Raw genomic sequence first — 69,799 nt, 5'->3', positions numbered from 1 at the left:
TCACAGCCGTCCATTCCACATGCGCATAAATTATCTTTTAATTGAAAGTTTATAAGCTCTTTAATCTTGCTTATTGTAGCTGAGATGATGTGTGTTTGTACAGCTTTATTGAATAACGGATGCCCTTGCCTCCCAAATGCCCATTTAGTTTGCTTTGCAGTGGTGGTGTGGGAGGTGTGTGGGGGGGGTAAAGGCCCCACATCTACATGCTTAAAGCCTGTGGCTTTAGGGGCTAGGGGCATGGCTTAGTTGATAAGGTGCTTACCACACGAGCATAAGGAGCTGAGCTCAGATCCCTGGCACCCATGAAAAAGCTGGGCATATTGGTGCATATCTGTAATTCCAGGGTTGGGCAGGGAGAGGCAGGAGGAGTTGAAGGTACCAGGGTTCCAGCAGACACAGAACTCAGAGTTGTCGCCTGCCAACTGTCAAGGAGCACACACAGACACACGGCATGCTTGAGCCAAAGACTGAAGTCAGCCTGGGCAACAGAGCAGGAAGCTATATCTATAGTATAAAATAAAAAAAAAACTGGCCTGCCACATATTCACCAGCTAGTAAGTAGCCAAACAAACATGGCAACTCCACACAGTGGAATGCCATCCAGACTGGAAAAGAATGAGGCACCAGCACGCTCAGCAGGGAAGATCTCAGGGGATGCAGTGCTGGGACGGCAAGCCAGAGGCCACAGGCTCTGAAACACCCAAGACAGAATTCAGAATAGAGAGAGGTTTCCAGGTGCCTGAGGGCTGGAGGAAGGGCTAGAGGCACGCATCCTCATGTGCTCAGAGACCCTATGTGATGGTGGGAAGGTTCTAGAGCGAGGTACAGGTGAAGGCTTTGTGAATCACTAAATATTACTCACTTGTGCTTGCTCAAGAGCAGAGAGGGCAAGTCTGGGAATTTTATCTCAGTTAAGAACAAGGTGTACTGAGAGACAGCAGAGGGACGTGGGCTGTGGAATTACCCCCTCACATTGCCCTGGTAGGACACCCTAGTGACCTTGGTTTACAAGGCAACAATTACAACCCTCTCTAGTATAGGCTCAGGGCTGAGGCCAGTTCTGTTGCCCCCTGTTGTGGTGTTTAGTGACCCCTGTTGGCCTCTCAGACAAAATTGAGACAATGTGTCTAAGACTATAAGATAAACGGTAGAAACAGTAACAATGTTGCAAACCCTCCCATTTGTTTGTTTACAGTACTGGGGACGGAACCCTGGGCCTTCCTCATGCTGCTGGGGCAGCACTCTAGCACTAAGCCCCCAACAAACTTTGCAGAGTGCATTCCTGGGGATCTGAACTCAGGTCCTTACACTGCAAGGCCAGCCCTTTAGTGACTGAGTCAACTCCCCAGTCTTCAAAGGCTCCTGTCTGGGGTGGGGGATGGGCTCAACAGTTCCTTGTCTGGATGGACAACCAACGCTGTGCAGAGAGCTGCATCTAGGTACCAGATGCAGAGACCAGAGATGTCTATACTCCATTTAGCCAGTGAGGCCTGAGAGTCCTGGAAGTGAGCCCTATCTTGGGGCTCACAGAGAAGACGGGGTCAAGTACACTCTTATAACTTCCAAATTTCTGACCTTTGGCTGATGTTGCCACAAAGGTTGGTAATTCATATAAAGGTAACGAACGCCCCTCCTCATCCAAGGAAAACCCAGGCCACATCACATCTGTGGGGAGGGCTGGCAGGAAAGGGCAGGCGACACAAATTTGGTAAGGCTCTGGAAAATGGGAGCCCTCACACAGCCCCACAAGAAGTATCTTACAATGATTCTAGAGTTTTCACAGAATCAGAAAATCCAATCAGGTGTACCCAAGAAAGCCAATAACAGAGGACCACACAGACACAGCATCCTTGTTGCTAAGATGATACCAGCCAAGATTCCAGAGCAGACGCTAACACCTGTGAACAGGAAGCACTGAGACCTGCCACAGCACGCATGACCTGAGTTTCTGGAGCCCAGTCAAAGAAACCAGACCCAAGAGACCACTCTATATGCATGAAGTGTCTGAACCCCCAAATTCACAGAACTAGAAGGCTGGTTAGCAGATGTTTAGAGAGGTGTGGGGAAATAGTCAATGTCGTGTCTCTTTTTGGGGTGATGACTTTGTTCTAAAGTTGAACATGCACCACCGTGAGTCCCCTAGTAGCCAAGGAACTGTGAGCTGGCTAGGTGACAGTGTGTGAGAGCTTTGGCTGGGTACAGCTTCCTGGGACCTGAGGTGGCTGAGGTTCTGAGAAGGTTTGGGGTACAACCAGGGATTTAAGGTACAGCTCTGCTGTTCTACAGATCACTGCAGAGTGAGGGACCTGCAGCCTCTGCCCTTTCCCAGGGCACCACACCCTCTCTACCCCACTGTGATTTGCATGTGACAAGGGACCCCATTTTCCTTCACAGAGGCAGTCCTCCAGCCTGCCTGCCTCCCTCCCCTTCTTCCTTCTCCTAAGCACAGGGGTGGTTGGTAGATAGACACAAGCTTTATTAGGTACAAGTGGAAGAAGCAAGCAGTCAGGTGACCTGTTTGCCCTGTGTAGGCAGGGGCTCGCTTTCCTCTGGGGACAGAGCTAAAAATAGAGCCCCAGGGAGCAGCTGTAATTACGCTGTGTGCACCCTGTCTCCCGTCTCTTTCTCCTGCCCCCTTCCTCCACCCTCTACCTTCTTCACCCCCATAGCTCCCTTTCCTCTCTTCCCCCAGTCTCTTCACAGATCCTCCTTTTTTGGAAACGCTTTCTATTTTTTTTCCTTCCAGACCTGGGAAATGGAGACTAGACAAGCCGAGGTTAATTCTAACAGAGGGTTCTGCCTGCTGGCAGGAGGATGGGTCCACACTGCGGGGCTCATAGGGATGCGGTGCTCAGATCCTCCCAGGGACAAACCTGGGCTCACTAGATAGTGGCTCCTTCACCCTGATGAGGCTGAGGACACAGGTCATGAAAAGCACATGCTTGTCACCCCATTTCTGTACCAATAACCCAACAGGTCTGGCCAGGGGATACCTTTCTCCACCCAGACCCTCTGGCTTCTTGTGCCCAGGACAAATTTCCTGGATGCCAGCGACTCCTTTCAGCAGTGCCTGCCAAACATGCTGGGCATAGCTGCTATGTTCTTCCTGGCCAGCGGTTTGCTGCACGTTCACATGGAAGGGAGTCCCTGTTTTGGCGGGAGAGCGGGAACAGAACACCTCAGCCAGGCCCCTTCTCAGGACGACTGTTGCTCCTGTCAATGCGACAGGATCCAGAGTCATGGAAGGAGACAAACCTCTCAGCATGTGTGAGTGTCTAGCTTGGGATAACTGAGGTGAGGACACGCCCCCTAACTGCATCGTGCACAGCTGGGGTCCTGGACTGCATGAGAAGAAAACGAGCTGAGCACCGGCGGCTCCTTCTCTTTCTCCTTCCTAATGGTGGATGGAACTGTGACCAATCTCCTCACATTCCCACCCTGATTCCTTCCCTGTAATTCATGACCTAACAGTTGGGCATGCTAGCTTTGTCAACTTGGGAACAACCTAGACTCGTGTGTGAGGAAAACCTCAGTTAAGGAACTGGCAGATGAGTGGGCATGTTTTTGTGGGGGATTGCTTTGATTACTGATCAGTGCCATAGGGCCCACCTAGCCCACCATGGGGTGGCACTGTTTCTAGGCAGGTGGTCTTGGACTGTATAAGACAGCTAGCTAAATGATCTAGAAAGTGGGCTAGCAAGCAATGTTCCTCCATGGTTCTGGCCTCCGGGCACCTGCTTTGAGTTCCTGGCCCTCATTTCTCCCAATGCTAGGAGCAGAAGCTGAACAAATCCTTTCCTCCCCTAAGCTGCTTTTGTCTATGGTGTTTATCATAACAGCTGAAAGGAAATTAGAATAGTGTTGCCACAGGTCTGTAATCCCAGAATTTGGGAGACACAGGCAGAAGGCTTAAGAGTTCAAGGCCAGCCTTGATTACACAGCAAGTTTGAGGCCAGCCTGGGCTATCTGAGACTCTTCCTCAAGGCGCAACCAAAACCAAAACTAAAACCCACCATGAGCTAAAATAAGTAGTTTGTCTGTGAAGTTGCTTTCAATCAAGTATGTGGTTATAAAAATGACCAAAGTCCAGAACTAACGGGAGCTTCAGCAGGTGACAGCGGACTCAATGCTCATCTTTCTGGTTTTAATATGCAGATCTATGGATTTCATCATTAGAATTCTTCAACGGGAAGAGGGAGTGTGGGGCTGTGTGAGTAGTCACTTCTCAAGGTGTTTGCTGTGTCAAGATGCTATCTGACCATCAAACCTTGGGTACCCGAGCCAAACTGAGTCCTTCGTACAACACTGAACCAATGTTGTCAGCTGTCTGGGAAGCTTTAGATGCTGGCTAATTTCTGGAAAACATTAAAACTAATAGTTGAAGACAGTCCTCGTTGGGATCTTGCAGTGCCGTGTGTGTGTGTGTGTGTGTGTGTGTGTGTGTCAGAACCCCACGCCACTGGGAGACGGGAACTCTGAGGACCCTGCACAGCTGCAATCCTGGTGCCCCCAAGACCCCAAGCAACTGGGAGCCCAGGGATCCCAGGACCCTGTGCAGATAGGAGAACAGTGTACCAGGACCTCACGTGGCTTGGGGACTATGTGCCCAAGACCCTGCACAGCTGGGAGACGGCGCTCTTAGGACCCGGTGCAGATGAGAATGGGGAGGAAGAGAGCTGTCAACGCACACACGGTACTCACCCACCCGTAGGCTGTATTGGACACATGGAGGGGACACTGGGCTTGCCCCTGTGGAAGGAAATGGGGACTCTGTATGCTGGTGGCAGCACCCTCCAGAGGAGGGGGTGTGTAGTCCCACAGAGTGCCTGGGCTTCATAGAGTACCTCAGTTCAGCCCTGCTTCCCCTGAGCAGCTGGGACTGTATAACCCTGTGGCTCTGTGTGTGTGTGTGTGTGTGTGTGTGTGTGCGCGCGCGCGTGTTTGGTTTCCACGATGTGACCTTCACACTGCTCTATGAGTCATTCTCCGGTTCCCCGCCACAGCCCAGCTCCTGCAGCTGACATGAATGTCATTTGTCATCCCTGTCCAAGGCAAGGTGGGGTCAGGCTCAGCATGAAACAGGTGTCTGTGCTCCAGAGAAGAACAGGGTGGCCATGAGTCAGCAGAGCACTGGACAGGCTGTGCAGGTGCCCAAATACCCACACACAGACACAGCAGCAAATGTATTCCGAGAGAGAGAAAAACATGAAAACCAGAATGATCTCAAAGACGTCTACAGCCCATCGTGGGTAAGAATGGGGTTGGAGTGGACTAGACACCCCTCCTTAGCTGATACTGGGATAACTGTCCTGGATGCTTGGATGATCGAAGGGTCACATGACTCTTCTCAGCAGGAGAAGGAGGCCAGAGAGAGAGCAGAGTCTGGGCTCTAAAGAGGGAGGGGCTGCTTGCTAAGGAATATAGAAGCTTCTAGACGGTGAAGTCAAGAAGAGGATTCTCTTTGGAGTCTGGCAGGAGCTGCTCTACTGACCTTTTTCCTTCATCTCACTCTGGCAGCACTGGACCCTGTACACCACGACAGATCCACAGGTGCTGTGTAAGCCACTAGCCTGGGGCCTCTGCCAAAGCACCACAGGAACCTCCAGAGACTCCCCACACCACACTGGGGACAGAGGGCCTCCAGCAGTCAGGCTGTAGACACACAGGTCTGTGGGGGTCGCAGACATGCCTGAGCTGGAGGCAGACCTGTCCCGGCCCATCCCGTGTGGTTTGTGGGGGTCGCAGACATGCCTGAGTTGGAGGCAGACCTGTCCCGGCCCATCCCATCATCTGTTCTTTTCCGCAACCTTGTGAACAGCAGTATAAACAAAATAATCGTACAGAAAAATCAGCTTGTGGTGCTTTGCTCCTGAGCCAACCGGAGAAAATAATAGCTATGAAAGGGAAGATGGGCCAGACCAGGGAAGCAAGGCTAATGGCAGAGAGAAAACAAAGACGATACAAGTTCATCCATGCAACTCCACGTGACATTAAAACACCTAGTGACAGAGCAAGCGGCAGAGTTGGAGTGACATTTGATCTCGTGAGTTTGAGTATGGTCTACATAGCAAGTTCCAGGCCAGTCAGGGCTACATAGTTTCATCCTATCTCAAGGAAACAAACAAACAAAAACAACCAGGAGCTGGGGAGATGACTTAGTGGTTAAGAACACTTGCTACTCATGCAGAGGATCCAGGTTTAGTTCTCAGAATGCACATGGTGGCTCACAACTATCCATAACTCCAGTTCCAGGGGATCAGTTGCCTCTTCTGACCATTTTGGCACCACGCGTGCATGCAGTACACGTATGTACACGCAAGTCCAACACTCACACACATAAAATACATCTGAAACAATCCAAAATGAAATAAACACTTAAAATCAAAGGAAGAAGGCTGGGAAAAAGCCTGTTGAGTCAGCCCCATGGAAAATAGGAAAATAGAACAGGGGTGTAAGTAATATGGGGTTTAAAATAAGACAGTAGGAGCCGGGTGGCAATGGCAAATGCAGGATAGTCAGGGCTACTTAGAGAAACCCTGTCTCGAAAAACTCACCAACCAACCAACCAACCAACCAACCAACCAACCAACCAACCAACCAAAAACCTCAAAACTAAGATGGCAGGAACCCCATAAAGTGTATCAATAGTTGACAAGCACCTAGTTCTAAAACAGACACTGGACACACTGAAGACAGGCAGATAGATGCTGGGTCCCAAGGGTACCTAGGCCTCACTGTCCACACCTGTGGGAGGGACCCATGAGGCTCCAAGGCTAAGGGAGACTATGGAGTGGAAGTGAGGGTGCAGGAAGAGCACCCTGAAATGCCTGGGAGCCCCACTATGGTTGGAGGGTTTGGAGGGTCCTCATACATGGTGGATGAGGCAGGGCTCCATCTCAGAATGGATGTGTCTAGCCTTGTTTAGGCCATTTGACCCCTGGGGAGGTCAGCTCTGCTAGGAACCCAGACTTTCAGAATGGAGTTGGGGGTGCAAGGCTTGCTCCAGCCCCTACTGCCTGCCTGTCTGATGCATAGGGTTCAACCTAGAGCATTTGGAAAGTACAGGCCACTCCTAGGACATCCAGGGTGTGATTCCTCCCTCCCCCTAATCCCTAGTCAACACTCTGATCAGCACTAGGACAAACCTTGTCCAGCTGTCCTCTGGTGTGCCTCAGTGGAGCTGCTGCCCGGCTGCTCTGGGCAGGGTATTCTGGGTTGGGCGAGGGCAGGGGCTTCTTTTACTCATGCCCAGGATCCGTGAATGACAGAGTAGGTCAGAGTGGAGCTGCCATGTAAAGAGCCGGGTTCCCTTGCATGAAATTGTGTCCAGCTCCGCCTCTCCCAGCACAGCCCCTCCCTCAGGGGCTGAGGACGGTCTGCTCAGCAACTGGCTCCTATACCCACTCATGAAGCTTAAGGAAGATGTGAATTGTACGCACCTGTGCAGCTGCCAGGCCACGTGAACGAGCCCCCCTGCCCCCTGAGCAGGCTTGATTCCCCGTGTCTAGAAGCCCTGTGGCGTGTTATGTGCTCAGGTGGTCTGAGTCAGGAGATACAGAAGTGTGCCGAGGATCTGCCCACCTCTGCCCCTTCCTCCTGTTTCTCAGAGGTCATGGCATACACCTCCTGGTGGGTAGGCAGAGCTAGCTAAGCCTGGTGGAAGGCTGGCCAGGTGCTTGCCTGAGCCATCACTGCCCTCTACTGTCCTGAGTCTCCACCAGTGTTGAAATAAGACTGGAGTAGGGGCGGTCGGCTGAGGGAGAAAGACCTAGATGGGGGTCCCCAGCAGATCCAATAGATGGTGTTGCCTCAACCAGACATGTACATGGAGTCTTTGGAGGGGAAACATGGCCAGCATGACCTTCCCTGGTCAGCTGGGTAGACTTCTACACAGGGCTGAGCTCCACACAGGTAATGCCTGAGCCTGGGGAGACGGTGCTTGAGATCTCCAGTGCTGGGGGCAAAGCAGCCAATATGGCTAAGTCCAGTTGTACCAGAGATGCCCTGGCAGGGGCTCAGCATGACTAAACCTGGGTGTTCTTACCCGTGAAATAATCCCAGTGCGTGGGGAAGAGAAGAGGCTGACAGAGATGAGCGACTGGGAACAGGGCGGTTCCCTGGGTTGTTTCACCCATGTTCATGTGCCAAGCTTCATGAGGTGGTGAAGGGGTGCAAGGGCAGATGAATCCCATCAAGTGAACCCCATCCAGCTCTGGTGGCAGCAGCCTGGCCAACGCAGGCCTCCAGCAGAGTGGAGCACTGTGCAGGCAGGGAGGACAGAGGAGGAGGTGGAAGTCTGTCTTGCCTGCAGGTCACTAAGAGGCAGGTCATGGTGGCCTGAGGGGAGGAGTGTGACAAGCAGGGCTGAAGGAAGCCATCAGGGCTCAGCGAAAGGCTCCTGGGCCCTCAGTGGTAATCACTGCGGTGGCCACTGTGTTGGTCACATATACAACTGTGTGTATGGTGGGTAGAGATGGTGGGTTTGATAAGAGGGTGAGATGGTGTCACATAAGGAGGTGACATGGGTGGATTACCTGGGGAGGGCGGGTAGGCACAGGCAGACCAGTTTGGAGGCTGATGGTGACTGACCTTGGGGTCTGGAAGAAGGTGGTTAGTGAGTTTGCCCGGTGGCTAGGATAGGGGCCTCCCTCCTAGAAAGAGGTCAGCTGTCTAGGGCAGGAGGGTTAGGAAAGAGCTGGTGGTCATGAGTGAATCTCAGGATGAGGTTAATCTGGTAGGAGGCCCACTGGGGTGCAAAGCTCATGTGGAGGGGAGCCCCTTGGAGCTGCTATAGAGACCTGTAGCTAAGGAGTGTGGTAGACTGAGCAGGGTTAGGCTTTTGACTGGGATCAGAGAAAGTCTCTGTCCCTTCTGCAGTAAACCTCTGCATGGTGAAGGCTGGGGAGGGGAGCCTGCTCTGCAGGGGTGGAGAGGGGGTTTACAGGGCAACTGAGGCCAGGCCTTGGAAGGTGGGAGTAAGAAGGGATCTGGGGAGATGTGAGATGTGGAGGAACATTCCAGACTGGGATTGTGGGATGTAGATTGAGCCAACATGGACAGCATCAACTTTATAGCTACAAACAGTGCGGCAGGTAGAGCTGGTGCCTTCATCACTGTAGCATAAGAGGCAGAGGTTTATGTGGTAGTGGGCATGCCCTAGGGAGACCTTGGGGGTAATATCCCTGGACAGGAAGTCAAGAGCTTGAGGGGGGAGGCATGACCAGACCCATGGCAAACTTGGGGGCATCCCAGTGCCCCCAGCTCCTGCAAATCTTTAAAGGGAGGCTAAGACAGGTCCAGGGCTGTGCCTTTCATGTAGATGACAGTCCCCCTTACCTCCCGGTGCAGAGGGCAATTTCACATTACCAAAGGAGATAACATGAAATGCCAGAGGCCATAGAGCGGGTGCTGGGAAACCAAGGGGACCTCAGGGAGAGGAGGATGGGATATAAACTTGAGGATGCATAGGGATTGTTGGCATCTGAGAAAGCATGCCAGGATTGAGTTCTGAGTATTGCTGTGGATGGACTGAGCTCTCAAAAGGGATCTCAATTCTATTTTACAGCCATGGAAACCAAGGCCTTGTCTACAGCTGTGCATGGGGTTGAGCTCAGGGGGAGGGGGAGGGTCACCTTGGGCCTTCTGTCATTCAGGCATCTATGACCGGCCAGTCCATCTCCGTGACGTTCTCCACCCCCGTAGACAACTTCAGGTACACACTGTAAAACTGTTTAAAGAGCTTGAGAGCAGTGAGTGTAGACGTGGGAGGCATCGCTTTCTACCAGCCTTTGAATGGAAACCAGCGCCCTTCATGGAAATTCACACCAGCTGGCTTTTATGAAAAGGGAGCCCAAGACTGAGTCTGCCTGGCTCCTCAGGACCCTTTGCTAGCCAAATCTTGGGCTCCAGCTGACCTGGTGGTGTGTGGCAGCTCCTACTGGGAAAGTGTGGCTTTTGTGTATCCCGTGGTAAGCTGGGCGGGGCCTGTGAATGACTCTCAGGAACATTTATTTTTGTGCAAACCCAGGCCCCTTAGCAGGTCACCTCAGAGGCCTGGGTGAGGGGCAAATCAGGTTCCAGGTCCCCAACTTTCAGCCTCCACAGCTGCTGGTCAAGACTTATGGAGTTGGAGATCGGGCATGTTTGCTTTCTCAGGGGACCAAGGAAAGAAGAGGCCAAGCAATGGCCAGACCGAGGTTGGATGGGATCTGCCAGGCATGATACCCCCATGTATACCAGATGGTACCCCCAGTGCCAATTCAGTAGTCATAGGGACCCACCCAGGTTGTGACAGGAGGGGCCTTTGGGGACGTGGTGCCCTCCCTTCCTCGCAGACTCAGCAAGTACAAGGCTTTATTCTCCCTAGTGGTCTGCAATTAGACGCACATGGTGGCAGGGCTGCCGGTGAGCTAGAAGCAGAGGAAAAGAGTGCTGCATGGGGGTGGGCCTCTGGAGTGGTCTAGGTCCTGGAGGAAATGGCTGGGTGCCCGTTGCAGGTCTGCACAGGCTGGGGTGTGGAATGAGGCCCACTGGATCTAAGACAACAGGCCGGCCCGTCAGTGAGTTTGTCACACCGAACGTCTTTATTAAGTGCCAAGGGTCCAGGCGGTGCGGCCCCGCAGGCTCATTTCACGTGCTCGGCGGCGTGAGAGGAACAGTAATACTTCTTGTGTGCGATGAAGGTGGACAGGCTGCTGAACCTGATGTTGCACAGGCGGCAATAGCGGTGGCCACCACCACCACCTGACGCAGGAGCAGACACGGTCGGGCCCTTGGAGGGTGTCCGCACGCCTTGATCTGTGGGGTCAGAAGGCGTGTTCTCAGGACCTGGGGATGGGGAGCGTGGCGCGCGGCCCTCGGGGCTGTCACGCGGAGCACGTTCAGCGGGCGTGCGGGGCTCGGCGCCCGGGCAGGCCGCGGGTTTGGCTACCTGCAGGCCGTGCGCCAGGCGCAAGTGCTCCACTAGGTCGCCGCGCACGCGCCCGTTGGGCGGGCAGTAGGGGCAGAGGGCGGCAGTGCGCAAAGGCGCAGCGGGGCACGAGTATTTCTTGTGAGCCAAGTAAGCTTCGAGGCTGTGGAAGCTTACGCGACACGCGGTACACTCGTGGTAATCAGCTAGGGCGGGCAGAGGGGCAGGAGGATCCGGTGTCTGGCGACGGGGTCGCTTGCTCAGGTCTATGGGGCCGTCGGGCACCGGGCCTGGCGAGGGCGTGGGGGCGGGACCGGCGCTTGCGCTCGCCGGTCTCGGAGAGGAGGGCAGCTCCGACGTGGAGGCGGGGACAACAGGCACAGGGGCGGGGCCCACTGCGGGAGGCGGAGCACCGGCTCCGGGTAACTCGTACAGCTTGCGTCGCCGGCGCGTGCGCACAGGCGGAGCTGTCAGCGCCGGTGCCGCAGGTCCCGGGGCCGGTGTGAGTACGGGTGGCCGGCGCGGTGGCGGGTCGTGGCGCGAGGCACAGTAGTAGCGCTTGTGCACAGTGTAGGTCTCGTGGCGGCTGAACCGGATGTTGCAGGCCTCACACAGCGTGCGGCTGGGATCGTCCTCCGCATCGTCCACCGAGCTGCCCGGGCTCTGGCTGCCCTCGCTGCCCCGGCCAGCGGCCTCCGCCTCTGGAGTGGTCGCGCCACCCGCCTCTTCCTCTCGCGGCCCGGGCCCCGGCGACGAGCGCTGTGGGTCTGCCTCTGCAGCTGCTCCTGGGGTCGCGCGGGCCGGCCCCGGGGCTGCCTTGGGTTTGCGCACAACGGGCGTGTCCTCGGGCGCGCGGCGGCCAGAGCAGTAGAGGCGCTTGTGCACGTAGAAATTGTTGATGTTGTTGAAGGTGATGTCGCACTCAAAGCACGTGGCACCCTTAGTCCCGGGGAAGAGGCCGGTAGGCGTTCCCACTGCCCCGGAGTTCCCAGCGCCCTGCTGCAGCCGGCTGTGCACCAACTCGGACATCTTGGCCAGGATCTCTGAGGCCTGTGGCGTTGCGGAGCCGGTGGTCGAGCCCGCGTCCGGACCAAACACATACTGTGGCAGAAAGAGCGTCCCGGCCATTGCTAGCTCTCCAGGCCCCGGGCTGGAGCCTGGTGTGGGGCTGGACAGTTCTGTCTTCACTCTGACTGGAATTGGGCTGTGCGGTGAAGGTGTCCGAGAAGGAGCCTGGGGACCTGGCTCTCCCGGACCTGAGGCATGGGCTGCTTCGGGTTCCTCTGCAGCCTCCACCTTGATGGTTCTGGGGGCTGCGGGGGACTCGCTGCTGCCTCCATTTTGGGGGGGGACTCTGGTCTCTCCGTTGGTGACTTCGGCTAAGGCCTTACTGTCCAGTCCTGAGGATGGGGTGGGTGCCTTATCAGCAGGAGCCAGCGGACCATGCATCAGTGAGTGCTGCTGGAAGCCTGTCAGGCCATCTACAAGAACAGAGGACTGCATGTCAGGCCTGAGGCAGGCCCAGTGTAGGATGGGGCAGACAGAAGGGATTTAGGACAAAGGTTGACAAAGATGCCACGTGTTGCCTGTGAAAGCCCCCTCCATATCCACTTATCACAGGGTCAATGGGGTCCCAGTATGGCTGCTTACCTGGAGGAAGTTTGGCTGCTGGGTGTCCAGCCCCTGGCGAGTAGATCTCACCCTTGGAGCCTGGCTGGCACACCATGTGGTTTGTCACCAGGTGGCTGTAGAGGATGTCCCTTGTGGTGGATATGAAGCCACAGTTGTGACAGACACCTGCAGGCCATGCTGTTGTGGTCAGGGTCCTGGAGCTGAGGTGTGGCCCCAGAGACCCCCATCCCGACCCTCTCCAGCCCACCTACCGCTGAGCGTGTCCGTGTGCACCTTGAGGTGGCGTTCACAGTTGGCCTTGGTGGTGAAAGCAGACAGGCAGATGAGGCACACGAAGGGACGCTCTCCTAGAACATGGAGATGAGAGGCTGTCTAGGATCCCAGTGACAAGAAAGGGACACTGTGGACCCAGGCCCTTTTTCTGTTTCTTATCAGCCACATTCCTCCCAGGGTCCAGGCATATACTTAGCCCTATATTACATGCCCAGGCTGTGGAGAGGGGCAGGAGAGCTGCACGGGCACAAGGTAGCAGAGTAAGCTGCACCAGGGGCAGGCAGGGGGCACTCACCACTGTGGCTGCGCATGTGGATCTCCAGCGAGCTGGCACTGGGGCAGCTCTTTCGGCACTGCGGGAAGGGGCAGACACGCTCATTGGGGTAGGTCTCCTTGGGCTTCTCCTCAGTCGCCGGGGCAGGGGAGCCTGCTCGCTGGCGGCTGGCGCAGTAGTAGAGCAGGTGGGCTTGCAGGTTCCGCTCGCTACGGTACCAGATCCCGCAGTCTTTGCAGGGGAAGACATCCTCTGGTGGGGGTGAAGAACAGACCGGCAGTGGGTATCTGATGGTAGGGGCTGGCCTGGGAAGCCTGTTTGTGATGACTCCAAGCTGAGGTACCGGCTTTTGATAACCCAGCTCCCCTGTCAACGTATCCCTCATGGCTACGGTCCTGTCAGGAACGGGAGCTCTGAATGATCAGGTCACCCATGCCCCACAACAGTGACCTACTCATGAGTCCTCTTCTCACCCAGGCTCTGGGGGTTCTCCCGTCTCTACCGTTGCCTTAGGGCAAACATGCCCCCCTCTTCCACCGCACATTCCTCAAGAGACGTGTACCCAGATCCCCTGGGGGCTGAGCCCTTTCCACCTTAGCAGGCTGTGTGCAATCTTCTAGCACTTAGGTCACCCTGCATTAGCTGGGTACTGTGCTTCAGTTCAGTGTCTTACTGGAGCACAATTCAACCCCCTCCCCCGCGCGCACGTGTGTGTGAAGAAACTGCACCTCTTGCATGCTGAATACCCAGTACTTCTGAGTTGCACCCCAGCCCCAATCTTTGACTTGAGTGTCACTCAAAGTCTGACCCATCTGACCCAGGGAGTGGCATACTTACTGTTGATGACCGCAGTGGCGAGAATGGATGCCATGCCAGCCTGCTGGGGCAGCAACTGGATGTCTGTGTGCACTGGAGCTGGGCCTCCAGGTTCTACTGGTTCCTGCACGGGGTGTCTGGGAGTACTGTGGGGCTCGGTCACAAGGAGCACATGTAGCAGTCCACCAGAAGGTATCACCTTGGTGACCCTGCACCAGAGGGCGTCATCTGTAGGGTACAGGCATGTATAATGCTGGGATCAGTAATCCTGGGCTTACAGTGTGTGTGGGAGAGTCCTTCCTTTTGTCCCTCACATTGCGAGGTAAATGTGTTCAGGTCCACAGTTGTGGCTGACTGGATTTGAGGGGTGCTATCTTGTGTCTGAGCAAGGATTGGGGCCATTACATTTCCAGTAAAAGGTGTGTATGGGAGAGGCAGCAACAACTGAGGGGATCTTGAGTAGCCACTTGGCTGGGGGGGAGGGCCCCCAGAAAAGACAATCCCTTCATCCTGTTGAGAATTGGCAAGCTGCTGTTCCCAGAGTGGCCTGTAGAGGGCAGCCTAAACCACCAAAAACCAATGTGCCGGCCAGCAGGTCTATCTTCCGGCCTGGAACTCTGAGGCTGTGCTCTCCTGTGAGCTGCGGGCAGGGTCACTACTGGCCTCAGTTCCAAGTCAGTGGCCAGTCCCAGCACAAAGTGGAAAAAGAAAGGAAAATGTGTCTGTCCTAAGGCAGCAGGAGGAGCTGAGCTGCAGTGTAGAGCCTGGGTAAGTCCCATTATGGGGGCAAAAGGTGATAGAGGGGAAAAAAATGACTCAAAGACCATAGGATTTCTGGGGTCATTATGAACCTGTCTGCTTGGCTCAAATTTCTCAAAGTGCAGGCCCTACCTAGATCATGTGACTTTCATCATCGGCCCTAGAAGGGTCCTTGTCTTTTGTGGATAGCATACTTGGGCAGTACTGTTATCAACACCTATGGGCAGGGCAGACTTAGTGGTCCAAGCACATGGCTTGCGAACATCGAATCTGGTGCTGGGCATGGTGCTCTCTAGTACAGGCTGCCTGCCTTCTGGCTGCTCTCTCTGGATCTTTAGACCACCCTTTGGTAAGGTGGGGAGCATGGTCCCCTCGATCCTGCAGATAGAGAAACTTTTGGATCTCCCACTTTTAGAAGGCTGGAGGGATGGGGGAGGGGATGCTCAAGGTGATGGGGGAGGGGGAACTCAAGTAGGAGGAAGTCATTTGGCCATAGCCTGTTCCCATTTTCTAGCTGGAGCAACAACCTGGAAGGCCAGAGACTTAACCCCAGGTCCCACAGTGAGTAAGGGGTGGCTCTGGGTCTCAGCACAGTCAGTCTAACAGAATCCAGGCTGGGTCTCAGGTTGCTGCCCTTCAGGCTCTACCTGAGCCTAGGTGGAGAAGCAGCGATCTCAGTGGCCACAGAGGGGCGCAGTCCAGGCCATGCAGCTCTGTGTCAGTAGATAGGATTTGCCTGGGACTGCAGCTCCCAAGATTGTCCCTCATCCTCTCAGATGGGTGTGCTCTCAAGCAGTCAGACTGTCACCCTCACCCAGATAGGCTGGTGTCCCTTTAAGAGCTGGGCCAGACAGAATCAAATGGCCCCACTTTCTGAAAGACCTTAGAGGGGAGGGGGAGGGAGGTATGTGAGACACTGACCTTTCCTGTAGATCTCTGAGTTGGCTTCAGCTTCAGTCAGGGCCTGGGGTAGCATCCTTAGCCAGCAGGCCTCATCCACCAGCAGGGTCACAGCCAGGCCCTAGGGAAGAGCAGGGGCAGGGAAGAGTCAGACTAAATAGCAGTGCCTGTTGGGACTTCCCTGTGCAGTGGTGGTCAGTGGTCTGGCAGCTGATATGGCTGGGACGTGCGTAGTCCAAACACTGTGATATTTGGAGGCACAGCAGGGAGCTGCTCTTTCCAAGGGCAGGCATTATTCTCTCTTAGAAACAGGTCCGGAGAGATCAGCAGTGTGCCCAAGGGTCTGTAGACCTGCTCCCTTGCTGCAACAGCGGCTGCCTGCAGGGAGCTACAGGATACCAGGGAGGGAGAGAGACCCTTGTGTGCCCCTGCAGTAGAGCTTTCCTTTCTAGTGCAGGGCGGAACTTTTATCCCCGTCCTTTCACTGGCAGCACTGGCACACCCCTGTGGTGGGGGCCAGCCCAGCCAGCTGCGCTGCTGATCCGAGTAAAGGGCAGGGGTAGCCGCGGCTCCGTGCCCTCCTCACCATCACATAGGCAAGGACACCAAGGCTGCTAAAGGGTGGGGGTGGGGTAAGACGGTCCAGCCTGGGTCTATGCCACACACTTCCTCTGCAGCTTGGTCTAGACCTGGAAGGAAAGAGCTCTGGGCTCAGACCCCAGGGCCACCAAAGCTGCTTATTTCCTGCCCCTACACCCTGGCTCTCAGCCCAGCAGTAAAGGAAGTCTACGTGGCTGTGTCTCAGGGCAGCCCAGGCTGGAAGGCTGAGCTGGGATTTAGCCTCACGTGGAAGATGGGACACAGCCAGTGGCAGGCAGGAAAGCAGGGGCAGATGAAGCCCTGTCCTGTTTGTCCTTGGGGTGTGTGTGACTCCTGCCACCCAGGGCATCTCCCCTCCTGTGGGGCTGAATCTCAGCCCTGGACACAGGGACTTAGGCACTATGTGTAAAAGTACAGCTCACGCCCGTGTATTATCCTGTCGGTCACTCGCCGTTTTATCAAATAAATACCTTTTAACCAGAAACCTGTACCCCAGGAACTTTTAACTGGAGGCCAGAGCTCGTTCTGTGGGTCCTAGGGAGCCCTGTGGTGCTCATGGCAACTGGCTCCTTGGGTAGGAAAGATAAACAGCTGGCTGGGCTAGGAGGAGAAACAGGGCCGCTGATTGCGTGGGGCACCACCCTGCCAGGACCGTGCTTGGCTTTCCCGGGTTTCCTCATACGTGGTGCCCATATAGACTCCAAGGCCAAATGTCGGGGTCTAATTCAGGCTTGACCTTTCCCTGAGACCCTGTGGGCCAACTTTTCAGAGACCCCATGCACACGGCATAGAGCCAGTAAGCTAAAGTCTACTAGCTGGGAACTCCCAGTGACCATGTAACATGAGGTCAGTACAGCCCAGTCAGGTGGCTTCCACGTCATCTGCTTGCTGCCACGTGGCTTGTCATGGAACAGAGAGTGGAGATAAGCTGGCTCTGAAGGGGGAAGCCTAGAGTTGTGCAGGTGACACCTATACCTCTGGCCTCAGTTTCCTATATATCAGCAGAATGGAGTCCATGACACAGTTGCTATGAAGATAGAGTGAGAGAAGCTCCTGCCGGCTGTGGACTCCTCCCTGTCCTGCCACCGGCTCGCAGGGGGTCCCAGGAAGGTCGTGACCCTCTCTATGGCCCTTTCCTCCAGGGACACTGATGAGTGTGGGCATGCAGGGAGCAGACACACGGGCCACGACTGCCCGCCTCCTTGCTTGAAGGATGACATAAACAGGATGGTTTCTCTGGGCCCAGATGTGAGCTTTAAAGGGTCTTGGGCCAGGCTGGCAATTGCCAGATGTCCACGGAGGGAATGCATCTCACCCACCCAAGAGCCTGCTTCAGATCTGTTGGTGTGGGGGCTGGCTCATTTTTAATGGGTACCTTGCTGACCCCCAGGGATGCAGAGGCTAGGTGTGCCTTCAAGGTTACAGTTGGGTAGCCTGGAACAAACCAGGCGGGGCAATGCACCCACACGGGGGCCTGTGATTCCCACAGTCTAGCTGTTCCAGGCCAGAGCAGGTGGCTGTCAGTGAGGTGGCTGGGTCTGGCCCTCCCTGCCTCAGCCTTCCACATCTCTAATGAATATTAATGAGCGGAGGAGGGTGAGAAAATTAATCTGCCTGATCCTCTGATGGGCGCTGCGGTAACGATATGAAATCTAATTATTCGTCCCAATATTTCTAAACCCTCAAACTGAGACTGACAGCCTCGCAGTCGGTTTAACGCTTATCGCTCTCTGGAGCAGCATGTTCACGGCATGATAAAAACACGCGCGCACCACTTTGCTGACGCTGCACAAGCGGTTCTTTCTGTGGAGGTCCCAGTGTAGGGAGCACCATACCGCATCCCCCGCCCCTCGGCATTGCGGCATGGGCTGCAACTTAGAGGAGCAGAGCGGGGAGGGGCTGTTGCCCATCATCACATCAGCTCCCCAGGGAAACGGGTCATGAGATCCTGACTGCCCCAAAACAGATGTCCTGCGCCTCTATCCGTGGTCCTTCTCCTCTGTTTCTGGGGGAGGGGAGCTGTCATCCCACTGTGTCAGGGTAGGTTGGGATCTGGGACAGGGGTTACATTCCCTCTTCTTCCTGTCTGGATCTCTCAGGCCCTGGAGATTGGAGCACAGCTCAATCCCACCTGACATCCCTGGTCAGTTCCTGGTTTGGCCCAGAACCTCCACGGCAGCTGGGGCTACTCTTTGACCCCCTCCGGCAGAGGCTTGGGTGGCAGAACAGGTTGAGGTCCTTTAGTCTCTTTCTTGTTTCTGAGCAGTGCGGGAGTAGAAGCTCCTCTCTGGTGTTGAAGGCACCAGCCAAAGCCCCACAGGGTCCTCCAGCCCCATCCATGGGCAGCAAGGAACAGGCCTGCATGGGGTCCTTTTTATTTTTCAGAGGGGAGAGCTATGAGACAGGTTCTCCTGTCTCGCCTAATCCAGGCTGGCCTTGAACTTGCTACATAGTCAAAGATGACTGAGCTATCAGCCTCCTGCTTCTGCCTCCTGACTCCTGGTATGACAGGTGTGTACCCCATGCCTGGTTTATGTAACACTGGGGATTGAACCCAGGGTTTTCTGCATGTTAGGCAAATATTGTACCAGTCAAGCTCTATCTTCCGTATGGGGCTTGTGTTTAATTCTCACAGCCTGGCCCTTTTGCTAAGACCATCAGAGGCATGGTGCAGCCATCTCTCTCCCTGGTCTCAGTGCCTCACCCAGGTTCCACTCGATCTCTACAGGTGTGTCCAGGTTAGGGAAGGGCCCTGGCTTTCATCCCACTTGCTGCCCCTAAAGCCACCATTTGTCTCTTCTTCCTGGCTCTAACTCACCCCAGCCCCCAAACTAAGATAACGTCAGCCACTTTAAGTTCTCTTGTGGATCTGAGCCTGTTCTCATTCCCCCAACAACAGAGAGAGCAGTGTCTCAACTCTGTGGGCCGATAACCATCAGAAACCATATCTGTGCACCATCTGCTATGACAGCCTTATCTGAGGCTGTTCTCAAACCTTGCTGTCCAACTATAAAGCCATGTATAGGGAAAGCAGGCCTTCTCAGGTGGGCAGCTTGGCCCAGAAGTGGCATCCCATACTGCTGCCTGGACTCTAGGTCTCCATGGGCTGGAGAACCAGAGCTGAGGCCTGTGGTCATAGGGTGGCTCCAGTTATAGCCCCTCTCCTGATCCCCCCACTGTGCGAATACTGATCCACTCATCTTCCTCAGTGAGGGCAGCCCAGGGCTCCTTCCTTTTCCCTAAATGCCCACGGCCCATTTCACAGGTGCAGGGCCGAGGCTCACCAAGATGGCTATGCACAGGGAATCAGAATCAAGGTCTGAGAAGCTCCGCCCCATCCCAGTGGCCTTTCGGTCACATAGTCACTTATTCGGTTATTCAGGCCTCAGTCCCTGAAGGCCAGCTGTGTGCCAGGTTCTAGGGACAAAGGAAATAGGAAAAAGGAAGGACCAGGGCCTGCTAAGAGCCAAGGACAATAGGAGACAAGGGACCAGCAAGTATCAGGCCTGGGCTTTGTGTTAGACTAGCCGGGAGAGTGCTGGCCACCACAGGCAGAGAAACGCGGCAGCGACTCTGACTCAGGAGAGCAGTGATCACCTTGGGGAGGGTCACAAGTGTATGACTCCTGCCATCCTTGCCAGCCATCCCTCTGTGTGGAAGAGCCTGCTGCTCACCTCCAGGCCCCAGCCTTTTATCTTGGGGGTGGGGGTGAGGGTGGGCTTCAGGGCCTATGGACAAGCTAGCTGCAGGTGGGCCCAAGGCTATGGCTGCCTGGGCTCAGGAGCAGGTGGGCAAGCCTGGCGATTGGGTATTTCCCAAGCTCCTACCACAGCATCAGGGAAACTGAAGCCTGGAGAAGAAGGGTGCCCAGGCCTGCACAAGGCCAGGTGCAAGTCTAGACTAGAAGTAGTCCACTTCTGCTTCTGACTGGCGACCCAGCCGGATGACACTCCAGACTATTCCAATCTCTGTGAAGTCACCAGGATTGTGAGTGATCTCACTTAGAGAAAGGGTCTTTGCAAATCTGTTCAGAAATCAAAATGAAGATATGAAAGTGCCTGGAGCAGGGCAGTCCTAGGCCCAATAACAAGTGACCTAAAAGGAGAAGAGACTCTTAGAGCCCATTCCCTATGGGAGAGGGGGGATACCATGCTCAGCCTAGATACAGGGAAGGACCTCGGTCTGCCTCAAGTGACAGACTTTGTTGACTCTCCATGGGAAGCCTCACCTTCTCTGAGGAGAGGATGGGAGTGGGGTGGGAAGAAGTAGAGAAAGCAGGAGAGGGGAGGGAGAGGGAACTAGGGTTGGTATGTAAAATAAGATTAAAAAAAAAACTGGAGAAAGGGCAAGGGAAGAGGAGACCCACATGAAGTCTGTAGCAGACAAAGTGAGGGCCAAGGGTCCTGGGGCTCCCAGAGGCCTCAGGCAGACTCTGCCTCAGAGAACCACAGGATCGGCTCCGCCCACTAGGGTCGGCTCCACCCACTAGGGTCGTGGCCTCTGTCTTCAACTATTTCAGAGCATAACTGAGACACCAGGTTGTAGCACTCGGGCATCTATGGAGGATCTTCCTGCTATCTGAGAGCACCAGTCAGCCCTTTCCAGCTGAGGTTCCCGAGGCTGGGCTACTGTCTCTTCTGAGGTGCTTAGACAGGGCTTGCAATGCCTTAGCAGGTCAGCACGGCAGGACAAACACAGTCTATCCCTGTCTGGGTAAAGCAGCGGTGGGCACAGCTGGGCTGCACGTCCTGGTTACACAGGGATGTGGTTTGTAAACCAAGCTGCCCCAGCACTCCCTAAAGTCCCTAGCTAGGATGGGGCCTGAGGTGAGTCTGGGCTTTGCCATGCTAGCCTAGGCTCCAAAGTTCAATCCTCAGGTGAGAGGGCCCCAGGACATTAGGGGGTGACCTAAAGGCCATTCTATACTTAAGTCAAGACTTGCCCAAAGCCACGTGGAGGCTGGGTCCAGATGGTCTCGCTTCAGTCTCTCTAGCATCTTTCCCTGCTTAGCTGTCATGGGCCCTCCCCGGCTTCACTGATGTTATGGTGGGCTCCTGGCCAAAGTAAGTAAGTTCAGGGGAACAATGAACAGGCAGAACCAGCAGAGCCAGGCTGGGGTGGATGGCTATGCAGTCACAATCCATCTCGCCATACACTTATATACCCATTTCTGTGTCTGTTTATCCACTCCTCCACCCATCCATCCACCCACCTACCAACCATCTATCCACTTGTCTTTCCACCCATTCATCCTCTTTACCCTCGATCTGCCCATCTGTCCACCCATACATGGACCCACCTGCTCAGTCACCCACACACCTAGAATCCATCTACTCATCTATCCATCTGAGTCACCATGTATGCATCCATCCATCCACCCATCTACTCCCGTTTACCCACCCATGCACCCGCCACCACTGACCGGTCCACTATCCACTTAGCACCCTCACCCCCTCCTCCCTCATGAACCCATTCTGAACATTTTTGGGGAGGGTACATCTTGGATCTGGGACCCCAAGAAGCTTTTCCAACTGTCGCCTTTTACAGGCAATGGAAACCATAGCAAGCCCTAGATTCAAGAGCATCACCTCTCCACTCAGGACTGCGTGACTCAGTTTCTCTCCTGGACACTAACCTTGGATATCTGGTATGGGTGGGCATGTTGGAGGGAATTTCTCTTTTCAACTCGTCCCCATGGTGAGCAGCCCCCAGCCTAAGAGAAACCCAGGAAAGGGGCCTCATATCTGCACGCGCTCCCTCCTCCTTCTCCAAGGGGAGAGGAGGAACTGCCTGGCGGCTGATAGGGCCATGGGGCAGGAGGCGACTTCTTCCTCAGGCTGCGGGGAGAACTGGGACCCATCAGTCGAATTTGATAAGAGCCCGCTGAATGTTAGCAAAAATATTTAGACAATAAACGAAGTATCGCAAAGGCACCCATATCTTTCAGAAATCAATCATCTGTACCGTGTGTCTGGACGCTTGGCGCCAAGGCAGAGATAGTGCCTTGCTGGGGAGATAAGGGTTAATCAAGGATTTAATTCTGTGAGATAGAGGGGAGGGAGGGAGGTGCTTCCTCCCTCTTCTAGGAGCCTCAGAGGCTTTGTGACTGCACTCGATTGGCCAGCATCTCACACCTGGGCTGGAGTCTACCTTCCTGCCACCTTCCCGGGCTGAGCTATGCCAGGAGACAAACTGGAAACAGAGGGTGACAGGGACAGAGGCTCTTGTGAGGAGGGGTGGCTTGAGATGGCAGGAGAAGAGTTTGGGCTGGGTTCTAGCTTTCCCTCAGCTTTCTGGATCCTGGTGATTTAGGTAAGAGCTTCAGGGCCTTAGCTTTGCCATCTATAAAATGGGGACGTTTGAGGATAAGGAGATGGGTAAGTGGGTGAAGACACTTGCAATATGCATGTCTGCAATATGCAGTCTGGCAATATGAGTTCATTCTCCAAGACCCAAGAGGTGAAAAGCACAAATAACTCCTGTAAACTGTCCTCTGACCTACACACGTATGTGCTGGTACGTGAGTACGGAAACACGGATGGACAGAGAAGAAGGGGAGAATACATTTTAAAAACCGGGGATAGTGACCTGCCCTAGGGCTGGGGAGGATGCCATGGAGAATGTGCCTGGGACATTCTTATTTGTCCTGGCTTAGGCTGATCATCCCGAGGAATACAGAGGAGACTGACACAGGGGACACCGAGACCTGGGTGCCATTTCCTGGCAGACTTGCCTTTGCTCCTATTGCTACCTGAGGGTTTTCCTGAGTGAACATGGAGAAAGGGGCTACCAGGTTCATGCTTGCACATGGACTCCAAGTCACTTGCTGTCTGCTGCACAATGACATGCTCACCAAGTAGGTCCACAAGAATGCCCTGGCTTCCTTCCTGCGGGACCTTAATCAGCTGTGCTGTGTGTCATGACATCCCTCCCTGGGCCAGTCTCCTTCCCCAGGCTGACCTGGACATGTACAGGGTCAACTATCACTCTAGGCCTATCTTACTTACTCCATGTGGTCGCCAGCAGGCAAGGGCACCATTTCATAGAGCACAGACTGACCTTATCATCTCTGCAGGCCTAGGCTCAAGGAAGCCTCTTGGTTCCATGTGAACTGCCTTTGGTCCCAAGGACTCTGAGCAGGAAGGAGTCTGCCTGCGACAGCAAACAGAAGACCCCAGGTGGACATGCTCAGCCCAGGGCCAGCTCCTGCTCTCACTAGACAGCCTGGGACAAGTGTACCTATCCTGGTGGCTGAAAGGCTATGTGGCTAGGCCACAAGCCTCTGTAGGTGGCTTATCTGAACCCAGTGAACCTTTCCCAACATGAGAAAGGCTGTCCCAACAGAGATTCTGAGTCACGACATATGGCTGGTGCAGAAAGGGCTGTGAGGGGTGGTCCGTGCCAGGGACCTGTCTGCTGGTCCCCACCTGCCGATGGACACTGTGCCAGCAGTCTGTGCTTTCGTGACGTTTCTGAAGGAGAGAGTGTGGGTCCACGTGTGTGTGCAGCATCCTGGCCTCCAGATGCAGGGGAAGGACAGCTCGCAGTCCCTGCCTCACCTGCAAAGGGCACTAAGGAGGCCGTCCAGACTAAGGAATCCAGCATTGTGTGGCACTGGTCGGCCAGTGAATATCTGGGGTCAAGCCACACCCAAATGCCACGTCAGGAAGCACGGCCTACACCACATAGAGACACCTCATCCTAGGCTTAACAGGGCTAGCCTCGGAGTTGTGGGACATTGCACAAGCCCCTCCGGTTCCTGCCCATCAGCTGTCTATGTCGCTGCCCCATGTCTGTACTCAGACCTCTGTGTCCTAGTGTCCTTTTCCATCTGAAATGATTTCAAAAGGAACCCACGCATCCCAGCAGGAGGAAGCCAGGCTGACTTGCCATAACAGAAGCCCTCTCAGAAGCAAGTCCAAGACAAACGGCAATGCAGTTGTGTGGCGGGAAGGAGACTGCCTTAGGAAATATCTGCCTAGGCAGGGCTGCTATAGGGAGCCAGCTGAGCCAGGGCCGGAAAGCCACGCCCACGCCAGCACCTGTTCCTGGGTCAGAAGCAACTTCTTACCTTAGCTGCTGCCCGTCCCATCCCCCGCCACCTTTCCCTCCCAACCTTGCTGCTCACTCCTTTTGGACCCCCTTCCTTTTCTCTGCTGGGTTCCATTTCTCTAGGAAGTCACCCTGGAACCCTCAAAGCCCAGTATCATGCCCTTCAGAGTCCTCCCAGGAAATCCCTCCCTTTTACCCACGACTCTTTGGGTTCCACCAAAGTTCCCCATTGGGTAAAGGTGAGAGATTTGGTTGGCTAGTCAGGGTTCAGCTCCTTACCGGTTCTTCCTGCTCAGGGGATAAGGCTGTGGTCTGGATGCTCCCTTGGAATGGGCCCCAGGACAGGCCCTCAGTGAGGCTCAGTCGGGCCCGCACACACCTCTGCCCGTCCTGCAGTGCCAGCTCCAGCTCCTCTGAAGGGAAACATGGCGGGGTGAGGTGGCTGCTTGGTGACCCCCCAGCCCACTTCTGTCCCATAGCTCCTACTCCTGGTCTGGTCCTAGGGCCAGACCTTTGTCCTTTTTGAGGACACGTTGGGTTGCAGAAACACCACTGAGGGGTGGACAGGTAGGCCACACACTACATGCAGAACCTTGTGCCCGAGGCCTGATGGGGACCCTTCACAAGACATCACCTATAAAGGGGATTGTCCCTTGCATGTGGAAAAAGGTCCGCAGGTGTGACTAAATTAAAGATGAGATAAGATCACCCAGGATTAGCAGGTGGTTCTAAATAAAAGCCTGTCTTTAAGAAAGGCAGATGGAGAATACAGAGGCCAGAGGGCATGGCACATGAGGCTTCTAGAACTTCTGATGGATCATAGCCTGCAGGCTGGGACAAGGAAACCCTTGGTTATACTAATTGGTATTAGCTGTGGGACACATGGACACCTGGCCAGCCACCTGCCCTAGCTGAGCCTCTGTTTCTTTAAATGAGGCGGGAGCATGGTCATTCCCTCAAAGGGTGGTACTTCCCCAGGCCACACACCCTCTGCCCTGTCCACCTGCTACCTAGGCTGCCAGCCTGTGGCGACCTCACATGGCCTGACCTGGTCCCCTGGCCAGAGTGCTGTGGCGGCCCCACTTCCTGGAGCCCCATCAGGCAGGCTGTGGCCTTAATGGGCACGATCATCAGATAACTGGCCAGCTAATGGTGGAGATAAGGTGTAAATACGCCAGGAGGCCCCGTGGAGAGCTGTAACTGGGCCTTTGTCTTCCCCGGGGCTGATAAGATGGCAGTGGACCAGGGCTGGAGGCCAAGGAACCCCGCACCCCTTTATCAGCCTGGGAGTGGGAGAGGGGTTGAGGGGCCAGAAGGCAGGCTCTACCCTTCATAAAAGCAACCAGCCCTCGGCAGCTCACCCAGGATACTGTCCTGGTGCAAGGCTGTCCTACTGGCTCCCTCTCCCTCACCTTCTCTTGCCCCACAGGGGCAAAGCTGACATCAGGAGGGTCAATGCCATCTACAGGAGCAGGGACAAGGCCTGGGCAGCACTGTCCCAGGAGGGATGCAGAGACCAGCTCCTGTGACATTTATTTCCAGGGTGGATGATGAAACTGAGGCCCTGAGAGGCCCACTGCTGGCAGCAGGTGTCAGTATCCAAACCTGTTGCTGTGACAGTGACCCGCCAGCTTCCCCTGTTCTGGGTGCTTATGCCTTTGGTCCCCACATAATGGTCCTCAGGACAGAAATGGGATTAGTAGAGAGTTCCTTTAAGAGTCTGTGTTTAAAGCTTGGCCACCCAGCATCCCACCTAGGGTGTCAGGAAGGGGACAGAGAAGCTCTATCCTGAGAAGGGTGTACCTGGATCTTGAGACAGATAAGTCATCTGCCCCCACATGACTTCTCTTTTGTGTCTAGAACATTCCTCAGGAGATGGGGACACCTTCGTCTGAGGCTGTGTCCTCACAAACTGGGCACAAGGTAGGGAGGCTGTTGATGCAGGTCACCCTGAGGGTGTGGCATGGACAGTCCCACAGCCACTGCCATCCGTGCTGCTACCTGTGGGGGCCAGGCCCTCTTGGACAGCTCCAGGCTCTAACTTGCCTCCAGCCCTCATGGGGAAGGAGGCAGTCGGTGCCACCCCCTTACTCACCCACCGGCAAACGGCCCTGCACCCTAATCAGAGTTCACGGCCATGGCTCTGCCTTCCAGATAAGAACATGGCTGGCATTTCCCACGGCAGCCAACCCATCCTCTGGGTATCACGCACTACCAGAGAGGACTGGTTGCTGATAAGGGCTGTGGCCCCTCTCCCAGGGGGACAGCACTACCACTCTGTGCTCAGGGACTGGGAAAGGCCTAGGAGAGGTGGGGATGTACAACAATCACTATGGTAACACACCTCTCTGGTCCAGGATCCAGGTCAGCCAGTCTGAGGCTACTTTCTGAGGCAGATAGGTGGGGGGGGGGGGCAGCTGGCCTCATCCTAGGCCCACTCCAGCAGCTTGTACAGGGTGACCTGAGCCACTGTGCACAGCAGCTCTGGTGCGTTCAACATTCAGTTTCATAGAAAACCTAGCTCCTGCCCCAACCCGTTGTGGTCCAAAACTAAGCTAGCACCTAGCAGAGATGCTTACCTAGCAAGTCAAACAGGACCAGAAAAGCGGGGTTGAAGAAGTTGTCCTTTTCTGAGGACTCTGAGACTGAGTGCAAGAAAGCAAGCCCGGGCTTAGGGATGGAATGGCACGCTGGGAGACCTGGCAGGTGAGGGCTGGACAGAGAGTTTTCTAGAAAACCTGGAGCTCCACAGTGGTGACAGGAGACCATGTGGTCATGATCTCGTCTCTGGGTTTGTGGCACATGTTCACTGTCAGAGCCTTAAGAGGTATCAGGGGGCAGGGACTGGGGCCACAGCTTCTAGCCTGGGGATTCTAGGAACAGGGTGCTGTTCCAATGCCCTCATGGGCACAGGCAGCTCCTATGGTGGACTGTTATGATGGGTTCCAGCCTGGTTCAGGCCTTGGCCACCTGCTCCCTCAGCTGGAGAATGGGAAGGTGCCTTTTGTCTCTTAAAGCCTGCAGTCCTAACATGAACCTTGGTCTCTTCCTCTGGGCCATAGCCCAACACCAGATATGACTTATGGGGTTCCTCCTGGCGTACCTGGGAGGCTCAAAGAGGGTCAACAGCCAGCTGCAATGTGCACAGTCAGAGTCGCCACACAACCTCACTACTCTTTTGAAGGGTGACAGAGGAAGGAGCAGTTGGCGTCTTCCAGGGCTGAAATAGTCTGGACCTGGTTTCAGTTTCTCAAATGCTCTCTGGTGGACTCTTGACAAGAACCTGGCTGTAACTCCGGGCCCAGCACTGGGTCAAGGGCTAATTTATTCAGGTAAACAACTGTACACATTGCTTCTAGAACACGTGCTAAGACTTAACTGCATTTCCCAGAACCATCTTCGAGGAACCTAATGCATTTTTCTCTGTTTGCAATGCTAGTCATGCACAGCCCTCAGGGCGCTCGCCCTCCCACCCCAGGATCCACCTCCTCAGCTGGAGCCTGCCTGGGGGTGGGGGTGGATCTGGCTATTGTTGGGGTGCCCTGGGTGGCAGAACTGTGTTCAAACCAACAAGGCCAAATCTTGACACTGCCCTAGTGGCTGTGTTCCTGTCCTGCTGGAGCCTCAGTTTTCTGTGTTGTTGAAGGAGTGCTCACACGACATCCTCAAGAGCCTGTGCCTGGCTAGCACTTGAGAGGCAGAGGCAGGTGGATCTCTGTGAGTTCAGCCTAGTCTACAGAGCTAGTTTCAGGACAGCTAGGACTGCACAGAAAAACACTGTCTTGAAAAACTGGGCAGGGGGAGGGAGAGTCTGGGTCTGTAAGGCTAAGGGGCCATGTTTATGACAGTGTTGAGACCAGTCTCAGGTGCTGCCCTTGGCCCGGGAGCTCTTCAGACTTGGCTTGAGGCCCCTGGGTTCCAGCTCTGCCTTGAAATCTAAGTGGCTTCCCTTAAGAGCATGCACAGAACCACCAGTACTGGCACTGGCCTCCTCTTTAGGCCCAGAGACCTTATGCAAATTCTCCAAGGTCACAACTCCAAGTGTGGCCATTCCTTTTTTTTTTTAATGTTTTATTTATAGTGTGTGTGTGTGTGTGTCTGTGTGTAGGTATGCCATGTGTATATCTAGGCTCACATAGACCAGAAGAGGGCGTCAGAGTCCCTTGGAGTTGGAGTCCCCCTGACAAGAGCGCTGGAAGCCAAACCTGGATCCCTGAAAGAGCAACAAGTGCTCTCAACCACGGAACCATCCTTCTGGCTCCCCAAGCATGGTCACTCTTTTTTTTTTTTTTTTTTGAGACAGGGTTTCTCCGTGTAACAGTCCTGGCTGTCCTGGAACTCACTTTGTAGACCAGGCTGGCCTCAGACTCACAGAGATCCACCTGCTTCTGTCTCTCAAGTGCTGGGATTAAAGGCCACCACCGCCTGGCCCAAGTACGGTCACGCTTTAATCCTGACCTCAGAGTGCCCTCTAATGAGACCCCGAGTCACCCCAGTTTTCCCGTGTGAGTATGGCCCCATCTAGGAGGCTGTGCTGTGCTGTTCTGGAGAGTCAGCAAGAGGGTTCTTTCACCCCAAATGGGGCCAGACCTTGTGTCAATGGCCAGGGCTTCTGGAGCACCAAACCAACCACCCAAAACCCCCACCATGCCCTGTGGAGTCTGTGGTTGGTATGTGGGTGCCCACCAGCTCACCACCAGTACCTACTTTATCTAATCAGCCCATCGTTCCCTCCAACCCGCCCTGTGGCTCCTACAGGGCAGCTGGGGAGCGGCCCCTATCACAAGAATCGCCCTGTTTGCTTTTGATAAAAGTCATAGTAAAGGAAAGAAAAAGGCATGAGCGGGGAGGGAGGGAAGCCCCAGTCTGGCGACATCTAGAAGGTTCTGCAGACATGAATATAGAACAGGGTAGGCAAACTGTCTGGCTCAGGGGACATCTGCTCACGCTAAAACCAAGGCCCAGAAAGATCAGGTGATTCCCCAGAGTCACACAGCCGATGAAGGAGGGGTGGGAACATGTTCTCTGGACCAAGTCACACTGAAAGGCAAATCCGGCTGTAAAAAGGGGCCTATGTGTTATGCCTGCCTGCCCTGGCTTGGTTGCTGAGGCCTCAAATTCTCTGTCTGCTAAACAATGTTTAGAGAAGATGGCGGAGAGGGGGGGGGAGGTGGGGGGGAGGGGAAGGTATTGAAAACAAGTCTGAAGAGGTCAAGGGGCTTTCCTGAGGTTACATGGCTATTAAGGAGAGTTTAGCCAGTAACCTCTGACCCCAAACTCATGACCCCAACTCAGGTGGTGCTGGTTTACTCACAGCAAATCCCCTGTGTCAGGCAGCTGGGTATGCCAACCTTGTTCACAAGAGTTCCCATTTACAGATAGGCGTGTGAGCAGCAATAAAGGCAGAAAATGATCCTGAAAGCCCAGCAGGGCCTCAGTGCTCACTTGCAGGGAACATCAAACCTGTGGCCACTGGCACAGCCAAGATGGAAGGATTCTGTCAGGTGTTCTACAGAGGGAGGTGATGGCACCAACCAGGAAAGATGCAGAGCAACAGACACCATCGACACAAGCTTGAGCACACCTTCAGAAATGGAGGCACAGCAGGCTGGGATGAGCTCCATGGGAAATGGGAGGCTCTCTGCCCTGCCCTTCAGGAGGCAGGTTCTGACCTCGCAGGCGCCTGGAGCTGCCAGCTACCAGGGAAATGGGAATTGGTCAGCTGGCTTTGTTAAAGTCTGATTTCTGACAGCATTTAGTATTTCTGGCCAGGCTGGGATGACTGGGGGTCGGTCACCAGAATGCTGGGTTCAAGTCCGGTAAGGATGTGACCCACTCATACCAGAAAGCAGTTCTGCTCTGAACCTATGTCCACCCTTGGGATGGCAGCAAAAGACAGTACTGGGCCACACTGGTGGAGAGCTGTCCACAACAGCTCAGGGTGGGCTGGTCCATGGGGTGCTGCACCAGGATCCCAGGAAGCCTCATGCTGTATTCCTCTCTGCGCCCATCCCCATCCCCACCTGTTCACAGTGACTCACACCTCAGAGGAAATAGGTGTCTAGGTCCCTAGATTGTGAGCCCTCAGGGATATTCCAGGCATCATGTGTCCCAGACCCAGGAGGGTATTGTGCCTGGGAGGAGGAGCAGCTGGTCCCAGGGGGGCGGGAGAGCACCGCTGCTTCTGTTCTCTACTTCTGGGAACTTTTTTTTGCCTGCCAACCTACCTCTTCCTCGGGTCCAGCCGCCACTCTGGTGGCCCTGGGGAGGAAAAGGCCAGTCTCAAGCTTGCTGGCTAGGAAAAGGTGCAGGGTGAGGTATGTGTGCGTAGTCAACATGGCCTAGGGTCTGGTGCCACTGGGAACCCCAATCACTGGTGCTGGGTGGGAGGGCTGGTCCAGAGTGCTGAAGCCCTGCCCCTTGCAGCTAGCCCATGGCGCCTCCCTGGTCTTTGGGACTGTGCTTGTTGAGTATTGATTTTTTGACATGGAGCAACAGCTAGCCTTTATCGGCTGAACCCTGGCCCTTGCTAATGGCAGATCTGGGTTCACCTGGGAAGAGCAGGTTCTGCAGGGTGGGGTTTTTCCTTCCTGGGATCTGTGGCGGCCTCTCAGAACCTGGGGTAACCAAGCTTGTTCTGGGGAAGGGTTGGCTCTCACTGACGGTACATCTATAGGTGTAACCGAGCAAGGGATGCTTTCCTCCTGGACAGTGCCCAGAGGAAGGTGACTTGCTCTTCCTAGGTCCCAGTATGGCTCAGAGCCAGGCTTCTAGCTCTGATCACCCCCTACTGAACCCAAAGACAGGACTCCTTGGAGAGGGGCACTACCTTCGTCTCTTCAGAACAGCCACAGCAGCCAGACAAGTAGAAGTACCATGGCAGCCGTGGCCTGTGTCAACAGATCCCTTAGTGGCTTGTGTGCCACACCCAGGTGAGGGGCTCTTTCCTACCTACCCCACATGCCTGAGGAGGCTGCAAGTCATGGCTTCCAGGTTGCTCTGAAGCACAGATATGTCTTTACTAGGCTTCTTTAAGAGCTCCATGCTGGATGTTCCCTTCCCCCCCCCCCCCCCCCCCCCCCCCCCCCCCCCCCCCCCCCGCCCCCCCCCCCCCCCCCCCCCCGTCTTCCCCCAGGATGAGGACAGGAAGCCCCATCAGCCTAGAGGCCTCACATCTCCCTGTCTACTTGTGATGGCCTGGACACTCTGGTCCTTGCCCAGAGCCTGGCTTCAGCTCAGTGTACCCACCCACCTTGTTTTTTGTCCTGTGCCTCCTGGTGCCACAGGTTTCTGGTCTAAGTGGTCAGAAGGGTGGATCTGAGGGCATGTGAAGGTCTGGAAAGTGGCTGCTATTGCCAAGGTGGGAAGGTGAGTCCTTTCTGACCTGGAGTGACAGCTGTCCACCTTGCCTACAGGCACTCACATCTTGGGGCCAACAGCTGAGAGCCAGGCAGGTGCTGGGAAGGCCAGCAAGTCGGGATGCAGCCACCACCTGGAGTACATTCGTCTTTCAGGGCCTGAGCACCTGCTGACCCTCTGCACACAGAGCAGAGGCTCCTATGAAGGAGGTATACCCAAGTGGGGAAACTGAGGCCTTGACTATAGGGTCGCAGTCGCTCTGGGTGTTAGGCCTTGGCCCCGGGGTGGGTCAGATACTGTAGAAGTTGGGAGACAAGGAGGTTTAAGGGCTTTTTAGTATCTCCTCTCAGAAGAGCCATCTGCAGTAGCCTTGGCCTTCAAGGCCTCTGTCAGCTTTATCTTGAACTTGAGGCCAGGGGTCATATTGGGGCACTGAGAGTTCAAACCCAAGCCTCTGACCTGGCTCTGTCCTTCTTTAAGCTTCCTGACTGGAAAAGGGAAGAGGATGGGATGACATGGTGTGAGCAGGGGCTGCTGTGGGTTCAGAAAAGGGGAGCACTTAGCAGGCTGGACCTGCCCTAGATCCCCACATCTGCTGCCGCTCCCTGCAGACCCTGGAGTCAGGCTAGGCCTTGCAGCTTGTGGTCCTGGGGCACTTGTCCTGGGGGCACATTGCCCTGTCCCACCATTCCACTTTCTGCATGTGATCTAGAATGCAGCGAGTCTGCAGGGTAGGCCTAGGGGCAGGGAGAATTTGGGCAGAACTAGCCAAAGGTGGGGGGGGGGGACAGTATGCAGCTTGCTGGCTCCATGTAAGCGGCATGGAGCTGTGACAAGCCTGACAGGTTCAGGGACTTCCTACAGCATTTCCAGGGAGTCTGCATCTCTCAGAATGATTCCCACTCTCTTGTATAATTTTACTCCAATACAGGGTTTCTGTGTAGCCCTGGCTGTCCTAGAACTCAGAGATCCACCTGCCTCTGCCTCCCAAGGGCTGGGATTAAAGGCGCTCACCACTATTGCCCGGCTCTTGTAGAGATTTTTTTTTAAAGGTCAAAATGTTCTCTGGCTTCACTACAATGGCCATTCTCGTTGCCCTTCAGTTCACACTCATGGTCATTCTGGATAAATGCCCAGGGCTCCATCAAGTCCCTGCTTGGGCAGCAAAGGGATCCAACGCACCCAGACCAGTCATATTGTGGGGGTTGGGGGGCACAGAAGCTCAGGGGATTGAAGGACAAATCCAAGGCATATGGTGATTCCAGGGGACCTGGATAACCCAGCTGGGGGCAGGGCCGGGTGGGCAGGGCCCCCATGAGACACAATAAGATATGATAGCATCTCGCCTCATCTCAGGCCGCGCTGGGCCCTTGCGTGCAGGATATGACCAGCCCTCGAGCCGACGGCGGCCCCTTTGTCCCATCTCTGGGGACCGATCTTATCAGCTGCGTCCACCGCCTCCATAATGGAAAAAATGCAGTGAGGAAATAAAAAGTTACGCACAGCAATAGAAGGGTAATAAATAAATAAATAAATAAATAAATAAATAAATAAATAAGGAGCCATCGTGGCTATGGGGAAGGGGTGCCTCTCAAAGAGCAGCGGTATGTCATAGGGCTGGCAGGGAGTGGGTGGGGGTTGCTTCCTGGCTCCCATCCTGGGTCTGGGTAAGCTTTGGCAGCATGTTGGGTCTCATGGGGCGTGTCTCATAAATGCTGCTCATATGAAGGCAGTGATGCTGCCTCAGTTTCCCTTCTAGGGCAGGGTGAGAGAGAGGGGAGGTAACATGTCCCAGTAGCCATGGGTCACAGTACTGTGGACCCTGGACCTGTGTGGATCCCAGTCGTGGGTATAGGGAAGCACAACTTTGCCCCACTTCTGCTTCTCTGCCTTACCCTAGTCACCCTCTCCACATCCCAGTGAGAAAGGACAGCTTTCTGGAGGAGGCCATCCCTGCTACCCGTAAAAAACGGGAGGACCCAAGGTCACCTCACGCCCCTGTCTTATTTCTATTAGATACTCGTGGTCATGATAGAAACAGCTGGTGCAGCTGTAGCTCTGGCCAGGACTGGGCAGGACAGTTAGAGAAGAGACTGGCAGTTGGCGTTGGGTCTTACTACCGTGATGATGGTGCTGGCAGGAGCGATTTGCCAGTGACGGTGCCCGTGGCCAGTAAGCCAGAGGCAGTGCTGAAGACAGTACCAACACTGGAACTCAGACAGCAGCAGTGACCACACAGGTGGCACCAGTAACAACAGCTGTCCCCTACCACACACACGGCTCATCAAGAGCAGCCCATCCTTTGTGGGGCTCAAGGCAGACCTGAGGCCACCATTCTGAAGAGGCCATGACTCTCAGGGTTAAAATGACATATAGACCTTACAACCGGGGAGGGGACAGGTGGGAAACTGCTGGAAGGCAGTGGTGGAAGCTCCCCTGGCAAGGCTAGGACTCCCTTGCTGATGTCTAGGCCAGCTGTGGGGCTGCTAGCTGGGCAGGAAGCTGGTGGGAGGGCGGAGAAGGAAGCGACTTGATTAGTGCCGCCACCGAGATAGCTTGCCCTGGCCACGAACAGCGGGTCCCGGAAGCGGGTGAGGTCAGTAGGACAAATGCGGTGGCCAGCCTGGCCTGGGGCCCCTTCTAGGGCTCCATCTGCATTTCCCACTGGATGTCCTGTTGTCTGTCCACTTACCCTCTGCCTACAGTGTCCACTGAGATGCCCTTGAGCTGAGATGTCACGGTAGGTAGACACTCCTAAGAGGTAGGCCTGTTCAGTTGTCTCCAGAACTGTCCAACTTGCTCATCTGCCTCAGTTTCTACATCTGTAACGGGGTACCACAGTGGCTCCTGCTGCCTGAATAGTGTACTCTAGTTTCTGCTGAAGTCTTTTTGGAGTTCTCTTTACACCAGTGGAATCTGCTCCTAGAGCAGACCTTCCTGCACGCTTCGAACCCTACTGCTCCTGATGCCAGTCCACCAGCTGTGCCTTGGGGGCCATTCATCAGGTCTCAGAAAGAGCACTGTAAGAGTCCGGACCCTGGGGTTCCTAGCCAATCCCTACCCCCACGTCTCAGACACATTTCTGCCACTCTAGTTGCTGCTCAGAGGAGTCCTTAATCCTGAGATTTGTAACAGGCTGGCAAGAACCCAATGCTCAATGTATGAGAAGCAAGGAGGGAGTGGGAGCCAGCACGGGGAGGAGGGCAGTGATGGGTCACCTGTGTAGTCCTGCTAGTGACAGCCCCCCTCCTCTGCGGTTTCTAGGACCCAGTGCCTCAGAAGTTATCAAGGTGGAATCGGAGCCAAGGCTAGCCCAGGACTCATGTGGGCAGGGCCAGCAGGCAGCTGGGGTGGGGTGTGTGTCTGTGTCCATCTCCATCTGTCAGCCATGCTCCCACGGCCCAAGCTGACCCAGGCTATGACCTCTGAACCCTGTTTCCAGGATAATCACCTACTTACCACAGTCCTTCCTCGATGGACTCCTCTACCTCTGAGCTTCCTTTTTCCTCACCCTGCATTTAGGTCTAGATGTGTACATTCAGTTCAGGCCTTTCACTGTGGCTTCTGCCCCAACACACTATTCCTGGGCGGGTGATGATATATATAATGGCTCAGAAAGTCCCATTCTGACACCATCTAGAATCATGTCTGGGGTGGTAGTGTCTCCAATAAATCCCAGAAGGGCAGGGTCCTCCCTGTGTCTTTCCAGCCCCAGAGGAACTCAGTGACGATTCAGGAAGAATATGCCTGACTGTAAAGATACAGTTTCCTTAGGTCTTTTCATCCTAGCTTCAGATTGCTCGGCAACCCTGGAGTCTCAGAAGAACAGTCTTCAAAGGGGCTCTGAGCTGCTGGACTGGTCTCTGAAGCTGACCCCAGAGTGACCCCTGTCATCTACCAGTGCCCCCTCCCCCGCAGGCTAATCTAAGACAAATAGGCTATCACCCTCCACGCCAGGCCCCATGATAACACAAAATAGCTGGAATGATTTTTTTCCCACCCACACATGCCAGCTAGTTAGCCGTGGGGAGGGGAGCATGGCCAGCTATCGGCTCATCTCCCAGGCTGTCCGTCAGGACGAGCCGTCCTGCCTCAGCCGCCAGATAACAGGCCTTGAGGTTCACACAGAAACCCCGGGCCTGCGAGATTAGTTAGCCGGACACAGTCTAGATAACAAGCTACTGCTCCATGAGAGGGAGGGGTCCTAGTCGCCTGCTTCCCTGGGACCCTAGGCAGGAGATCTGGCTGGGGCCTCCAGCAGGAAATGACCAACAACACCTCCTGTGGCCCTAGCAGCAGCCCCTTCCACCCCGAGACTGTGGGATGCTTTAACTCTGATCTAGTTTCCCCAGCAGCTGATCAAATACCTCCCAATGTCTTTCAGCATCTCCACTGTGTAGCCAAGAATTTGGGGATTGGGTGTGGCTCAGGGGTGGAGTGCTTTCCTAGTGCGTTTGAGGGTTGGGATTCCAACCCTAGCACCACGACAAGACAAGGCTGCGAGGGCTGCCCTCAAAGATTATGGCTCAGAACCCTGACCCGTCTGTGCCCAGCGCTCTCCCCCCATGCCCACCCTAGCCCTAAGGCTCCATCATGCCATGCCCCCAAAGCCTCACTGCATATTCCAGCTCCTTGTCTGAATAGCTCCCTCCCCCTAATTTGCCTTTCAGTCATCATCTTCTAGACAGGGTCCTTCGTCCTTCTCTAGTGCTACCATCTGCTCCCCCACTTGGCCTTGACACTCAGGCACCCCTTTTGCTGACTGACACTGCTCAGGGACACGCTGGCCTGGAACATGGCCCGCCTTCCTGGCCCTGCCTCCAGGAGCTGGGATGGGCTGACTGGCTCTCACTCAATTCAAAGCAGCTCCTGGAAAGAGTTCTGGGCTCCAAGAAACTCCTGGGTGGAAGAGACAAAGTCCTTTCTGGTTTCTCTTCCCTTCACACTCTGCCCTAGTTGGGCAGCCTGGCTCTGGGGCCTTAGCACCCAGTTGGGCTTCCTCAGGCCAGGACTGTGGGGTCAGCCAAAGCTCCTAGCTCTCAGCTGTAAGAGACCACAGGACCCCCTTTTCCTGCTCAACTTTATCTCTGGAGCCTGGGGTGGGTTTACAGGTCTTAGCCCTCCCCAAGGGCCACATGCTCCAGTAAGAATTCTACAGTCACCCCCTTTTCTAAAGTGCATGAGCCTGAACACTGGGAGCTGCATCATTCCCAGCCAGCGCTCTCTTCCACATCTTCCCTGGGCCTCAGGATGCTGCCAGACCTTGACCTAGCACCTTGACCTTGGATGGGGAAGCTGCCCTGCTCCCATGGCTACCTGCTTTTCTCTCCGTCCCTGGCCCTCACCCCTGCTGGCCTGTTTCTCCCTAAAGACCTTCCCAGAAGATCAGGCAGGGGCCCAGCCCAATGTGTATCCTTGCATGGACTCAGGCAGATGAGCCTGGAGGAGCTCAGGTGGCTGGTTCTCCTGTTGCCTCTCCTTTACCTCCAGGGGTTTCCAGCCTGGGGATGGCTGAAGGGGCGCTCCTGGGTCACCTAGCGTGTTCACATGGTGCCAGTGTGCCTTTCCAAGTCACCCTGAGGTCCTCTTGCCCTTCCCTTTACCGTCTGCCTCAATCTCAGGCTCTGCCTCTGGACCCTGCTCTTAAACTTCAGTGACCAGAATAAGTTCCAGGCCCAAGACACTCACAGGGCAGAAGAGCCACCACTGAAGTCCTGGTGACTCCTGCCCCCCGCTGCTAGCTATGGCTGCACTCACACTGACAGCGCTGGGCCTCTCCACTCACATTACAGGACAGCACACCCAAGGCAATGGTTTGGGGCCCCCATAGTGACTCAGTTTGCCTCCCATCCTGGTACCTGCCCTGGCCTCCCAGGCGGAGCTCCACTCTGCGGGCACAGGCAGACCTCACACAGCTGGTAATATTGACGACATGCGTGCAGCCTTGGGGGGCCTGGGAGGGCCATGGTCCCTCTGTGTCCCAGATCCCCCCAGTTCTGTGGAGTTTTGTGGAAGGAACTAGATGGGCTATTGATTCCCTTGCTGAGGCCAGCCCTGGAGGAATCCTTAGAAGACCCCACAGCATGCTACCTGACTGACAGCGGTCTGAGTCTGTTTATTTCTGCTCTTCTGCCACTTGCTTAAGACTATGCTGATGGACCATGGGGGGAGGGATGTGCAGCCGACAGGGCTGGCGTGTCTGAAAGCCAAGTCCTCCTGAATTGAAGGGAAGGTGACAGGAGTTGTGGCACTGAGGGGCGCCAGGCACTGGGGACAGGTCCCCACATTCCACAGTAAGGCAGCTGTGCAAGGTCAGAGATCTACTTTCAAGCCATCTGCATAGCTGGATTGGAAACAGCCGTCACTCCTGCAATCAAAGTCATCTTGAAGATGACAACTCAGACTCTCTCACTTTCTGTCCTTCTTCCCAGTTAGAACTCAGCTAAGGACCACAGGAAGCCAGGGCTGGGTCTCAACAAGGGTATCCTGAGCCCTGTACACAACTTCCCAGAGCTCCGGGTCCACAGTGTGACCTGTGGCCTTGTGAGACCCAGGGTGTGTCCCTGCTATGCCTCAGGGGCCATGCAAGCCCTCCAGCTCCAATCCTCTGTTTTTCCCCTCACCTGCTGGGCTCAGGCCCAAATCTACAGGGCCCTGGCTGCAGCCCCTCTGACTCCACTCTCCCTTGGCTCATGGACTGCCAAGGCTCCAAGCTCTCTGGGACTTTGCATGACCATTCTTTTCTTGTAAGCTCCCCTCTCCGGCATCTACAAACCCCTCAGACAGCAAGACGCAGCGTGCCTTAGAAGGACCATCGAGGTCGCTCTCATTCTACACAGCATCATCTGGTTTGTTCTGAGCACTGAGAACAGGGCTTCCCTGTTGTGTGCACGTACACTTTTATCTCATGTGCTCTGAAGGCACTTTCCTGGCATTTTCCTTGGGTTTTATACTCTACACACGACTACACCATCCCCACTGCCCAGAAGAGGGTGCTGAGACCACACTGTGGGGTCAGTGCAAAGCCGGACTCTGGCCAGTGTGTGGCCATCAGATCTGCAACAAGACATTGCCCATTGTGTTGCTCAGGTGCACAGGTAATGCAAAACCAGCTGCTGGAGGGGTTTCTGAACCTGCCTGCACCCTGTGAGAGGGAAACCACACTGCCTAGTAGGTGACAAGCTGGAGGGGCACAACGACTCTCCCCAAAGCCATTGTACAGAATAGGAAACTGAGGTCTGGAGGTTGGCAGCCCACCCAGAGACATTTAGTAAAGCTGGGCTCATGAAGAACTGAGTGGCAAGGGCAAGACACAGAGCTCCTGACAGTGGACCAAAACACCGCTGTGCACTACCCAGACCGTGGGATGCTGCAGGGCAGGAGGGAGCTAGGTGCAGTGACTGAACCAGGAGAGGATAGGAAATCACGACAGGGATGGTGGTTTGCACAACCTTGGGGCTGCACTCTAGTGCTTATAAAGCTCTCGAGGAAGTAAAATTATACCTGGGTCTGCAGCAGTCAAGTGACTGTGCCTGGGTGTCACTGGCAGCACGGAAACCAGGGATGGGGGTTTCTTGAGGGTCTTTTTTCTTCTTTTTCTGTTTCTCTTGTGCATGTGTATGTGTATATGTTTCTCTCTCTCTCTCTCTCTCTCTCTCTCTCTCTCTCTCTCTCTCTCTCTCTCTCTCTGTGTGTGTGTGTGTGTGCAGGCCCAAGGCTGATGCTGCTGGGAGTCATCCTTGATCACTCTCCCACCATATTCCCTGAGGATAGAGGGTCACTAATGGCCAGTACTGTTAGTTAACTTGCTCTGGGGATCCTCTGTCTGACGGGAAAACGAGTATTTATGTGAAACTTGTATTTATGTGAAACACCAGTCTTCATGGTTATGTGGCAAACACTTTCATCACCAAGCCATTTTCAGCTCCTCCTGGAGGACTTCCCTTCATCTGCTCTAGGCCTGGGCCGTAGGAGATAAGCTGTCTCGTGTATGTACACCAGCTGTGGAGAAGCAAAAAGACCAGGCTCCGGGACAGCCACTTTCTGGGGCCTGTTTAAATCCTGTCTTATCAAGAGAGGAATCTGATAGGTGGCCCCTGATATTTACATGTCTGAGTTGCAACATCAGATGGTATCCAGTATGGACAGAGACCTCTGGAGATCCCAGCCCTGGACTGTCAGCTCTGTCGTGGGTCCAGTGACCACCTTACTTCAGTCAGAGCAGATGGGAATGGGTTCAGGTCCAGGTAGAGCCAGACAGAGCCAGAGGAAGATGTGGAGTCCAAGCCAGCTCTACACCTTCTCTCCAAAGAGGAACAGTGGAAGACGCCTCTTGGGCAGGCTCTCTGGAACAGGCTGGGTTGGTTCGTTTGGTGATGGTGGTGGTGGTGGTAATGGGGACTATAGGTCAGAGGTCACAAAGAGTCAAAGGCAACCCACAAGGCAAAAGTGGCCACTTGGTCTGTCACCAGACTGGGCACTGCCTTCAAGCCTTAACCCTACAAACCCATCACAGGCTTGGGCGGCCCTGGAGATAAGAGCCCCCGGGGCCTCTCCAGCAGCTTCCCCAGTGGGTGATAAGCACGGCCTGTGTAGGAGCTGATAGGCAATGGCTACCACGGCGGTTGGCCAGCGGCCACTTATCAACCCCATCGCTGCCCACTGCACAGAAATTCCTATCTGTGGGAGCCGATAGGGTACCGCCTGGCCCCTGAGGATGCAAATAACTCGGGAAGCTGGGGTGCACCCTGACCCCAAACCACAGCCCATGGAGCATAAGCCTTCACAGGGGGCAGGGCAGGCTGCAAACTGCGAAGGCCTTGCTTCTCCATCAAAAAAAAATGAAGTAATAACACTTGTGTGGACGAGGATGGTGAGTAATGTTCAACACTGATGTGGATGACCTGGCATCTGGGCCTCGGCAGCAAGAACAGTTCCCAGTCAGTGATGTGCACTGTCTCTCTGACTATGCACTGAGGAGGTATGACACTGTGCTGGCCCCACGGGGCTGATGGAAGGACCATCTATGCCTTCTACCTGCTTAGCGGCCACTGAAGTCTGTAGACACACATGATCCCTGCCACTCCCAGCAGGCATTGTCCACATTATGCTTGTGGACATGGAACAGGGACACACAGGGGCACACTCCTGATGCTGAATCAGTACTTACGGACTCCCTTCTAGCAGGAGAAACTAAGTCAGCCTAGGGCTGGTTAGAATCTGAAGACAAGGCTCTGCCCAGTTCCATGGCTTTGGGCATGTGAGCGGAAAAGGCCCTGGCACCCATGTGATCACGTGACCAGGTACAATGACTCCCATCATGGTACTGTGATCTGGGGACACTGGCCTCAACTGAGATAGGACCCTGGGTCAGTACCCAACTCCCACCCACCAGGCACCCCAGAAGGAGAGGCCATCTTTGCCGTACATTTCTCCCATCTAGAGCCCTGAGAGGTGTGCTAAGCATCCACGTACTAAGGGGTGTCAGAGGGGGGTGCCCCAGGAGAGCCAGTCATGGGACATTCTGTGAATGGATTCAATTTCCACACAGGGTGTGGGTCCCCCATTCTGGCTGTGGCCTTCTGGGTTCACCCCCTCTCCATCTGGCCTCAGGGTGTTATTCCATCGGGTACCCCCCCACACACCTGCCACCCATCTTCCTTAGCACCGGTGGCAGACATCACCAATTGACTCCTGCATTCCTCTGATGCCTCAGGGCCCCACCCAGTTGCCCCTCTGTTGAAAGTCCAGTTAAAAGTCTGTCGTTTTCCAATTTGGACCCCAAGTTCCCCAGGGGAGGAACAGGGTCTCTGCCCTGGCAAAGCCTTCTCTGATCCCTCAGCAAAAACCCTTGACATGCCTTCTATCCACGGATGGGAATCTGGTGATAAGACCTAGATGCTCACACACATTTACTAATTTACAGTTACTGAGCTGAGACTCAGTAACTGTGCACACATGTGTTGCTCACCCACATGCTGGGTCTCCAAACTCCTCCCTCATTGATACACACACCACTTACCCCACCTCACCTACTTAGCCTGCACAGGGTGGTCCTCAACCCTGGAAATCACTGATGCCCCCACTGTGCTCCTGGGCCATGGTATCTGTTTACCAGGAGCAAGGGTACCATGGCTGCCACATTCTGGGACCTGGGAGATCTGAGATGCAGCTGCCAATTCTAGCTTCATATGTGACCAGCCGCACTCATGCCCAAAGATATGCAAAGGCACAGGCCTGACTGCCTATGGGGCAGGTGGTAACTAGGAACCTCAGATGGCCAGCCCCCAGGAAGGGCAGGTGTTCTCCTTCTCACACAAGCCTGAGCCCACCTGGGCACTAGCCAGCTTAGCATCCCAACCGTCTGCTGTTGGGAAGATACCAGACTGGCATCTCCAGCCACATCCTCTAGATACCCCTCTAGGGGCCTGTTCCTCAGTCCTCACTGCCAAACCTTCCAAATGCTTCTGTCTACATCACGAGCTCTGGGTGTGGGTACTCTGGAGACAACTCAGACCACATTGCTTGGGCCAACGGCACCAGTGGTCTCCAGAATCCAAGAGAGCCTAGTTCCCACTTGGCCCAGAAGGCTGTAACAAGGCTGCCCTGGGGTCATAGCAATGTTGTACTGGGCTAGTCAGCGTGGTTACCTGGCCCACTCCAGGGACTGGCCATGGATGCCTCTTCTTCCTTTTCCTCTTTCTCTTCATCCTGGGGCCTCATCTCCAACTCCTGCACCCCCATATCTTCAGGACGTTCTGGGGACTCAGGGGGTGCTGGCACTGTGGGTGGACTTACATCTGCAGAGAGGAAAACATTGTCACAATCTTGCTGGGACGGCCTATAACCAGGAGGGAAACTGAGGCCAGGGGGCACACAGTTACCTGCCCTCCTGCCTTATCTAACACAGCAGGTTTCCTCTTGGCCTTGTAAAGCCCCCAGTCCCTGCTGATCACAGCTGTAATAATTATTCTTTCGCTTCTGTCTGTCACAGCCCAGTGCCCACCCAGTGCGCCTAGGTCTGTGGCCTCTGGCTCACTGGTCTCTGCAACAGCTGGATCCCTCCACCAGCCCTGCTCCCAATTCCAGCCCAAAGGGCATGTTTGCCTTCCTGGCGGGCCAGATAACCAGTGTGCCCCCGATCGATGTGCTCCTGTAAAGCCCCCTGGGTGACGTCATGGGAACAAGCAGATTATTAATACCATGATAAGGGCTGTGATTAACATCAAATAAATCAATCCCGTGGTATAAAAGTCCTATTATTTTTGGCTATAAATCAAAGTGGCTGGCATCTGAGCTCCAGCCACTGCGAGGAGCCGCGCTGGACCCGCCTGAACGTCAGATATGCTCTTGCTCGTTATCGCGCCCATCACTTCGTTATCACGGCCGCCGGTGCCAGGTGCAGGCCTGGCTGTTTGTCCCAGATCCTTCCCGGCCCCACCCGCCTACCCTCTCAGCAGCCCCAGCTCCCCAATCAGATAAAGACCAGCTCCCCGGGAAGCCGTGGGTCAAAGTCCAGTAGCCGCCAACCACTTGCCCTTTGGTAGCTCAGCCACAGCTGCCTTAGTGCAGCTCCTGATGGTAGCACTGATGGTGGACAAGATAAGGCGGTAGCCTACGAGCATGGCACCTGCTCTTCTGGAGGTCACCCCGTAAAAACGGAGGCTCAGAGGTGGTCTAGGGCCAGCCATGGACAGCTTCACCCCTCAGTACTGTATGCCAGCAAAAGCAAAGAAAACAGTAACGATGAATAAACTCCTGACTGGAGACTGGCCTGGCACCTGCCACCTCACTCCTGGGGCAGGTGTCCTTGGAGAGCTGAGAGTGATGGAGTCAGGGCTTGACCCCCAGGGCTGCTGCCAAGGATGGGCCAGAGCCTCAGGCTGGTGCTGGGCCTGGAACAAAGAAGGGATGTGGGAGAGTCCTTGGCCTGCAGACACTCAGTCAGGGACTCTGATACACTGGTGGGGTGCACAGTGAGGAGCCCCCAGTGGTGAAGGTCTCTTTGGAATTTGTTCCCCATCCAGACTCCTCTGCCATTACCGGTCATCCCTGTTGTTCTGTCATCAGAGTCCTCCTCCTTCCTCCTCATAGTCCTCCTTGTTCTGCTCTACCGTCCATCCCTCATCACCTTGTGTGTGTGTGTGTGTGTGTGTGTGTGTGTGTTTGCACATGCGTGAGCTCCTCTTCATGTGCAGTGGTCAAAGAACATCCTTGGAGATCTTTAGCTCTCTCTCTTGTTTTTTGAGACATTGTCTGCCATTGGCCTAGGACTCAACCAATGTGGCGAGGCTGCCTGGCTAGTGAACCCAAGGGACACACCCGTGCTCACCTTCGCAGTGTTGACATTAGAAGCATGCATCACCACACCTACATTTTAGAGATGCTGAGGCTGAGTCCTCAAGCCTGTGGGCAAGCAGGTTATTGACTGAGCCGTTTCCCCAGGTCTTTTGTCTTCTTTGTTGTCGTCCCTCCCTCAGCTGTTGTCTATCTTGTACCATCTGCTCTGTCCTGTGTCCCCCATACACTTGCTGGGACCACGGTCAGAGTACCAGCCCTCTTTGCATGTGGCACAGGTGGCTCCTTGGGGATCTCTGCTTCCGGTCACCACCGGTCTCTCCTTCGCTTCTGGTCATGTCACCAGTTAACGATCCTCCCAACTAACCCAATAGCTACATTGTCCAATCAGAGGCTGGTGGGCAAGATGGGGTATGGCTCAATGATACAGTGCTTGCCTAGCATGCTTGAAGCCCTGGGTTTAATCTCTGGCACTGGGGTGGTGGTGGGGAGAGTCTAGACTCTGCAAGGAATAGCAGATGTGGAATGGTGTGACCTGCAGCTTGGGGAGGCAGGTGGAACAAAGGCTCATGGGTAAGGAATGAAGTGATCCCGAAGCTCAGAGCTGCAGACAGACATGGCAGGGCTTTAGACTCACAGCCAGGTAGAGCCCAGCACACTGAGTCAGGATGCAGATATCCATCCCTCAGTACCTCTCTCCCATCTCTCCAGAACTCAGTCGCTTCCAAAACACAAGCAAAATGCTGATCTCTCAAGGACTCTGCCTCTGTGAAGTCCCTCTTCCCTGGACTTCAGGGGCATCTGAAGTCTCACTGCCCTATATCCCGCACCTGGCCTGAACTGGCCTCCTAGGATCTGGGTAGTGTGGGTGTCTGCGGGGTTTCCTTCCATGGCCCGACTCCAGCTTCAGAAATGCAACCAGGAGGCCCAGTAGAGTCCAAGGAGGTCATGTGGGTAAGAAAAGGGGCAATGTGACAATGGGATGAGTCTAAACCCAGACCTAGGTTAGATCTTGGCCAGAGTGTGGGCTGTGAGCCCAGACAAGCTTCTTAACCTCTCTGGGCCTCGATCCTTCAGTTCAGCAGATTCAGTGTGTTCTTTGCCTCTGAAGAGCCTCATGGCTCTTCCTGGGTGCAGCTTGATGTTGTATGTGGAGCCCAAGTCACAGCCTTGAAAATCCCGTGGACACCATTTCACAGGGATAAACACGCTGTGAGTGGCTGTGACTTTCCTGAGGTCTAGCCTTGGACTGGATATTCCCCACCCAGGCCTCAGTCACCTTAGCCTGAGGCTGGACCTCCAACTCACGCACAGCAGATACCCATCTCCCCTGACTCTCTCCAGGTCCTAGGGACAGCAGCTGCCTTCTGAGGCCCTCTGTCCCCGCCCCCCCATGAACTCTAGGAGGATGTTGATCTGCACACTCACCTTCTCTGGGTGGGCTTGGGGGATCCTCTATGGCTGGGGCCTCAGGGGATGCAGCCTCCTGCTCCATGGGGCTGATGTCCATGGCCTGGGTTTCTTCTCCGGCCTCCATATCTCTGAGGGAACCTGTGGACATGAGTCGCAGGGAAATCATGAGGTGCTTCTGGATAAGGCTACCCTGGTTTCCTAATGGCCAAACAGGCTCAGTTTTGGTGCCTGGGAAGAGTGGGCAGGACGAGGGCAGGGCCAGCCCCTCACCGAGGCAGAGGCTGTGTAAGTTTCCTGGAATCTAGTATGCTAGCTTCACCCTGTGTTTACCCCCTACCCTGCAACAATTCCTAAGCTTTGGTGTCACTTGGTGCTTTTCCTATCCTTGTCCTTCATGTTGTCTGTCTGTCCTCAGGTAATGGATACCTGCTTATCAAGACAAGCATCTCAGCCCCTCCCAACCATACACTCAAAATAGAAACCAAATGGAGTCCTTTGGGGGCTCAGATGGATGCTTTAGGTCTTCCTGCCTCACAGGCTCACACACAGACTCACGGGCTCACACACAGACTCACAGGCTCACACACAAACTCATGGGCTCACACACAGACTCATGGGCTCACACACAGACTCACGGGCTCACACACAGACTCTTGGGCTCACACAGCAGACATTCTACTGTTTGCTTATGATCTCCTACAAGAAGACTCTCAGGCCACCGCACACTTGGGGTTTGGTCCAGAGCTCCTCAACAGTGAGTTCTTGTGCTCACTACACTGGGCAAAAGCATGATGGACACAAAGATAGCAGATTCACGACTGCTGGACTGGGTCAGGGCACAGGTATCCTTCATAGTGGGGACCGGGCCTCTGTTCCCCTCCCTCCAGACCATTTGGGGGGCATCCACCATGCAGTGGGAGATGGCAGAGTGAAATAAGCTCCCATGGTTCCACAATGACTCCCAGAGGACACCAAGCACAGGTCAGGGGTGATGCAACCTCTGAGGTCACCCCAGGGTATCAGCGATGGGAACAGAACTGAGGCCCAACTGAAACTCTTGCTCAGCCTGGTCTCCAGCTTATTCTCTTAAGCCACAGCTTGCAGGAGACACCTGTCCTGTCATTTTGTGGTCACTGAGGAGGGGAAGAGCCTGTGTCTAGGGTACACCCACTGGCATTGAAGGGGTTTTGAGTCTCAGAGCAGTGAAGCCTGAGACATTGGAGAAAATAACCCCAAAACCATGTGTCAGAGGGCCTGAGGACACCCTAAGGTAGAGGGGACAGAAGGCATGCAAGGGCCATCTTTGGTTTTATTTTGTCTTTCAGACAGGGTCTCATGTATTCCATGTTTGCCCTTGAACTTACTATGCCATCAGTTCTCAACTTGGGGGTCATGCCTAAGATCATTAGAAAACACAGATATTTACATTATGATTCACTGCAGTAGCAAAATTACCGTTATGAAGTAGCAATGAAATAGTTTCATGGTTGGGGGACACCACAACATGAGGAACTGTGTTAAAGGGTCACAGTGTTAGGAAGATTGAAAACACTTTACTATGTGGTAGAGGCTCCTGCCTCTACCTCCTGAGTGCTGCACCACCAAGCCTGGTATATGCAGTGCGGGGATCTAACCCAGAGCTTTGTGTATGGCAGACAAGCGAGCTCTACTGACTGAGCAATGGTCCTTGCCACTTCAGAGCCATTTCTAGAGACAGGCCACTGTCTTCAAGCAGGGGGATGGTCTAAGATGCACCCCCTTTAACACTTGGGGCCTCTAGCTTTACATAGCTAATGAAACCTGCTGCTCCCCAGAACAGCGGCTCAGGGCTGCTTCTTTTCAGGAGGCATGGGGGTTCTGTGGGAGACCCACAGGCCAGTGGCAGGGCCATCAGTACCAATACGAGTTAGCTCACACCCAATACTAAAGCTACTGTGGGATCTATGGTACTCGTCATGTCAATGGCATGGGGACCCAGGAGGATGGAATAGAGGCCAGGCTGGGACCAGGTTTGTAGCGTGATCTTTCAGAAGTGATAGGGGACATTCTGTATCTGAAGGACTAGGGTGGCTGCAATCCAGACCACACTACTGGGGGCAGTGCCATCCTGCTCACATGGCCAGACACCACTCTAGGATGCAGGATGAACGGGCCTCATGACATTGCCTGTGGCTTCTGGGGGCAGGAAAAAACAAAGAACCATATTGGTTCCTAAGCCAGGAATGAGAGCAAGTGCAGGGGTGAGACCAGGCGATGTGTGTGTGGGAGAAAGTGGGCACACCTGCAACAGAGTACAGTGGGTGGGCGTGAAAGCTAACGAACAGGCAGAGTCCCGCCACACTGGTCTCTGAGGCCTGAAAGGAGGGAGTCCATCTTCAGCCTGGGGTATGGGGGTGACATCACAAGTTCCAGGAAGAGATAGGCTTCCTAGCTGCAGTCCTGTGAGTGCTAGCGCTGGACCCAGCCTCCCAGGAACAGGGCTAAGGCTCACAGGGGCAGACACATGCCTTGACCTGTTTGACCTTGAATTAGGGTTGGAAAACAGGGTGGAAGTCCACCCTGAGTGGAGCCACCCCCGCACAGGAGACTGCCCTGCCTAGGCCCAGGCACCCGTCTCTCTGAAGGGGCTCCATGCCTCTCCAGGGGCTGAAAGGCACCTGGAGTCTCAGTTGCCTGCTCTAGCAATGGGATGAAGCCTGCTCTCAGCAACTCTGGGACTGGCATTGAGCGGGGCCAAGGAGGGGGCACAAGCGGAAACAGCCCTTCCCAGTAATGTCATGGAGCCCAATCTGGTGCCCACCCAGGTAGACCTCCCGCACCCAGGTGCCTAGAGCTGGGATGTTCCTCAATTTACAGAACAAAGGCAAAAGTGCTCCTCACAAAGCCTCATGGATGAGCGTGGAGAAAGAAGCCAGGATGACAAGCAGCTTACTCTGACGTTGTTAATCCATTTCCAGAACAATTAAAACGGCTATGATAATGCAGGAGAGAATCACCATGGCAAACAGAGAAAGCCCACAGATGAGATGCGGCACTTCTGCCCGGAGCCGCTACGGCTTTCTGAGCCCTCCGTTGGCTTCAGCGGAGCCTAAGCTGGCACTGGGCCCTCGGGTACACCTAGACCTGCAAGGGCTGTGGAAGTAGAAAAGTGGGGGACGTTGGCCCTATATGTCAGGGGTATCCGTGAACCATGGCTGGACACCGTTCCTCCCCAGGATGTCCCTTGCTAGGGTCCTTCTGGGGAGCCTCATTGTCCCCAACCAGCAGAGTGGCAGATAAAACTGTGTCCTTGCTCTGTGACCTTGGGCAAGCCACGCTACCTCTCTGTGTGCTGCTACCTCTGTACGCCTACGCCGTCTCCTCAACTCTGGACGGAAACTCTCACAGCTGCAGCCTCCCAGGACAGCTTGCTGGCACCATCAGAGTGCAGCTGAGGGTGCTGGGGGCCAGTGCTTTACAAACACCAGCTGTCACTGGTGACTGCCACCAAGGACCCAGCAGGGGAAAGGGTTATTAAGCATAACCATGCACAAGGGGCCTTGGCTTAGTACTTCACAAATGTCCTTCCTTAACCCTTCTCACTTAGACAGCCCAGTGAGGTCATCTTCCAGTCCTGCCTCAGAAGGGGAAACTAAGGCACAGAGGGTTCGTGCTGAGTTAGATCTATATAGAGGTAATACAGAATATGTAATATGAGCCAGACTGGGTGCCATGGGAATGGGGGCAAATAATGGTGAGGGTGTAGAGTGGGGAACCTAAGGCCAGTCCTATCTAAATTTTATTTCCATAAGGTGCCAAACACCCCCCTAGTGGGAAGTCTGGGTTGCACCCACTTTATGGAAGGGTAAACTGTGGCCCACCCAACTAAGGCAGAGCAGCTTGTCATGGTCCTCAAGGAAAAGGCAAAGGGATGGTGCATGGAGAAAAGGGAGCTTGGACAACATTATGACCCGAGCAGACAGGCTGCCTCCGCAGCACTGTCTCGAACCACACCTCCCGTTACCCATAGTTAGGCGGATGCTGGCCCTGTTGCCTGGTTACTGCCCAGGTTGGAGATGTCTGGGCACCAGACTGCACTTCTGCTCAGTGGCATCCACAAGCCACCATGGTGGTCACCCACAGGCAGGACAGCGCTGGGAGCAGCCCCCACAGTGCCCCGAGCCCCTTGGTTATCACAAGGAACAGATGCCCAAGCGCCCATCCGTCTCCTGCTCATTAGGCCGGACGCCGCTTGGGAATGAAAACATAATAGCTATTTGATTGGGGGTGAGATATTTTGCATATTGGCTCAGAGCTGATAGTGGAATTTCATCAACTCCCTTTTTCATGCTTTAAAACTGAATTATGGAGGCAGACTCTGTGTGGCAGGCTGATGCCCACTCCCTTCCAGGCTCTCTCCCAGCTCTGGAGAGCTGCACGGAAGGGTGGAGGTCACTGCAGGTTCTGAAGAGGGACAAAATCCCACAGTCTGTGTCCCCCAGGCAGCAAGGAGGGCTGTCTTTGGTCCAGATAGGATTCTGGTCATGGGTGAGACCCCTGCAGACCACCCCATGGGGGATAGAAACCACTGTAAGAACTAGGGCAGCACCCACCTTTCCAAACCCAACAGGAGCCAGCAGACCAAAGCCCACGGGAGCCGGCCTGGCACAGGGTCCTTTCTTTAAGCCCACCTGGAGATTCTTTCCTCCCTTCCTATAAATGAAACCAAGATGATCTGGACCAGCTGCCTGCCCATGGCATCCGTGGACAAGAGAGCTCAGAGATTGATCCCAGGTACCGGCCCCCGAGAACAGGCAGCCTCATTCCTCATCCCAGTTCCTTCATCTACTTACATACGCATTGATTCATTCATCAAACCTTTCCCATGCCCTTGGTGTGCCAGATTCAGGACCAGGAGCTGGAGACAAGGCAATGACCAAAGGTGCCAATGCACATGGCAGGAGGGAGAGCTGTTGTGGGGTGGATTCCTGGAGGAAGTGGCAAGGACTGGCAAGAGATGAGGCTCACTGCCCTGGGAGCCAGGGAGAATGTAGTGAGGTAGAGGGGCAGCACACACCAGGCAACGTAGGGCCATTCCCTCATGGAAAATGAGGGCAGTCTCTTGAGGAGGATGGAGTCCACACAGCCATATGGGATCGTGGCTGGGAGCATGGCCTGCGCTATGGTGACTATGCTGTTCCTTCCAGGTCTAGGGAGGGCCATCAGAGGGAACAGGAAGCCCCCCACCTTGGCTGGTAGAACCCTAGCCTCCTTACTTCACTGGAATGGCTTGGCACTGCCAGGAAGGGGACCCTGGCCTCCAGCAGGACCCAGCTGCCAGATAAGGCCCTGATAACAGAGAGAAAATAGCAACAGATACAGACTTTCCCACCACTGGGCAGCGGGCAGCTAGGGCCATGGCGGGGACAGACAGGCGGCAAGATAGTCTTGTCCTCCCCGAGGGGCCGAATCTAGGGAGTTTAGCATCACAGGACTCAGACCAGGAGAGGACGATGGCCAGACAGTCTAAGGTCTAAAGCCTTCTTACCTAGCAGACACCGTGACCTAGGACAGTGGGTTCTGGTTAGTAGGAGTGGAGTCCAGGACCCATCTAAGCAGGGATTCTGATCCAGCCAATGCAGGGAGATGGAAACCGAGGCACATGGTGCCCAGAGCTGCAGCCTTCTCTTCAGACAGACTTGACTTCACTCTCAGTTCTGATGGCTTGGTGATGCCCTGTCCAAAAACACTGGCAGGGTCAAGTTAGGGAACCTCGGAGATGACTCTGACCCCATCACCTCAAGTCCTCAGGATCACCTCAGGCCATATTATGTATGGTGCAGTGGGGCCGGGTTCTCACAGCACAGTCCCCTTCACCTCCAGCCATACTACTTGGACCTGGTCCAAAGTTGTCTTGCCAGTATGGGAAGGTCCAAGCCCCTCAGCATGTGCCCACCTTACATGCTTTCCAGGCCGGACATCCCTCACTAGTGCCCAGACCTGTCCTTGTGTGTCTACTGAGCTCCCTACAGCCCTCCTCAGTCTCTCCAAGGACTCCCCTTCAGAGTCCTCTAGTGGGGTGGTCTGTCTCCTTTATCAGCACAGTTTATCAGGTTGCACACTACAAGGTCAGAGACCTGCAGGTGCTCAGCGTGCCTGGAAAGGGTGAAGGGCCACTCGAACCTCAGTGTTTGTCTCAACCTTGACCTCAGTCTCAACTCAGGATGCCCCTGGGGAGGTGCTGAAGAGACAGTACAATGGTGGAAGACACCATCATACAGAGTCCAGAGGGGGCACTGCCCACAACCAAGCTGGTCACAAAAGAGTTGGCCAGATAGCATGGCTTGTTCACTTGAGTGTACAATCTGCTCCAGCAAGAGACAGATGCCTGCTCCCTGGGGTTCCTGGTGATCACAGTCAAGCTGGGGCTGTGGCCAGAGCACACTGCTTTTTGGACCTACAACCTGGACACAGACACTGTTCACTGCATGGGTGGCATACGGTTGAATAGATATGGGGTGGGACAGGTAGCCTTTCTTACCCAGCGTATCACAGAGGGCACTCCCACAGACCCTAGGATGGGGAGTTCATATCTCTTTCTGAGAGGTCTGAGCCCTAAGACCGTCTGTGTCTTGCCTGATTCTCTCTACCCTGTTAAGATCTCAGGTGGCTGACCTGCTGACTGCTTCTGTGCAGGGCTGTGAGGAGCAGGAGGGACTAACCCCAACTGGCATAGACTCGGAGCTCAGGACATCCTGGAAGGTGATATATACCTTCCTTAGTCCCTGGGCGGTCTTCCAGAGGCACCAAGTAGGGGGTCTGATGGAGAGTCAAGGCCCATAATCTAGTAAACACGGGTCCAGACAGACCTCAGCATTCAAACACTAAAAAGATCCTATTGAGATATGATTCACACACAATGAAATACAGGCTTTTCCTGCTGCTTGGCTTTTAAAGGCAGATCTTTACTGAAAGGACAGGTGGAGGGGGGGCGACACACAGCCCAGATAAAATACAGGGCACTATGTGACCCTGCCTTGTGGAAAGAAATACACGCTGATGACCTGGGGTCAAGCTGATTCCAAACACTTTGAAAGGAATCACTGAAAATCTCTGATGTCAGTCATCTTCCCTGGCCTGTCCCGGGAGGACCCAGGACTTCACACAGCTGTGAACCCACCCAGGGCAGGGCTGGCCTAGTGCTCTCCCCTCCTGGAAATCTTTCCCACTCCTGCTTCCAAACCTGACACAGAAGTCAGCTCTGACTTGACAGAATGTGGTGAGCTTCACTGCCCCCCAGGCCTCGGTGTTGCTGTTCTGGCTAGTCTGTGTGGGACCCAGGCACCCCAGGCGTGTGCTTCAAGTGACCAGAGACGGTGCCAGGGCCTCTGGCAGGCTGCTGGAGCTCTGAGCATGCTAACTCTAGTGCCACGTGACTCTTACTAGCTCTCCAATTTGCTCTTATACTGCTTTAAGTGTGGGAAACTGAGGCACAGAGTAGCAGGGTCTCTCTACCAGCAGAGCAGCTCCTGGTAAGGCTCTCGGAGCCCTGCCATCCCCAATCCTCGTTCACAGTGAAGAGAAGCAGGGATGGCCTTGCCTAGAGTTACTGAGTAGGATTCAGATACAGGTCCATGAGGCTCTCAGGACTGAGGTCTTGTTTCTCCCCTTGTTGGGCCTATTTCTCTCCCTGATCCTACATCTTCCTTCCCATCTCTGCTTCTTTCCATCCCTGGTCCCTTTGTTCCTGGAACCAGAGACTGTTCCCTGCCAGCTGTTCCTGGCACAGTTGGAGTCAGGACACCCTGTTTTGTGGGGATGTCCCTGCCCCCTCCTTGGTTATCTGTAATCTTTAGAAGCTTTGGCTCCTTCAGCCCCGATTCCTGTAGACACATGCACACTGCCCTCAACAGCTCACTTGGGTCTGTCAGAGCCTCACTTAGCCTCACCCTGCAGGGATGTAGACTCCATGGGCAGACGAGGAAAGTAAAGCAGAAGGCAACCATCCTGGCCACCACCTGGCCTTAGGGCAGCTGCTCACATTGCTATTCGGGGACATACACAATGGAGAGCTGCCCAGGCTGCAAGATTCAGGGTCCCACATCTGACCTTATAAAGCTTTGGTGAAGAGTGGATGGAGAGGGAGGGATCAAGAAGTTCCAGGCAGGTCCATCCCAGATGAGAGAGGGCATTCAGTCTGGGATGGAGACAGGGACCTCTGGACCTCGGAGGGTTAGCTCAGTCTACAGGGGATGTGGGGGGTTACTGGGACTTCTCAGAGGAGGTGGCATTTAAGCGACAGCTGAGAACACCCCAGGGAGGGCACTCAGGCAGTGTGTGCAGGAAGACCTAGGGCAGGGAGGGACCACAGAAAGTCCCAGCTGAGCACCCAGGGCTAAAGGCCTGGGAAGGAGCTAAGGTCTAATCTGTGAACAGCACTGCCAGACATCAAGCTTGAGGATGAAGGGCCCTGGTTCCCTGGGGTTTCAACAGCTACCCCTGTGGGCTCCCTCAGGATCTTCCCCTTGACCTGAGCCTGGTCCCTCTCTCAGGCCATTTCTAAGCGGCAAGTTGGTGTCCTACCCTGTCCCTGGGGGCAGGGGCCTGGGTGGGGCAAGGCTGAGAGAAAGGGAGGCTAGGAGGAGGGAAGAGGGCTGGGGGCCTGAGAAAGCCCAGCCTGGCTGATAGAGAGAGATTGGTTTCAGCCGGAGCCTCGGGCCTGCCAAGTCCACATCCTATCTGCGGCCTGGGCTTACTCAACATTCATCACTGCTGAACTCGGAAACTTTATCAACGCTAAAGGTTGGCGCCATCTCTAGGCCCAGCCACTCCCGTCCCTCCCCTCGATGGGCCTGATAGCCACTGATAGATTACACAAGATTGTTTCACTCCGGGAACCCATGGCCTATGCTTCTGGGGGAGGGGCTGCATGGGGGAGGGCCTAGGACACCACCGGGGCTGGAGCTGTGCACCCTGAGGATGGTCACTTAAGTGCACTGGGGGCCCTGTGCCAGGATGGGGCCTGGGGTTGTGGGGGCCACATGCCAGGCAGGGGCGGCCGAGGCCACAGCTCAGAGCCTGGAGCAAGAGAGGAGGAAACAGAATGGTGGAGATGGGCGCTGAGGCCCAGAGTGATTCTTTCTCTAGATGGGCGATAAGAGCTGAGCGATGTGAGCGGGTTTCACTAATGGAGCCATCGCTGCGTGGTACAGGGCAGAGGGACGGAGGCAGATGGCAGCAGGAGGAGATGGCTCCTGTGTGACAAGCCGTTCATTCGGCGGGCTGGGCTGTGCCCACTCTTCTCCAAGCCTGCCTTGAGCCCGCGGCAGCTGTTGGGCAGAGCACAGTGCTCTTAGCACTCAACCCAAACCCACTATGGGTGCCCCATTCTCTCAGTGTCCTGCTCACACACGAGACCCTGTGCTGTGTGATTTCACACTCTCACCAACACCATCAGTGCCCACACCCCTCCCCCAACTCAACCCAACCGTGCTCAGCATCTCCCCCTCCATCTCTGATCCAAGAATGCTCTCAGCACCGTGGAACTCCCACATCATCAGTGCCCCAGTCACGGTCCCTTCCCTGTTTCCATCTCAAAGCACATGGTTGATCCCTCAGGACTCCTCTGTGGTAATGCCCGTGTCTCTGGCGGACTTGACTCCTAGTCCCTTTCCTTTTCTCCCCAGCCAGAGCAGGCTGATCTAGAAACCAAACAGGTAGCCTTTATCTAGTAATAGACACCCTGTGCTTTTAGGGGCGGGCAGAGCTGCCCACGTGAGAAGGAGGTCCTTTAGCGGAGGCTGAGGCTTGGCCCGGAAGGCCTGGTGATGGTTTAGTGTAGGAATGTACTTCCGACCCTCACACCCATGTTATAAAAACAGATGACAGAGACCCAGAGTGTGGGGGTCAAGACCGAGGTCATGAGGTCACTGCTGACTCTTCTTCCCTTAGGTCTTATCCCAGTCTCTTTCTGGTGTACCTTATCCCACCACTAGATTGCACAAACCCACCACACCTGCGGCTTGAGGGTGCTGTGGGAATCGGTGTGCCCCCTTGCTGTGACCGTGGGTCCAGTTCTGCAGCACAGTATATCGAAGAGTGGAGAGGGTGGAGGCAAGGTCAGGTGTCCATTTTGGGCTTCGAAACCAACAGGTATGGGATGAGCAACTCTAGCCCCTGCTGCATCCCAAATGGCCCCACGATGTGGGTGGGGAAACCGAGACCTGGGGCAGGGGAGGGGTCCAGAAACCATCCTGGCAGGCTGAAGGACTAGGTTTCCTCCCGTTTTACAGATTAGGAAGCCAGAGTGTGACAAACAGGGATCCCTGTCCTCACCAGAGCCTAAGGCCAGAGAGGCCTGGACAGCAAATGAGTCACAGGGGAGCAGACAGGGAGGAGGACAATAGCACGAGCAGGGTCTGGAGGGAGCTGGGGGAGCGGCCAGCCTTTGCCGTCTGTCCTGGCCCCACTTCTCACCTTCCCATTCTCATTTGGCACCAGAGCTGGCTGCACTGTTTGTGGAATGACCAGGTCCTGGTGCCCGAGGGTGTGGCTTAGGTTCTGAGGTCAGCAGAGGTTACTCAAAGGCCGGCCTGTCCAAGGCAAACACGGATTCTGAAGAAAGCTGGGAAGCCTGGGAGGCCTTCCCACCCTGTTGGTCTAGGCTGGACAGGTGCACACTCTCATTTTAAGGAAAGGTCCTACCCCCTCCTTGGAACTTCAGCCAATGCCTGAGCCTCAAGTCTGCTCATTTGCACTCTGTTTTCATTGGCTGCTAGCAGGGGCTGCACAGTAGTGGGGGGGGGGGCTATTCTCCGTTCTGGGGGCGGGGCCCAGTGGTGTTGATTGTAGGAGCCCAGTAAGTTAAGACATTGATAGGGCTTTGGGGTTTGTGGGAGTGAAGGGGTGGGAGGCAGAGGTAGGACTGAGTGTAAGGGGTGTTCCGGGAAGTGTTAGATTCTGGGAGAACTGATGAAGATTCTGGCAGAAAGGAAGTTTAAGGGAAAGGCCCCATTGTAACTATTCCAGACAACTCAAATCCATCCTGGGTGCCTTAGACGAAGACACTGAGCCAAAGTCACATAGCCAATATGCAAGGGGTACTATGGGGACCTCCCCCACCGCTAGGTGCCCACTCCTTGACAACTCCTTCCCGCCTGCAATGTCTCAGAAGGGGCCATGTGAGTCCTCCCTTTGCAAAATGATGAGGGTGAGGAGCCCAAGTTTTCCTTTAGATTTAGGGGTGATCTCTCCTGGCAGCCCCAAGTTGGGCCATGGGCTTGGCAGTATGTGTAAGTCTGCAGTGCTTTTGTTCCTGGCATTTGGAGGGGTGAGATAAGGGGAAAGAACCGCGAGTGAGCAGGCAGATAGATGGGGCGATAGCGGCTCCTCCACGCACGGCGCCTATCACTCTTTTTATCAAGGTTCCCTTTCTTTCTTCTTTTTGTTGGGGGCCTGGGAGGGCGGAACACACCCACCCCATCTCCTCCCACACCGGCGGAGCTTAGGGAGGAGGCCTCCCTCTCTCAGGCACCAGCCGGAAAGGGAGACACAGGCCCCGAGGAGCACCTGAGAGGGTGGGGGTTCTGAGGCACCTGTCTGCCAGGATTCTAGGGTTCCCAAGCTCTGTCTCATCAGCTCCTCACAAGGACCTGCAAGGACACTCACTCCCTTGTCTGATGGGTAAGGTAGTCAGGCCCAGGGAAGTGAAGTACCTGGGCCAAGGACACACAACCAGGGCAGATGGAGCCGAGAGTCCAGCTATGCCTCTCTGGCCTGGAGGCTAACAACCTGGTTAAGATCTGGTGGGCACAGCTAGGGGGCATGGGGCCCATGGGGTGGCCGGCAAACATGGCTAAAGGTTCTGGGGAACACATCCAGGGTCTGCAGGATGCAATCCTAGCATCCACAGCCCTGTTTACAGATACAGAAACTGAGGCTTAGAATAGGGAGATGCCTGAAGGGCCGTGGGCAAGTTGGACTCTAACCCCCTCTCGTGTCCCTGGGTTGGTTGGTTCAGTATGTGACTCCTGTGACACTCCAGGTATGGAATTCTGGTGATTGGTGGTGGTGAGATAATGACCTGGGTTGACAAAGACAAACATTCTAGAATCATCCAGGTGGAACCCTGAGCCTGACACCTCAGCACGCAGCCCTGTGGGAGCCGTTTGTCCTAGAGGGCAGTGGTGGCTCCCAGGGGGAGCAGACCTCAGCCTCCTCAGCAGGGAAGCTACAGGAGCAGGCTGCCATGCCTGGCTCACGTATGGGGGGGTGGGGGTGGGATCTGAACTCCAGTCGCTACACTCTACTGACCGAGCTGCCCCTCCAGCCCCTCGAACCAACTTCCTCACCAAAGGAGCCTATGGGGCAAATGAAGTGACGACAAGCAATAAGAAGTATAGATACACCAGTTTAGCCAGGCAGACAGGAGGGTCTCTGAATTCAAGGCCAGCCAGACCAAGTTTCATCAATCCAGGGCTGGGTAGTGCTGAGTATCTGCCCTCTCTTGTAGCTACTCCTTCTCTCTGAAATGGAGAGACCAGGCCCCTTTATAGAGGTGTTGGGGGTTATAACTGCAAATACCCCAGAACTTCTAGGTAGATGGAGACTCAGACTAGGTCAGAGTGCCTCCTGTGTGACCTTAGGCGATTTACTCAACCTCTCTGAGCCTTGAGTCATTAGAAGAGAAACGTGGGATGATAGGAGGACTCTGTCGTAGGGTGTATACAGCAGCAGCTCAATCAAGATAGCTCTCCTCAGTGTGGCCATCACTGGGATCATTATACCTGGGAAGACCCAGGACCACACGGGAAAGGTCCTGCCCTCCTCAGGCCTTCCCACCTCTGGGATTCCAGTGTTTGAGTTCTCAGGAGTGATTTATAAACACAGGACAGGGGCAAAGCTGAGTGCCCCCACCCCACTGGGCCCAGCGGGGTTTCCACATGGCTTCATGGGGCCAGCTTGGCCTGGCCATCACCCCGAGAGGTACTGGGGCTGACAGGCCTTGGCTTCTCTTCTCACACAGCAGGTGCCTCACTCCCCCGTGGCTGCCTTACCTGTCCCTCAGCGGGAGGATTAGCCTGGCGCAGCCCTAATCTTGGCGCATCACACCATCAGCAAGGATCTCGGATCAGCTGAAGGAGGCAGCTTTATCCAGACAAGCTTGCAATGGCACCCGAGCCCCATCTGGGTGCCGCCTGTCAAGAGTGGCAGCTGGGCCGAGCTGGGAAGCACAATGGCTGAGGAGGGGCCTGGAGCCAATCGGGTTTCGGAGTGCTGTGAAGCCCTTGCGGCCGGTAGGCGTGGCTTTGCATGGGCACCTCGACCCCCTACTGAACTACCTATGGTCTGACCAGGCACTGCAGGGCAGCAGGGCACACAGGCAAAGCTGCCTGGGAGGGTTGCAGAGGCACCATGTCTGCTGGGCAAACAAGGCCTTTTTGGTATGGAGATCTGCCCAAGGCTGTGCGTGTGTGCCAGAGGCTGCCATCAGCCCTAGAGGCTGGACCCTATGGTTTGGGAGTCTGTGTGCCAGCGTCTTCTCTGAGTAGGGCCTGCTGGACCTAACTGGCTGCAGTTTCAGTGACTGGACATTTGGTGGCTACCAGCCTGGTCTAGAGGCTGGGAGAGCCATCTCCTCAGAGCCGGCCAAGGGCGCCCCTCTAGGGCCTCTTTCTCTCCACCCTCCTCCCTACCTTCCTTTTCAAAAACATAATTTATCTGTGTATTATCAAGAAATCCAGACACTTTAATCAGTGAGCTATGAAGTCAGAATTTCCATTCTTATCTGCGGGAGGAGTGGAAGGAGAGGAGATAGCGCGGATCGCTGGTGGGGAATGTTAATGGGCAGGAGCCCAGGCCGCTGGCCACCGAGACGTGGGTATCTCCTCCATTATCGAGCCCTATCTTGCCAACCATCTCAGTGCAGTAATGGGGCCAGTTCAACTTTCCGAGTTATCACGGGAGCTGAAACCTGCGCTGGAGGAGGCTGGGACCAGAGACAGTGCAGGGAGGACCAGGTTGCGGCTGCTCCAGGAGAGGGCTGGCCGGCCAACTGGGTGAAGGCCTGGTTTCCATGGACGGTCCAGGAGGCCCGGCGAGTGTTGGGATGCCCCTGTCCCTGGGCAACTGTACCTGATCGAGCTGGGTGTGGGGCTCATTATGGGAGATCGAGACAGGAGGTGCCGTGGTGGCTCAGGAACTGGGAGGAGGCAGCATGGGAGCGAAGCCCAATGAGGCTGTGCAGCTCTGGTCTTTGCTAAAACCTTGGCCCAAAGTTACACAGTGGAGAAGAATGTTGGGACCAGAGCTGGTTATGGTTGGGACCCACTGGAGAGTCTCAGACTCTGGGCTTGAAAATGGGTGTGGCTGCCCCACCTCCACCCAGGAATCAGTGGTCATAGCTCTTTCCCAACGCAAATATCCAGAGGGTATCCCCTAAGGATCTGATCCTCCAACTTTCTAAGCCTTGGTTTCCCCATTTGTGCTTTGAACCCAGGTTTGTTCAGGCTGGCGGGACCAGGCTGGGCTGAAATACACTCAGTCTGCGCTCACAGTGATACCTGGCAGCTGAGCTGAGTGTGGGGAGACCAGTGGGTCATCCTCACCAGTGGCGCCCAGGGCTTTGAACCTGTTTCCCATCTACCACAAATCTCTGTGCAGAAACCGGAGGGGTCCTAGAGGGGCAGCTGTGGGCCCTGACCGTCACTGGGGGCCGGTTCCCTAAACAGCAAAGGGAGCTCTGCAGGAAGGAGCCGAGACCCCTAGCCCTGGCCTTCTTTCCTCCTGGGGTGAGAGAACAGGTAACTAAGGGAAGTATAAGCCTAAGGACAGATGGAAAGTATAAGGGAAAGCTATAGGGCTTGAAGTCAGATGTCAGGAGGAACTGGCAACAAGATGTCTCAGGGGAGACAGAATTACAGATATACTTGGGGACGGGCCATCAGCAGCAGGGGAGGGAACAATGGCCCCTTTTCCCCTTCACTGGCTCTTCCTGGCCATGTCTCCTTTGTCAGCTCTTTGTAATCCTTCTTTCCCCTCACCCCACCCCAGGTAGGCATCATAGTGCTGTGTGCAGTAGGGAAACTGAGGCTCACAGGGTTGGGACTCACATGAGAGCCCCAAAGACCCTATAGTGCACCCACCTGTACGGTAGGAGAAGACAGGGCTGTGCAGACCATCCCAGGCAGGCTCTCTCCACAGTGAGACCATCATGCCTGGCTGTGAGACCTGGAGGCAGCTTCTCTGGTCCTCCATTTCTTACGGACCAAAAGAGCACTCCAACCCTCTATTTTTTCTGGGTGAGAGGGAGAACCCCAACCTCAGGAAGGGATGCAGAGAGATGTGGAGGAAGTGCTGAGCACACGGGAACACTTGGTGTGATGGGTGACACCGGCTGCGTCTACTGCAGCCCTGTTCATTCGAGGCATGGGAACCAGCCTACATCTCACGGGCTCAGAGAGGCTGCAGAGCGCTGCAAACACCACTCATGTAACAAACGGGGAGAAGCTGAGGCTTAGCGCTCATGGCCAACCAGAGCAGGTGAAGGACGGGGGCACTTGAGCTGTGTGGGAGGTGCTGCTGATGCGCCTACCTACCCAATTCTGCATAAGCTCAGAGGGCTGCTGAGGAGGGAGGAGGGAAAAGTCAGTCTGTAGAGGCCCCAGAGACATGCAGGATGGTGGGGTTGACCCTGTGGGTTACAGATCTCCGCTCAGAGAATCTCCACCCTGGCCACAGACCCAGCTTCTGTGTTGGTTGGCCTTGAGCAAGGCCTTGATGTTCTCACCCATAACAGCGGTGGGAAGAGGCCACCAGGGTGGTGTGTAACATGCGACACTCGGGCTTCTGGCATATGCCAACACCAAAGCCAGCAGGACCAGCAGCGTCCACCTGGAAACAAGTCACCTGGCATTTCCGTGTGCACCACTAAGCCCCCGCTATGACCACAACAAGGAGGTGCTCTTATTAGGGTCCCACTCTGCAAGGAGAAACTGAGGCAGGAAGGGCCACTTACATATAGGTCTCCTGAGAAGTCAGGCTGAGCCTCTCTCCAGGGGACCCTTCTGTGGCTGTCTGGTGCTAGGCAAGGGCTTGCTTGTACACCAGAGTTCACAAGCGATGGGAGTCATACCACCAAGGGTCCCTCTGATTGGTCCACTCTGAACAGCACTGTTCCTCAAGTATCTACTGTGTACTACCCCTGTCTAAGTGGGGAACACCTGCTGTTTCCATTCCTCAGATGACAGAACCCAGGCTGGCTGAGCACTGGGATGCCACCGAATGAGGCCCCTGGGAAGAAGCTGGGGCTGGGAGCTGAGTATCCCAAAGTCAGGGCCATACACTAAGGATGAATGCACACTGGAATGGAAAGGATGGGGAAGGGCGGTCCCTGTCCCCTTAGAGACAGACCACCCAGGGTTGGTATGGGACAGCCCTAGTCAGTATTGCAGCCATCACCAGACACCAGTATGGGCTGCTTCTGTTTGCCTCGGGTCTCAGCAGTTCCCTGGGGTTCGCTGGGCCCTGGCCAGGGAGGGTCTGAGCTCCTAGGCCTGGGTATCTACATGCGAAGTTGGCCAGGGGTGTTTTCCTGTTAGGCCACGTGATCTCAGCAAGCCCCATCTCTGTGGGGCTCACATGTGTCATTAGTGGGAGAGCCAGCCCATAGGTAAGAGCTCGGCTTCCTGCAGGCCACACGTGTGTACATGGCCCTACATGGGGTAGAGGTGGCCCGCTGAGGGTCTGTGCTTCAGCTGAGGCATAAAGGGCTCTGTTCAGGCAGCTTACATGCCATGGTCAGCTCCTCAACCTTCCCCATACTGGTGTCCCCCCAACCCCAAGACTCCCCTCCTTCACCAGACTACCACCAGCTCCTCTGCAGATGGGCACTAACCTGGGAGGACTGAGGGGTTCCACTCGGCTGCCCAGATCCAGACCACTACAGAACACAGAGGGGAGAGGAAGATCACAAAGGCGCTGGTCTTGGGCTCTCTGACAAGGGATCACCAGCGCACAGAAGGCAAGCCGCACACTAAGGCTGCACAGTCCTGGTGCTCCCTTGACAAATCAGTGCCAATATGAAGGAGGGAGAGGCTGGCCAGTGACAGGGGAGGTACCAGGATCCCACATCTGTTCCACATCTGTGGGTCAAAGGGCAGGGCCCCTGTGTGTGACACACTGAGATCGCATGGAAAAGAGCTTGGGAGCAGGGATGTTCCATCTCAGAAAGGCGGGGAACCACAGACCTGACATGATCATGAAGAGACAGGGGAGAGAGGAAAGGGAAGGGAGGCGTAGGGGAGGGGCTGCAGCTGCTTTGGGAGACAGGCACTGCCACCCCCACATTGCGGGTGGGAAAGCAAGGTTCCCACCCTCCTGCCAGGCCTTTCACACAGTCCTATGGGCAATGGGGGGGGGGGGCAGAACATCCTAGCAACTATCTGGCTTTGGTGTCCCAAAGAGTGGTACCGGAGGGAGTCAGTCTCCTCCTCAGAAGCCCGAGGAGCTGAGTGGCAGCAAAGATGCCCCGGAACCTGAGAGGCTGTGTGCTGGAACAGCTCTGTAAAGAAGGACAGATGCTAAAGATGCCTGATTGGGGCCCCCAGGTCTCCACTGGAGAACGAGCCCCCAGTGCACTGCCTCGACCCCATTGAAGGGCCACACACACTCATGTAACACTCATGTAGGCAGTTGAGTTCTTACCTACAGGTTGGCTCCCTGACTAATGACATGTGGTGAGCATAGGGAGCCACACAGGGATGGGGCTTGCCAAGGTCACATGATCTGGCAGATGGGAGTGGGTGGGGGCATGCATGATGTGATGCCTGAAGACCATTGACACTACTGCCCCTCGCTGCGCCACACTTTCTTCAGCCAGAAGAGGTCTACAAGGCATGTGTGGCTGTGGTCTCAGTTTCCCCATCTGTGAAATGGGAACACGGACCGTAGGCACCTCCAGACAGCCTAAGGGGATGGTGGGCAGGAACCAGCCAAGGTCTGAGTACGGCTAGGCAGCTTCCATGCGGGCTGGGTCCATGGGTTTTGTGATACCAATCGGGAGGCAACAGCTGCCTCCGTGAGGCCTGTCGATGGCAGATAGGCCGGCCTACAGTATTATTCACGAGCCGTCAAGCCCCGGGACCGTCTGGTTGGCATAGAAACAGGAGATAAGGGGCACAATTAATGGCATCACATTCCTCCTCCTTTCTCCCCAACTGACCCACTTAAATCGGTGCCATACTGGGTTCCTGTGACCTCCGGGGAGGGGCCTGGGCCAGAGGGACTGGGTCCGGGGCTCAGGCCAGAGTAGGGCTGGGTGAGGTTTTCCCAGGGGCTGCCCTTGAGTTGAAGCATCTCAGAGAGGAGCACCAGGATGACAAGGGCAGCTGCAAAAGACCACAGAGGCCTTCACTCCGCCCATAGGTCCACTGTACAGATGTGAAAATTAAGGCCTGTGACTGAGAGCAGGCAAAAGCCAGAGGCTGGTAAGACACCTTGATGGAGTTCCGGTCCCAACAATAAGGGGCAGCGTCCACTTCACACTTCTCACTCTGGCTTCACTACTTTCTGGGACACAGAGTTAACAAAGTGAATTTCTAGTACTCATTTCCCTGGAGGTACAACGATGTGAGCACGGGGCTTTCATAAGTTCATTAATGCTGCTGTCTTTGGCCCATGTTGTCCATCTGCTGTGCTCTCAGGCTCCAGAAAGGTAGGAAAGCCACTGGCAGGTGGGATCAGAAGGCCGAACAAGAACTCGAGACCTCGTGTGGTCTCCTCTGCCAGGAAAGGGTTCCCCACAAAGGGCCTTCCGCCTTGGACCATTCTGCATAGGCTCCACGTTTGAGCTCTCGGACTCTAGAGACCATTAAGTACCAGGCCAGTGCTAATGACCAGGGCTTGGGACAGCAGGGTTGAGGCTGGAGGGCGCAGCTCGTGTTCGTTGGGCTCTGGATGACAGACATAGTCACAAACGAAAGACATGGAGGCAGGAGAATCTCCAGGAGGGGTCATGGGCCACCAGTACCCTTGAGGGACCTGACAGCAGGCACCACCTATACGCCCAAGGGGAGTGGAGAATGCTCCGTGTCCATAAAATACAGCTAAACCCACCCAGCTCCCGCTGGAGCTTCACCCTGCCTCTCCTGGGAACGGGGCTGCCCTGTGCTGTCAGTACCACTGGCCCTGTAGGTGGGTGTGAGGTGATAGAGGGAGTTGGCAGATGGCTTCTGAGCTTGGAGCAAATTAGTCATCCTGTGGCTACCAATAATTTGCTTAACTGAACTGTAAGAATGTGTGAAAACACCTCCTCGGAGATGGAGGGCGGCTGCACCAGGTAGGATGCCTCCTCTAAGCCTCTGTCCAGGGACCTAGGTCTTTTAGCATCTGGGATCACTAATTCCTGCCTGACCTGGGGACTCTCTGTAACCCTGAATGCTTATCTCAGCCCTATTTTTCAAAGAGGGAAACTGAGGCAAGCCTTCGTGACTTCATTCTCACTTATGGACACTTTGCCTTTCGGCTCCTCACATCCCCAAACAGCCCAGTTTTCCAAAGCAGAAAACTGAGGCCAGGTTACTAGCCATCAAAGTGCAACCATGGCTGGCCTATCCTTGGCAGTCTAGAGGCCAGGTATTGAGAAGTGGCCCCCAAACTTCTCGCCTGCTTGTGCCTCCTCTCTCCTCTCCCTTCCTCATACCAGGGATAGAGCTGAGTCAGGGCTTGCATACAGCAGGTGCTCAATACTACAGAATTGCATACAGCAGGAACACAAAAGAGCACTCCTTCCACTGCACACAGCACGCAATGAGTTCTCCATAAACACTTGTCTGCTCAGGCAGATCTATACAGATGTCTCCGGATGTCTACCTGCTGGACTTCCCAAAAGCAGTCAGGTCAGTGGAAACTACCTCGAGTTTTTCTTCATTAAAACTCCACGCAAGTCACACCTAAGACTTGCCAGGAACCAAAAGCAACTCAGCATGATTCAGGGGAAACCACCCTTCGCAGGTGACAAACCGCCCCTGGCCTCTGAGTGCAACTTAATTGGAATGAGGGGAGGAGTGTCCTCTCTCTCTCTCTCTCTCTCTCTCTCTCCCCTCCCCACGGGCAGCAAGAAGTCAGTTTTCTTTCATTTTGATGGACTGTACCACTGGCCGCAGGGGGAAGATCAACTTCTTGCCAATTAAGAGTGTTTGGGGAAAGTGTCCCAGATGGACAACCCCCGTTTTTACCTCTTTTGCTGTCCAGGCCCCCTGCTGCCGCCGGACGCCCCCACACTGCTGTTGCCTCGAACTCGGTGGGGCCTGGTGGCCGTAGATAAGGCCTCTTATCACTCTTGGCAATCACCATTGGGCGGACTGGCCCGCGCTTAGGCCCCCACTTATCAGAGCTTACATCGACTGGGCAGGAGGAGAGCTGGCGGGCCGGGGCATCAGGGGTCCCGAGCTACACCCTGCCCCTCGCCCCCTCCAGGGGCCTGGTCTATCATGACAGCCATCTGGCCGGCTAAGGCCGCGCTCCTGCCTCGCCCTCCCCCCTCTCCCACGTTTGAAGTTAATAAATGGAAGCGCTATCGCGGCTGCCATCGGTAGCAAGCCTTATCAGAGCGGCACATCTATCTTTGCGCAGAACAAAAGGCGCACGGAGGCGCGGGCAGCTGCAACCCAGCTTTGGTGGGGGCGTGGAGGGCGGCGGCCCCTAGAGCTCAGCCTGCTTCCCCTCCGCACCCTGAGACCCGCCACAGGTGAGGCCAGCGCAGCCGGCGCGCAGCTGCGAGGGCCTCACGCACGGCCTTGAGCAGAGAGCGGGCGGGCAGGCGCCGCCGCTTGGTGACAATCAGCGTTCGCATCTTAACGCGTTTAGATCTGCGAAGGGAGGAGGAGCCCAGGCCACGAGTTGCACAGAGGGCTCCGGGCCCGGGGCCCCGCCCCCCCACTGGGCCTGCTCTCCTCCTCTGCTCCAGTCGTGGGGTACTGTGAGGGGGGTCGGAGGGGCTTTCCTGCACAGTCCCGGTCTTGGTTCCCAGAGTACGGGGTTTCGCTGACCCAAGTGGGTTGGGCTCTGCTGGGCTCCCGCGGCCTTATCAGCGCTGGCGATCCGTTCCCAACCTGAGATCTCCCTGCCCTAGCTATCTGCATTTCTCATCAGACTGAAACACACACACGCTCACGCACACACACATACACGCAAGAACAGAACCCGGCAGAGGCGCACAGGGGAGGAGGGGAAAAAGAAACCAGAGAACCAGCACAGATCGGGACCTGTGGGTGGCTTTAATACTTGAGTTGACATGATAGAAGGAGACTTTCAGAAAACAGGTCCGGCTCGAATTTGGGGAGTCGGGTTACCAGAACCCAGATTCCTGCCTTCGTCCCCCTCTCCCGAGACCTCAGTGATAGGGACACTCTCACAGGCTAGAATGCACATTGGGTCCTGGTGGCAGCAGCGTCATGTGGGCAGAGGAGGCCGCCAGGCGTCTGGAACTGGGAAGCCGGATGCCCCCCTCCCTTGTCACCTCGTGGGCAGCCCAGATGACTTGTTTCTCCCGCCAGGGGGAAGCTCCAGGGAGGAAGCCCCGCGCCCTGCCGGGAGAAGCGCGAAGTTATTATTGGTGTGGCGTGGGGAGGAGCTCTTCCTGTGTGCTTACTCGTTCCTAATGCAGCCAAGTGGCCCCGCAACCTGACCCAGAGAGCACAAGAAGCTCCTATTGTGGGGGCACGGGTGATGGAGGAGTACAGGGCCTGTCCTATTCGGGAAAGTGCCCACGGGAGGACCTGTGAGAAACTTGGACGCAAGCAGTAACGACTCTCGAGTCCCTGAGGTCCCTGGCTGGTTCAGACTATGCACTCGGATACGGGGGTGGAAGGAGAGGTGCACATGGGCACACAGAATACTATTTGCCCATGTAGAGTTGTCAGGGGCAGTTGGTGGGTCAGACCTCCATATGTTCCCAAGCAGGCCGATGTCAGATGGAAAACTCCAGAGTTGGGGCGGATAAAGGGGGTTTGGTCAGTCAATGCCTAGCGCCTGGGCTGCAACAGCCTCCACTGCCTCACCCCCGCAGCCACGCCGTTCAGCAGCCAAAGCGCTGCGGTGGGCGCCGGCTCGCCCCGCTGCCCTAGGTACCCCTTACTCCCAGGTCTTTCTCCTTCTGCCTCTAGATACAAAGCCTGGGCGAGTCAAGCGCGCCAGATAAGATCACAATTTCAGCCCGTCCCGACAGAGCGATCTTATCAGGATGGGACTTGCAGAATGGAATATTTTAAACTTTATCTGAGCCCAGATCAGGGCCGCCCTATCGCCGCACCATCTCTGAGTTGCGGGGGAGGTGCAGGCCTCGAGGTGGCCGGGCTCTGCCGGAGCCGCGCCCCCAGCCACTCTCCTTCCGGCTCTGGGGACCCGCCACCCTCTCGGGGCCCGGACCCCCTGGGTGCCCATGCCGAGATGCGGGGGCCCTGCCCGCCGGCAGAGATTAGATTACCGCGCGCTTGGCACTCCGCGCGGGGGGCGCGGCGCGGGGTGAAGGTCGCGGGCACAGCGGAGCTGGGCGGCCGCACAGGGACGGCGCAGGGAGGCTAGGCGCGAGCGGGGGTCCGACGGGCAACGCGGGCAAAGTTTGACTCACGCTTGATCTGCCGGGGATTGCTCTGTTTCCTCCTGGACATGTCTCCGGCGCCTCGCGCCCTCGAGGTGGCCGCTTCTAGCCCCTGGCAGGCAGCGGCGGGCGGCAGGGGCGCGGCGGGGCGGCTCATGCCCCCGGCCCGTGAGCTCCACGGCTGCCTCGGCCCGCGCCCCCAGCCCGCCGCGCCGCGCGTGGGCCACCGGCGTCGTCGCGGAGGCCCGAGGCCACGGCCCTGCGCTCGGGCGCGCGGACTGCCCGGCGGGCGGCGGGCTGGTGGCGGCTTCTCTGCTCCGGCTCAGACGCCGCCGCCGCCACTCGGCTTTTCTCAATGGAACCAGCAAGCAGCGAGCCGCAAGCGGCGATCCCGCGGCCGCCGCCAGGGCGCTCCCGGCAGGCTGGCCAGGCGGGCGGGGCCTTCGCGTAGCTGGCGGCCGCCCCGCCTCTCGCCCCTCCCCGGTCCAACCTCCGCCGTCGCGCCTTCCCGCCCCCGCTGGCCCCGCCCCCGGAACGGCCTTCCCGCTGGCCCCGCCCCAAACTCTTGCTCAATCCTTTTCTGCTCGCCCGGGCTTCCGCGTGCTCACCCAGCCTCTGCCTGGCTGTCTTTCCTCGCGCTGGCTCCACCACTCACCCCTCCTCCGCGCACTGACCCCGCCCCTCGGCCAATTCTGCACGCATCGACCCCACCCCCTCAGCCCGGCCTCCTCCTCCTGACCCCGCCCCAGCCCATCCTCCTCACTTTTACCCTGTCCCTCAGCCACCTTATCACGCTGACCTGCCCATCGGTCCTGCCCCAGATCTCGTCCTCACAATGCTCTTGCCCCTCAGTTGTGCGTCTCACATTGACCCTGTTCCTCATTCTGATCTCTTCACATTGCCCCTGCCCCTCAGCTCGTCCTCCTCACGAGAACGCAAGCTCTGCGGTCCTCAAACTGACCCCGCCCCTTCGCTCGTCCTTCCCACGGGCTACGCCCCTGGATTCCCCACCACCCTGCGCTGGTCCTGCCCCGAGTCCTTCCTTCCCGGTGCTGGCTCCGCCCACATCTCATCCTTCCCAGCCCTAGCCCCTCCTCAGCAGGCCCGCCCTCCTCCTCAGCCCCGCCCCTGCCCTGTCGTCCTTCGTACAAGCCTGGTCTCCTTTCCCCTCCCCCCCCAGCTTTGCCCACGCCTGCCCAGTCCTCAGTCTCGTCCTCACCTCCTGCAGGCTGGCCCCAGGCCGTTCAGGCCCTGTCCCGAACTCCCAGCCTCGGTTCTTGGTAGACCTCTAGCCTCCTTCGCTAGTTCCAGTTTCCCGAGGCTATGTTCCGCAGGCCTGGTTGGGACTTGGAGACCTGTTCTGTTCAGCCGCCCTGCAGAGCAGGCCCCTGGCTCGTCTGGCCCTGCCCCTCCGCTCTGGAGCTCCGCCCCCATGGCCTAAGTTGTGCTGCCCCTTGCTGCTTCCAGGCAGTCAGCGGTGGGGTCCCGATGCCCCAGGCCTGGACACAGAATTTGTGTTGTTCAAGACTTGGAGTGTGATGAAGGTTCTGCTATGGAAGGAGGCTTCAATATGAGACTTCCAGGACGCAGCAACCCTGGGTTCTGCAGCTTCTGATGTTGCGTTGTGGCCTCTAGTGGGTCCGTCTTATCTCTAATGGGCTGGGGAAACTCAGGTTTTACTCTGTTGAACCCAGACCTGTCTGGAAATCCGGAAGGAGCCAGAGGTCAGTTGTCCTTGCTTAACTACAGCCGAGGTCACGGTGGACATCTGCTAAGGAGGTGTTAGCCCCCACCCGTCTTTCCTGTTCATACAGCCCCAAGCAGGCAGATCTGCAGTGGCCCACACAGTCAAGAACGCTCCTCATGTTCTTTGAGGACATTGAGATGTGAGACATGCTCAAGATGTCACAGTTGGGGATGGGAGTCAGGTCCTCAT

At 55.6% G+C, this 69,799-nt stretch overlaps 1 protein-coding gene across 5 annotated transcripts; it reads right to left on the bottom strand.

The window, feature by feature from the left end:
- Positions 1-10,563: 10,563 nt before the first annotated feature.
- On the bottom strand, positions 10,564-69,240 carry Zfpm1 (zinc finger protein, FOG family member 1). 5 transcript variants are annotated; one of them, XM_050165174.1, is made up of 10 exons: positions 69,083-69,240; positions 45,303-45,425; positions 42,227-42,376; positions 24,498-24,631; positions 15,588-15,687; positions 13,929-14,135; positions 13,113-13,343; positions 12,796-12,891; positions 12,563-12,709; positions 10,564-12,393 (listed from the first exon to the last, which is right to left on the bottom strand). In XM_050165174.1, the coding sequence occupies exons 2-10, from the start codon at positions 45,409-45,411 to the stop codon at positions 10,628-10,630; spliced, it is 2,940 nt and encodes a 979-aa protein (XP_050021131.1). In that variant the 5' UTR covers positions 45,412-45,425; positions 69,083-69,240; the 3' UTR covers positions 10,564-10,627. The 5 variants fall into 5 exon arrangements, with proteins under 5 accessions (XP_050021131.1, XP_050021132.1, XP_050021130.1 ...); XM_050165175.1 differs by lacking the exon at positions 69,083-69,240 and adding an exon at positions 68,663-68,792; XM_050165173.1 differs by lacking the exon at positions 69,083-69,240 and adding an exon at positions 67,894-68,302.
- Positions 69,241-69,799: the final 559 nt, after the last annotated feature.

Source organism: Alexandromys fortis, unplaced genomic scaffold (assembly GCF_014885135.2).
Source record: "Alexandromys fortis isolate MF-2015 unplaced genomic scaffold, M_Fortis_MF-2015_v1.1 scaffold_165, whole genome shotgun sequence".
NCBI lineage: Eukaryota > Metazoa > Chordata > Mammalia > Rodentia > Cricetidae > Alexandromys > Alexandromys fortis.
Note: the sequence above shows the minus strand (reverse complement) of the source record. Positions and strands in the feature narration are given on the sequence as shown.

Excerpts from the sequence above, each read along its gene's own strand:
- Zfpm1 (XM_050165173.1), bottom strand. The coding sequence starts at position 68,020 with ATGAGCCGCCCCGCCGCGCCCCTGCCGCCCGCCGCTGCCTGCCAGGGG. Across the intron at positions 24,632-42,226 it reads CAGTCCCTGGAGTGGGCCAG|AGGAGCTGGAGCTGGCACTG; the intron begins GTAACCACGCTG and ends GTTTCCCTTCAG. Across the intron at positions 12,892-13,112 it reads CCACATGCGCAGCCACAGTG|GAGAGCGTCCCTTCGTGTGC; the intron begins GTGAGTGCCCCC and ends TCCATGTTCTAG.